This window comes from Somniosus microcephalus, chromosome 10 (genome assembly GCF_052327205.1).
Source record: "Somniosus microcephalus isolate GS21.2 chromosome 10, FLI_Smic_1.0, whole genome shotgun sequence".
In the NCBI taxonomy this organism is placed as follows: Eukaryota; Metazoa; Chordata; class Chondrichthyes; order Squaliformes; family Somniosidae; genus Somniosus; species Somniosus microcephalus.
Window position 1 is genome coordinate 158,709,484 of NC_140996.1, and position 72,089 is coordinate 158,781,572.

Genomic DNA, 72,089 nt, shown 5'->3' on the forward strand with positions numbered 1-72,089 from the left:
GAAGGAGGGGGGAGAGGGGAGGAGAGGGGAGGAGAGGGGAGGGGGAGTGGGAGAAGGAGGGGGAGGGGGTGAAGGAGCGAGGAGGGGGGAGGGGGTGAAGAGCGAGGAGGGGGAGGGGGTGAAGAGCGAGGAGGGGGAGGGGGTGAAGAGCGAGGAGGGGGAGGGGGTGAAGAGCGAGGAGGGGGAGGGGGTGAAGAGCGAGGAGGGGGAGGGGGGTGAAGAGCGAAGAGGGGGAGGGGGTGAAGAGCGAGGAGGGGGAAGGGGGTGAAGAGCGAGGAGGGGAAGGGGGTGAAGAGCGAGGAGGGGAGGGGGTGAAGAGCGAGGAGGGGGAGGGGGTGAAGAGCGAGGAGGGGGAGGGGGTGAAGAGCGAGGAGGGGGAGGGGGTGAAGAGCGAGGAGGGGGAGGGGTGAAGAGCGAGGAGGGGTGAAGAGCGAGGAGGGGGAGGGGTGAAGAGCGAGGAGGGGGAGGGGTGAAGAGCGAGGAGGGGGAGGGGTGAAGAGCGAGGAGGGGGAGGGGTGAAGAGCGAGGAGGGGGAGGGGTGAAGAGCGAGGAGGGGGAGGGGTGAAGAGCGAGGAGGGGGAGGGGTGAAGAGCGAGGAGGAGGGGAGGGGTGAAGAGCGAGGAGGGGGGAGGGGTGAAGAGCGAGGAGGGGGAGGGGTGAAGAGCGAGGAGGGGGGAGGGGTGAAGAGCGAGGAGGGGAGGGGTGAAGAGCGACGGAGGGGAGGGGGTGAAGAGCGAGGAGGGGAGGGGGTGAAGAGCGAGGAGGGGAGGGGTGAAGAGCGAGGAGGGGAGGGGTGAAGAGCGAGGAGGGGAGGGGTGAAGAGCGAGGAGGGGAGGGGGTGAAGAGCGAGGAGGGGAGGGGTGAAGAGCGAGGAGGGGGAGGGGTGAAGAGCGAGGAGGGGGAGGGGTGAAGAGCGAGGAGGGGGAGGGGTGAAGAGCGAGGAGGGGGAGGGGGGTGAAGAAGGAGGAGGGGGAGGAGGAGGAGGGGGGAAGGAGGAGGGGGGGAGGAGGTGGAAGGGGGAGGAGGCGGGAGGAGGGGGGAGAGGGGAGGAGGGGGGGAGAGGGAGGAGGGGGGAGAGGGGAGGAGGGGGGGAGAGGGAGGAGGGGGAGAGGAAGTGAGGAGGAGAGGGGGAGGGAGGAGGAGGGAGGGAGAGGGGGAGGGGAGGAGGGGAAGGGGAAAGGGGGAAGGAGGGGAGGGGGAAGAGGGGAGGGGGAAGAGGGGAGGGGAAGAGGGGGAGGGGGGGAGGGGGAAGAGGGGAGGGGGAAGAGGGAAAAAAAAACACAGCAGGCCCCCCCCCTTCCCCCTCCTCCCCCACCTTCTCCCTCCACCCCCCTCCCGTCCCCCCCCTCCCCTTCTTCCCCCTGGTCTCTCGCTCTCTCTCCTTCCTCTCCCGGTCTCTCGCTCTCTCTCTTCCCCCCCGGTCTCTCGCTCTCTCTCTTCCTCCCGGTCTCTCGCTCTCTCTCTCCCCCCCGGTCTCTCGCTCTCTCTCTTCCTCCCGGTCTCTCGCTCTCTCTCTCTTCCCCCCGGTCTCTCGCTCTCTCTCTCTTCCCCCCGGTCTCTCGCTCTCTCTCTCTTCCCCCCGGTCTCCTCGCTCTCTCTCTCTTCCCCCCCGGTCTCTCGCTCTCTCTCTTCCTCCCCGGTCTCTCGCTCTCTCTCTTCCTCCCGGTCTCTCGCTCTCTCTCTCCTTCCCCCCGGTCTCTCGCTCTCTCTCTCTTCCCCCCGGTCTCTCGCTCTCTCTCTCTTCCCCCCGGTCTCTCGCTCTCTCTCTCTTCCCCCCGGTCTCTCGCTCTCTCTCTTCCCCCCGGTCTCTCGCTCTCTCTCTTCCCCCGGTCTCTCGCTCTCTCTCTTCCCCCGGTCTCTCGCTCTCTCTCTTCCCCCCGGTCTCTCGCTCTCTCTCTTCCCCCCGGTCTCTCGCTCTCTCTCTTCCCCCCGGTCTCTCGCTCGCTCTCTCTCTTCCCCCCGGTCTCTCGCGCTCTCTCTCTTCCCCCCGGTCTCTCGCGCTCTCTCTTCCCCCCCCGGTCTCTCGCTCGCTCTCTCTTCCCCCCCGGTCTCTCGCTCGCTCTCTTCCCCCGGTCTCTCGCTCGCTCTCTTCGCCCGGTCGCTCGCTCGCACTCTACTCCTCCAACAACATGCCCTCAAAAAAGTCTCGGCACCGCCGGGCACCCCCAGCTAGTTAAAAATAAAATTAATGTTGAAGACATAATCATATTCTATTGTGTGACATATGTATTCATGCCTGTAACATTAAATTAATTGTCACAACTGTAAAGGCATCCCTCACACAAATAATAATTATGAAGCAATTTTCAGATTATTTTTATAGGTAAACTTTTAAAAAATCATTACATTTGACAAAATGTCCAGATGTTATGACAGGATCACCATCAGTGTGTCCACTTTCACTACAGTGAAATATCAGATCAGCAGGCAATGAAAGACTTAACAAGTACAGACATATATTAAAAACTGCTGTTGTAACTCACTTATCTTTGACATCCTTCTGTGCATTCTCTGATCGTTTTCCTTGCAAGTTTCCTGGACAGCATGGTTTTTCCCACTTTCCTTTTTCATTGTCGCCATCCTCTGCTTTCTCCTTCCATTTGTCAGAGTCTTGTTCCTCCTCCTTATCAGCCTTTTTCAACAACTAAAGATTACAATATAACTTGATTATATCAAAAGGTAGATTATAAAACTGTTACATTTTTGTTTTTTTTTTAAACTTTCTTATCTTGGATTATTTTGGCTCTCATACCTTAGATCATGTTCATAGGCGCGTGTCAACTCCCCAAACCTTGCCTTGTGCTCTAGGTAACCTTTCAGTAACATACCCAGCAAACAAACATCAAACCTTGTTTGGCAATTGTTCTTAGGTACTGGACTATTTTATATCTCTAAGATTTCACTTCAGCAGAGCATGATAGTAGGTCTTGTCTTTAAAGTTTGAAATATAAAGCAAATTTATTATAAAATAAATTAACCAGTGAATAATCAAACAGTCTATTCGCTACTCTCCAATTTACTGACTTTCTCATAAAATCTTCTGGCTCCAACTGCCTTTTATTAAAGGAGAAGTAGATTCTACCAATTTCTACTAGAATTCTAAAAGTTAAAAAGGGAGAATATGTACACTTATCAATGTCTCATGGTCAACTCTTGCTCAGTTTTTTGCTTCAGAACTGCTGGTTATTGGCAGCTTGGAAGGAAACATTTAGTGCAGAACTTCTCCTGTGACAGTGTGAAGTTCCACTCACTGGAATAAATTGGGCAATCTACCCAAACTCCACTATCCTCAATGTCCAGTCCAAGGCTGTTTCTAAACTGCAGTTGTAAAGCATAAAAAGGAGTAACAGACTGAATGATACCAATAAATGTACAGGCATCTCTCTTTCCTACAAATAGGATTAGAAGCAATTCAGCAGAATATACTTCTCCTTTGAAAAACAGAATTTGGGGGACTGGATTGCTCACTGAATTAGTATACCTCTTTTCACCTCTGGAATCTGAGCTTGATTCCAAAAGGGATGAAATCAGACTACACCAGACCAGACTGATAGGGTAAGCCTTTCTCTTTGATAATTGAAATGAACTTGCAGTTATTGGCAAGTATGAAGCCACAAAGCAAAATTGCATAACTCAAAAGAGATCCTCAGTCCTGCAACACAATGCTTGATAAGGGAAATACAAAATGCCATATTGGCAAAGTAAGGAGAGTAGGAAAATTCCTCTGTGTTACATTACAATAGTTGCACAACACTGTCTGTGGGATACATGTAACAGAGGAAATTTTCTCCAGTTAGGTTTGAGGTTAGGGGTAAGGCACATTGTTATAATAGTGTAGTGAAAGAAACATTAACTGCATCTAACTTGTAGTGCATCCAAAAACTTAATGCGAAGCGCATGTGCTGAAAACCGGCACTTCTCCGATGTCAAGAATTCTCTTGACAGATCGCACGCCTGCCCTGGAGAAGGGCCTCCGCGGGCAGAGGGTTCCGCTTTCTGCAGCACCTCCGCCCGCTGAGAAAACCTTTAAAAATCTTACGCCTGGTAAAAGCAGCGTAAGACCTGCTTTTACCAGCATAAGAGTTTAAAAAAAGTTTTTAAAAAAGTTTTTCCCACTCATTTATAATTTATATAATTTAAAGAATACTTTTAAAAAAGGTAAGTTTATTTTTAGCCCCGTAAAAAAATTAACTTTTTCCAAAAAATTAAATGTTTAAAATATTTAATTTACTGTAATTTTAAATATGTGATTTAAAAAAAATTATTTAATGTGTGTGTTTTTTTTGAGTGATCCCCATTCATACTTTTGACTGGTCTAAGCTGAGAGGACCTGTCAAAAGTATGAAGGGGGATTCCCTTCTTCCATTGGTTCCCATGGCCCACGTGATTCCCAGGTACGCTTGCGAACCGCCTGCGCCCCTGGGATACCTGGGCCTCTGTGCGCGCACACCAGGAGAGGCCCAGGAGCGGAAGTGTCGGGACCTATGAAGCCAGCAGGTAAGTTCGTAGATTTTTTCCAGATTGGGGGCATCCGCACGCAGGAAGCCTCTGATCGGAAAATCCGGGCCAATGTTAATTTTATATACCCAAATTTTTAAAAATTCAAAATAATCCCATGGTTTAAATCAAATCGTCGTATACAGCACCTTGACATATGTAACTATAAGCGACACAGTAACAGGAAAACAGTGTTTTAACTCTGGAATTTAATTAATGGGAAAAATAACAGGCAATGTTACTAACTTATTATTTTAACTCTAGCCTATCCTATTCTGATTTTCTGCCTCTAATTCCTTCATTGACATCTTCCCATAGTGGGTGATAACCATCCACATTTTCATGGATTTTCATGGGGAAGGCGTGTTGGGCGGCGGGGTCTCCGATGCGGGTAGGAAACCTGGGAGAACGTGAAGATCACGACCCTCTGGGGGACCAGAAAGAAGATCGCGGCCATCGAGGGACCGGGGTGGGGTGGGGTGGGGAACAGTCCAGGGAAGGCGATCAAAGGCATCATGAGGAGTAAAGGCAGATCTCCTGATGCAGCAGTCCCCGCATTGCCGTTAAAGAAGAGGCTTCCAGCCTCATTGTAATATTTAAATTAACGTCCCGCCTCCTGGCTGCAGTTGGGAAAAAAGAGCCTCTCTGAAAGCTCAGTGAGTTTATCCAGTGAATGAAGTCAAGAAGGGCCAAGGTTTAATCTCTGCCTGAGCTGAGTTAACTAATCTTAGCCATTGCGGCAGTAGGGGTATGACAATTGATCTCAGTGGCTTTAAGTTCGAGAGGGAAATCAGGGTTCATCACTATCTTAACAGCCCTGGCTTGAAATACTCATGCAAATGTTAGTTAATGATAGGCTCAGCTGTGATGCCCCTGCAGTCAAATAGCCTGCTGCCACTCCTCGTCAAAGCTTAAAGAACAGACACAAGGGTGAAGAGTCAGAGGGTGACCAATACCTAGGGAACTGTACTCCAGAAAGTTGCCAAGATAAAAAAAAGAAAATGAGGACCTCACGACAGTGCATCAACGATCTGTTTCAAGTCAACATTTAACATGATGATTAAAATATATTGCAGTCTCTTTGCACAAGTTTATGTATTTGTATTAACATGGTTTTGCAAATAAATTACCTTACCGTCAGGTCCCACCAATGTATTTATATTATTATAGCACTGCAGCAGCACTGCAATGTAAGTGAGGGGGTACTAGCAAGGTATTTTTCCCTGTGCATGCAGCCACTGGTAAATGTAAATTGCAGTGCAAGTAACCATAAATCGCCACTTTTTTGGCTAAGCCAACATCTTACATACCAAAAACAGGACAAATAATAATTTTAAAAGATGCTGATAAATTGAATAATTTACTATTGCAAAGATATGAACCTTAATTTTATTTCTTCTTTTCTTTCCTTCTCTGCTAATTTTTTCTGCTTCTCTGCTTCTTTCCTTTTACGCCTTTCTTCCTCTCTACGTTTTCTCTTTTCTTCCTCTCTCAAACGTTTTTTTCCAGCTCCCTCCTCCTCCTTTCTTCTCTTTTCTCCTCTCTGATTCGCTGGAATGTAACAAGGATCAATTGAAGAAAATGCCAATTTTTGGACCAAATGCTAAAGTTTACAATAAAGGCAGTTTATAAAGTAAACTTCCACCTGCTTTTCCAGCTTCTTGTTTTTAATATACTCCAGAAGTGGTGTGGTTCTCCTGGCTGGGAATAAGGCAGGAATCAAATTGAGTTTTCTAAACCATTCAATTATACATCACTCCTATAAAATGAAGTATGTTGGCATAGCTTAAAATCATTTCAAGCTATTCATGCAAAACTGTATTGCCAAATACATGTCTTAAAGGAGTCTCCTCATTAGTACTTCTTTCAAAAAACATCAATTCTGATTAACTTCAACATCAGTAGGTTCTGTTAATTTCTGTTCATTTTTTAAAGAGCAAGTATATCATTGAGGAAGCCGTTCTGCAATTATTAAGACTGCTGATGCTTTGAATTCACCCAGTTTACATTGTGGAACAGATCTCAAACTGGCAATACTGAAGCACGTGCGATTATGCAGTGGCTCAATTGGCACAACTGCGCAGCTGTGTTCTTGTACACACACAGCTGCTTCCAAGTTCTGCTTACACCTTTACGTTCCTGGCTATAGACATTCTCCAGTGTTGGGAATTGATCTGGACCCACTAGTAATGCAAAAAGCATATTTTCAGGCTGCACATATAAACCAGTTACTGAGCCCAATACTGTGAGGAATCATAGAAGTCACAACACAGAAGGATCCCATCCAGCCCATCATGCCTGTGCTGGGTCTAGCTCCTTAACTAGAGCTATCTACTCTCATCCCATTTCTCATCTGTTTTTTCTGTATTCTTTAAAAATAAGAATCATAAATTAACACACACAATTCAAATGATGCAATTGTTAAAGAAACCAGTGAAGCAGGATAGACAGAACTTGGTTCACAGATTAAACTGCAATATTTTTAATGGTTAGTTTAGATCAGACAGTGAAAGTTTAGTTATTAAACAGACAAATTTATGTACGCAATTAACAGATTGATACCAGCAAAGATCACAAATTGCCAAACTATTCACTGAAAAAACAGCTATTCTTCTCAACATACACATGGTGTAATGATGATCACATTTTAATTAGGTCATAGTGTGGGGCATCTGGGTCACCTGGCTCAACTCCTGAGTTCTGGATATGGCTCATTAGTCCAATATGCGAGAGGCAGACGCAACTATATTTAAGAAAGAAAGAACTTGCATTTATATAGCGCTTTTCACGACCTTATGGTGTCCCAAAGCACTTTACAGCCAATGAAGAACTTTTGAAGTGTAGTCCCTGTTGTAAAATAAGGAAAGACAACAGTCAATTTGTGCACAGCAAGGTCCCACAAAAAGCAATGAAACAAATGATAGAAAACCTGTTGTAGTGATGTTAGTTGAGGCTAAATGTCAGCCAGGATACCAGTAGAAGTCCCCTACTTTTCTTCAAATAGTACCATAGGACCTTTTGCACCCACCCAAGAGCAGACAGAGCCTCATTTTAATGTCTCATCTGAAAGACAGCAGCTCCGACAGTGCAGCACTCTCACAGTACTGCACTGAAGTGTCAGCCTAAATTATGTGCTCAAATCTCTGGCGTGGGAGCTTGAACGCATGATTTTCCAGCTCAGAGAGGAGAGTGCGCCATAAAGCCAAGGCTGACACCTATAGCACTAAGTTTGTTATTCCAATCTGGTTGCCAGCTTAATTTTCTTTTTTTCCCCCCTTCCATCCTATTCAGTGCCATCACACTGCCTCTCGAAGCAGCATCTGGCTTGGTGAATGACAGTCAGCCAGTCTGTACAAGCTGCTCCCAAGATTCCACATTGGTCTTAGAATGCTTTACATGCCCTTTCAGTATGTCCTTATGATGCTTGAACTCTCTTCCAAAGGAATGTTTGCCCGCTTTCTGATATTTAAGTGATTGGGCAGCCTGTCATTAAAGCATCTTCCAGATGAGCCTAAAGCATCTCAACTGAGTTTTGATCAGCATGGCTTCAATCCCTGACGAGCCAGCATGAGCAAAGACCTCAGTGTTTGAAATCTTGTCTTGCCAACCGACGTTGTCACCTCTTAATGGTGTGAATGCTGCGGAGTTGGAAACGTTCACGGTCTTTGATGTGGCATCTTAAATTGTCCAATTCCCACAGTTGTAAACTGCAGTACAAACTTTAAGCTTCCCCAGAAAGCCAATATCCGAGTAGACCTTCCTCAGTTTTTAATCGAGGTAGGTTAATTGCAGGACTGAAAACTGTGTTCCCTCAATTAACTCAGTGGTATTCTGAAAGAAATGCTTGCTGGAAAATAACTTAAATCTGATGGATAGATTATGGATCTTAACTGCAGACGGACAATGGTTGATGAGGGGCTAGAGATTTTCTAATGTGTGAGCCAACAGAGTACATATTCATTGCTTGTAATCTGTATAAATTGAACAGCTTTCCTGAACAGGATGTGCACTATCCCAGAGGTCTGACTCAGTTGCTAATGGAGAAAGCATCAGATACTGTTCCATTAGTTATCACTCATTTGGGCATCCCATCATGTAGCTATAAATTAACATTGGCAAAGGTCAGGATTAGCAAATTTAGTCAGGAGCTTCTACAGTACATGTCGACTTACAGATAATTAAGACCAACCACATTTTGTTTGGATTGAAATCCACACTGTAACTCAAAGAATATTGTCTGTTGCTAGTCTTGTTCAAAAGGTTCAAAAGAATCCTAGCAAGGATCTTCCCAACAACAGATAGAGTTGATATGGTTAATTGTTCTGACTGTAGAAACATAAGTTTTACAATCTGACAACACGGATGTATCTTTCAAATCTAAGGTAACCACTTCTTTGCTGCAAGATTCTGAAGAAGTGTTTTCCAATGGATGGGTCACCATCTGAGACAAGTGCTTTGCCGTTCTTAGCTTGGTTGATCGTCTTCTGTATTTTGTCAAAAATGCTGTAACAGAATGTAACATTAGGTTTAGAGTAGTTATGGAAAGGGACAAGGAATAATCAAAGGTGAAGATACTCAAATGGAAGAGAGCTAATTTCAGTGAGTTGAAAGGTGATCTGTACCAGGTGGGTTGGAAATGAAGATTGGCAGGCAAAACAATAAATAAGCAATGGGAGGCAATGAAGGAGGAGATCATTCAGGTACAGACTAAACAAATTCCATGACGGGGAAAGGAAGGGTATCCAAAGCTAGAGCTCGCTGGATGATTAAAGATATTGAGATTAAAATGAAACAGAAAAAGGAGGTTTATGACAAAATGCCAGGTTCATAATACAGTAGAGAATCAAGCTGAATACAGAAAGTACAGAGAACTGAAAAAGGAAATAAGAGAGACAAAGAGAGTGCGTAAGAAAAGATTAGTGGGTAACATAAAGGGGAACACTAAAGTATTTTAAAAACATATAAAGAGTAAAAGGATTGTCAAAGAAAGGGTAGGGCCGATTAGAGACCAAAAAGGAAATTTTCTTGTGGATGCAAATGCCATGGCTGAAGTACTAAATGAGTACTTTGCATCTGTCTTCACAAAAGAGGATGCTGCCAATGTCACAGTAAAAGAGGAGAGGGTAGAGAAATTGGATAGAATAAAAATAGATGAAGGAGGTACTTGAAAGGTTGGCAGTGCTCAAAGTAGAAAGTCACTCGGGATGCAAATGAGACTCTGGTCACAATCCTTCAATCCTCCTTGGATATGGGAGTGGTGCCAGAGGACTGGAGGGTTGCAAATGTTGCACACCTGTTCAAAAAAGGGAGGGGGATAAATCCGGTAATACATGCCACTAACGTCGGTGGTGGGGAAACTTTTAGAGACCATAATCTGGGACAAAATTGTCACTTGGAAAAACATGGGTTAATGAATGGCAGCCAGCACAGATTTGTTAAAAGGCAAATCGTGTCTAACAAACTTGATTGACTTCTTTGATGAAGTAAGTTGATGAGGGTAGTGTGGTTGATGTTGCAAATATGGACGTTCAAGGTGTTTGATAAAGTGCCACATAGTAAAATTGAAGCCCATGGGATTAAAGTGACAGTGGCAGCATGGATACAAATTGGCTAAGAGACAGAAGGCAGAGAGTAGTGGTGAACGGTTATTTTTCAGACTGGAGGAAAGTATAGTGTGTTGTCTCTCAGGGGTCAGTATTAGAACCATCGCTCTTTTTGATACATATTAATGACCAGGACTTGGGTATAGACGGCATAATTTAAAAGATTGCAAATGACACAAAACTTGGAAATGTGGTAAACAGTGAGGAGGTTAGTAGAACATAGACAGTCTGGTGAAATGGGCAGACACATGGCAGATGAAATTTAATGCAGAGAGATGTGAAGTGATGCATTTTGGAAGGAAGGATGAGGAGAGGCAATATAAACTAAATGGTACAATTTTAAAAGGGGTGCAAGGACAAAGAGATCGGGGGGTTCACATACACAAATCTTTGAAGATGGCAGGACAAGTTGATATGGCTGTTAAAAAAGCATACGGGTTCCTGGGATTTATAAATAGAGGCATAGAGTACAAAAGCAAGGAGGTTATGTTAGTTTCAGCCATGGCTCAGTGGTAGCACGATCGCTTCCGAGTCAGAGATTGTGGGTTCAAGTCCCACTCCAGGGACTAGAGTACAAAATCTAGGCTGATACTCCAGTGCAGTACTGAGGGAGCGCTGCACTGTCAGAGGTAGCGTCTTTCGGATGAGATGTTAAACGAAGCCCGGTCTGCCCCCTCAGGTGGATGTAAAAATTCCATGGCACTATGTCAAAGAAGAGCAGAGGAGTTCTCTTCGGTGTCCTGGCCAGCATTTATCCCTCAACTAACATCACTAATACAGACTATCTGCCCATTATCATATTGCTGTTTATGGGAGCTTGCTGTGCGTGAATTGGCTGCCGTGTTTCCTATATGACAAAAGTAACTACACTTCAAAAGAACTTCATTGGGTGCAAAGCATTTTGGCATGACCTGCAGATGTGAAAGGCATTATATAACCGCAAGCTTTTTCTTGGGGAACCAAGGGGCTAATAAGAGTGAGGATCTTAATTAATATAAGTAGAGAAAAAGTACTTAAGAAACTAATGGGACTAAAAGCCGACAAATCCCCTGGACCTGATGACCTACATCCTAGGGTTCTAAAAGAGGTGGCTGCAGAGATAGTGGATGCATTGGTTGTGATCTTCCAAAATTCCCTAGATTCTAGAACGGTCCCAGCGGATTGGAAGGTAGCAAATGTAACCCCGCTATTCAAGAAAGGAGGGAGAGAGAAAACAGGGAACTACAGGCCAGTTAGGCTGACATCAGTCGTCGGGAAAATGCTGGAATCCATTATTAAGGAAGTGGTAACAGGGCACTTAGAAAATCATAATCTGATTAGGCAGAGTCAACATGGTTTTATGAAAGGGAAATCGTGTTTAACAAATTTATTGGAATTTTTTGAGGATGTAACTAGCAGGGTAGATAAAGGGGAACCACTGGATGTAGTATATTTGGATTTCCAAAAAGCATTCGATAAGGTGCCACATAAAAGGTTGCTACACAAGATAAGGGCTCATGGGGTTGCGGATAATATATTAGCATGGATATAGGATTGGTTAATGGACATAAAACAGAGAGTAGAGATAAACAAGTCATTTTCCGGTTGGCAGGCTGTAACTAGTGGGGTGCCGCAAGGATCAGTGCTTGGCACTCAGCTATTTACAATCTATATTAATGACTTGGATGGAGTGCAATGCATCCAAGTTTGCTGACTATACAAAGCTAGGTGGGAAAGTAAGCTGTGAGGAGCACACAAAGAGCCTGCAAAGGGATATAAATAGACAGGTTAAGTGAATGGGCAACAAGGTGGCAAATTGATTAAATGTGGGGAAATGTGAGGTTATTCACTTTGGTAGGAAGAATAGAAAAACAGAATATTTTTTAAATGGTGAGAAACTATTAAATGTTGGTGTTCAGAGAGATTTAGGTGTCCCCGTGCAGGATATATAGAAAGTTAGCATGCAGGTACAGCTAGGAATTAGGAAGGCAAATAGCATGTTGGCCATTATTGCAAGGGGGTTGGCATACAAGAGTAAGGAAGTCTTAATACAATTGTACAAGGCTTTGGTGAGATCACACTTTAAGTACTGTGCACAATTTTGGTCTCCTTATCTGAGAAAGGACATACATGCCTTAGAGGCAGTGCAACGAAGGTTCACCAGATTGATGCCTGGGATGAGAGGGTTGTCCTATGAGGAGAGATTGAGTAGATTGGGCCTATACTCTCTTGCATTTAGAAGAATGAGAAGTGAGCTCATTGAAACATATAAGGGGGATTGACAGGGTAGATGCTGAGAGGATGTTTTCCCTGGCTGGAGAGTATAGAACAACCGAGTATTCCCCTCTACTGTGGTTGACACGGCACTTGACCGTGTCCGTTCTATTTCCCGCACTTCTGCTCTCACCCCTTCCCCTCCCTCCTGGAACCACGATAGGGTTCCCCCTGTACTCACCTTTCACCCCACCAGCTTCCACATTAAACAGATCACCTCCGCCATCTCCAGCGTGATCCCACCACCAAACACATCTTCCCCTCACCTCCCCTTTCAGCATTCCAAAGGGACTGCTCCCTCCGTGACACCCTGGTCCACTTCTCTATCATCCCCAACACCCCGGTCCACTCCTCTATCATCCCCAACACCCCTTCCCCTTTGCGTGCAAGCGCAGGAGATGCAACACATGCCCTTTTAACTCCTCCTTTCCCACTGTCCAGGGCCCCAAACACTCCTAGGTGAAACACCGATTTACTTGTTCTTCTTTCAATTTAGTATATTGTATTCGCTGCTCACGATGCGGTCTCCTCTACATTGGGGAGACCAAATGCAGGTTGGGTGACTGCTTTGCGGAACACCTCCGTTCAGTCCGGTCGCCTGTCATTTAAATTATCCGCTCCACTCCCACTCTGACCTCTCCGTCCTCGGCCTCTTACACTGTTGCAATGAAGCTCAACATAAGCTCAAGGAACAACTCATCTTTTGATTAGGCACTTTACAGCCTTCTGGACTCAACATCGAGTTCAACAATTTCAGACCATAACCTCTGCCCCTATCTTTTTTTTCCCCCTCTCTCACATGGCAGCTGTCTTTCATTCTGCCATCGCCATTTACACTTCATCCAGAGTCATCTTTTGTTTCTTAACTTGTCCCATTACCATCTCCTTTTGCCTTGCACCATCATCCCTTTTGTCTCTTAATCTCTCCTGCCTTCCATCCTATCACAGACCTTCCCTTTTGTTCTTTCCTCCCCTTCCCCTGCCCCTACACTTGCTTAAAAACCGGTTCTATCTCCAACTTTTTCCAGTTCTGTTGAAGGGTCATCGACCTGAAACGTTAACTCTGTTTCTCTCTCCACAGATGCTGCCTGACCTGCTGAGTATTTCCAGCATTTTCTGTTTTTATTATAGAACTAGGGGGCACAGTCTCAGGATAAGTGGTCGGCCATTTAAGACGGAGGTGAGAAGGAATCTCTTCACTGAGAGTTGTGAATCTTTGGAATTCTCTACCCGAAAGGGCTGTGGATCCTGAACCGTTGAGTATATTCAAGGCTGAGATAGATAGATTTTTAGATTCATGGGGAATCAAGGGATATGGGGATCGGGTGGGAAAGTGAAGCTGAAGTCGAAGATCAGCCACGATCTTATTGAATGGCAAAGTAGGCTCGAAGGGCCGTATGGGCTACTCTTGCTCCTAATTCTATGTTCTTTCTTTCTTGCTAAACCATTATAAATCACTGGTTAGGCCTCAGCTAGAGTATTGTGCCCACTTCTGGGTACCACACTGTAGGAAGGATGTCAAGGCCTTGGAGAGGGTACAGAGAAGATTTACTAGAATGGTACCAGGGATGAAGGATTCAGTTATGTGGAGAGACTAGAGAAGCTACGATTGTTCTCCTTAGAGCAGAGAAGGTTATAGGGAGATTTAATAGTGGTGTTCAAAATTATGAAGGGTTTTGATAGAGTAAATAAGGAGAAACTGTTTCCATTGGCAGGAGGGTAAGTAACCAGACACAAATTTAAATGAATAGGCAAACGAACCAGAGGGGAGATTAGAGCAATTTTTTTACACCGCAAGTTGTTACGTTCTGGAATGCACTGCCTGAAAGAGTGGTGGAAGCAGATTCAATAGTAACTTTCAAAAGGGAATTGGATATACACTTGAAAAGGAAAAAAATGCAGGGCTATGGGGAAAGAGCAGGGGTGCAAGACTAATTGGATAGCTCTTTCAAGGAGCCGGCAGAGGCACGATGTGCCAAATGTGATGTATGATTCTATGAATAGACAAAAAATATAGATTAAAGCATTTGAGCAATATAGTAGCCCAGTATGGTGGAACTGGGATGCAGAGTATTGAAATCGTCCAGTTAGTGAATTACAGATTTTAGTTTTGCCACTGTAGAAGGCAGTGCAATATTTGTTTACAGTGTTAAAATTTGCTAATTATTATAAGATCACCATTCATTATGCTTATCTGTGGATCAGTAAATGTGCTGAAAGGGACTATTAATGAACACCAATAATGCTTCAAGGATTTAAAGCAACATGGGCACACCGACTTTCCTGAAATCACCCAAATTGTTGCTCTCAGCCATCGGTACTAATTTCCAGCAGGCATACATCAAGAGATTATATGAATAGAGGAAAAATTTATAAGGAGAAAAATCTGGCTAGAGATCTGTTAAAAAAAATCAATGAAGTGAACTATGTAAAGTGGCAAACAAAGGAAAAGCTGATATATCTGGCCTAACTCCATCAGAGATTACCTAACAGAGCAGAAGGACGAAGAGGCCTTTGCACTCTTGTGGTTAGAGATTTGATTTCAAACCTTGTCTCACAAAACCTTTTTTGGAAAAAATATATACAATGCATGCATGTAAGGGATCATTTCCACCAAATTTGTTTCAACTCAAGTCTGACCAGCTATTGCGACTGAGCTAATTAGATGGTAAAAATATATGAAACAGTTTTGCTTGTTACAAAAAATATGCTAAAACTAGAACCTGAAAATCACCGTCAGACTAACCAATCAGTTCTCTGGTCTTTGCTTCTATCTCTCCCAGAAGTGTCTCTGGGTTGGCTGCAACTTTCTCTTCCTCTGCACAGTAACTTTCCAAAAACTTCTTGTATTCAGGATCTATAGTTACATAAAAAAACTACGTTCAATTATTTATCAAACATAAAGCAGATTTTAAAAATGCAAAATTCCTTTTAATAAAAAGTCAGAATGCTTGATTTTTGCTATAATTAATGACGTAACAAAATAACAAGAAAAGGATTTTGAATTGTGTGATTTCTGTTAGTGGGCTGAATTACAGAGAAATTTAGGCATTCCCAACTTACCGTTAAAAGGGTCTACTTAGATCAGATAGTAACTGGTGTAAAAAACTTACAACCTAGGTCCTTCAAACATTTTGAATATATATTTAAAGGAGATTTTTAACATATCACTTATCGATATAAGCTTCTGTAATGTTCATGTTTTTTGGACATTAAGGGAATCAAGGGATATGGGGATAGGCTGAGAAAGTGGAGTTGAGGTAGATGATCACCCATGATCTTATCGAATGGCAGAGCAGGCTTGAAGGGCCATATGTCCTACTCCTGTTCCTATTTCTTATGTTCTACACAATGTTCTATTGTGAGTTCTCTGAGCTTGTGATGTTCATGTAGGGATTCTGGAATAAGCAAGTCCGCGAGTTTCTATTTACTGGATGTTGTGTCTTACTACTGACGGACACAAGACTGCAGGAGAACGGTACAACAGGTGTTTACTCAACATGGCTCACTCTGGAACTGAACTGTACAGATTACTACTCAGTGCTATGTACAGGTGTGGTCACTGCCGGTACTACAGTATACATGAGCTGTAAAAAGTAGTTCCCCCCTTAAAAAGGTATATACATTACAATTCCTCCCCTTTTAGATTAACAGTACCATAACACTCATTTAACAATAAAATATCAAACTAATTACAATTAACACTTTTAACATACAACGTTAGCTGAAAATAGTCCATTTATATATTCAGTCTTTGGGGAGGCTTCCTGATCCTTTCTGGATAGCGCCTTTCCCGAGTGTCTCGCTCTTGGTGCGGAGGCGATTCTGGCACCCTGTCGTCAGTTGGGTCATCAGCTTCCATTGCTACTGTTTCTGGGGTAGATGCGACCTGTACGTCGGGTTCCTCACCAGGTACGTATGGGCGAGGCATGGGGTTGACTTGTTCCTGTGACTCTAGGATCTGGTCAGCATGGCGTCTCACGATGTTCTCCCCAACGTCCACTGTGTACATTAGTGGGCCCTGCCGTGTGCATATCGTTCCTGGCTGCCATTTTTCTGTTCGGTAGTCGCGGGCCAAGACTGGTTGCCCTACATTGAAGCTCCTTGTTGGCTTCTCATGGATGTGCTGGAATTGCTTACTCTCAACATCTCTTCGTACGTTTGGTCTGAGCAAATCCAGGCGAGATCTTAACCTTCGGTTAAAGAACATCATGGCCGGGGCCTGGTTGGTGACTGCATGTGTCGCATTCCGGTAGGCGAACAGGAAATTGTCCACCTTATGCTGCAGTGGAATGTTGTCATTGTACATAGCCTTTATTGCCTTCTTAAAGGTTTGTACGAACCTCTCAGCCAATCCATTTGTGGCTGGATGATACGGGGCGGATGTGTAATGCCTTACCCCATTCTTCTTCATAAACCTCCGGAACTCTTCGGACACAAACTGTGGTCCGTTATCGGAGCAAATCTGTTCTGGCAAGCCGATCCTGGCAAAAATGGTCCGTAGGACTGCAATAGTTTTCTCCGTGGTGGTGGAGGACATTTTGATGACCTCAGACCATTTCGAGTGCGCATCCACGGCTATTAAAAACATTGAGTCCATGAATGGACCAGCAAAATCAATATGCACCCGTTGCCATGGAGATGAGGGCCACTCCCATGGGTGTAGAGGGGCATGTGGTGGTGCATTTTGGACTTTCTGGCATCCTGAGCAGCTCTTGGTCAGGTCCTCGATTTGTTTATCGATTCCCGGCCACCACACATAAGCCCTGGCAAGGCTTTTCATTTTTACCCCTCCCAGATGACCCTCATGAAGCTCATTGAGCACTCTATTCCTTAACTTGGGTGGAATTACCACTCGGGATCCACACATCAAGGTCCCCTGCACACTGACAGCTGTTCTCTTCTTGTCGAGAATGCTGGCAACTGTGAGTCGCCATGTGCTGGCCATCCCTTCACCGTCAAATCATATACCCGAGACAGTGTCGGGTCATTTCGGGTCTCCTTTTCTATACGAGCGTTAGTTACCGGTAGGTATTCAACTATAGTCGAATGAAATATTTCGACAGGATCCACTGCTGGTGCTTCCTCCGCAGTAGGCAGTGGCAGGCGTGATAGCCCATCAGCATTTCCATGCTGTTCCGTGCCCTTATATTCAATCTCAGTGGTGCGCCCCTAGAAAGAGTGACCATCTTTGTAGTCGTTGCGCAGTCATCACCGGAACGCCCTTCTTCGGATTAAAAATGGAGACAAGAGGCTGGTGGTCAGTCAGCAAGGTGAATTTCTGCCCGTGCAGATGGTGATTGAACTTTTTCACTCCCCACACTAGGCTGAGGGCCTCCCTGTCAATCTGGGCGTAGTTACGCTCGGCTGAGGTTAGTGATCGTGACGCAAAGGCTATTGGCCTCTCTGAGCCGTCCGAGAATTTGTGCGACAGCACCGCTCCATTGCCGTAGGGTGACGTATCACACGCCAACCGAATTGGTAGTGCTGGGTTGAAATGGGCCAATACCTCTTTTGATGTGATTAGTGTTTTGCTCTTCTGGAAAGCTCGTTTACATTCGCCACTCCACTTCCATGGCACCCCAGTTTGCAATAGGGTGTTCAGTGGGTGTAGTATTGTAGACAAATTTGGCAAGAACTTATGGTAGTAGTTTACCAGCCCGAGGAACGACCTCCGTTGTGACACATTTTCCGGTGCTGGAGCCTTGACTACTGCCTCAATCTTCACTGGGGACTTATGTAACCCCTCTTTATCGATAACGTGGCCACAATACGAGATCTGTTTTTTAAAAAACTCGCATTTGGGGCGGTTAGCTCAGAGCCCATATTCCTTCAATCTAGTGAGCACCTGCTCCAGGTTGGCGAGGTGATCAGTCATTTTCGCCCGTGACCAGGAAGGATGTCGTCCAAATAACACTGGGTCCCTGGGATCCCTTGCAGGACTTGTTCCATTGCCCTTTGCCAAATAGCCGGAGCTGATGCTACCCCGAATACCAGCCGGTTGTATTGGTAGAGACCTTTATGGGTGTTGATCGTGAGGTATTTTTTTGATGCTTCTTCTACCTCCATTTGCAGAGACGCCTGGGCTAGATCAATCTTAGTGAAGCGTTTCCCTCCAGATAGCGAGGCGAAAATATCTTCAATCCGCGGAAGTGGATATTGCACGGTGTGAAGGACTGGGTTCACTGTTACCTTAAAGTCCCCACAGATGCGAACCTTCCATGGTTCTCCAGGCGTGCTGCTCAACGACTTTTTCATCACAGGGACGATGGGTGTAGCCCACTCGCTCCAGTCTACCTTGGACAGTACTCCTGAACGTTCCAAACTCTCCAGCTCTGCTTCGACGGCTGGGCGGATCGCATAAATTTTTGGCCTTGCGTTTTCTTCGATTTTAATTGTTGCTGTCATGCCTTTTAGTGTTCCGAGTCCTTGCTGGAACACTTCTTCCACATCAGTTAGGATCTTTGACAGTCGCCCAGGTGTGACGTCGTCATCCTTTTTGGCAGCCACAGTCAGTGCTTGTATGGAATGCCAATCCAGCTGTATTTTCCGGATCCATTCACGTCCCAGTAATGGTGCTCCTCCATCTTGCAATACATACAGGTCTAGTTTTGGTGTTTCCTTACTGTTATATATAACGGTCACCCTTATTTTTCCTTTGGGGTAGACTTTTTGCCCCGTGTACGTCTTCAAAATAAATTTTGTGTCTCTCAAGGGTATGTGTGAGAATAGCCGCTTGTAGTCCCGTCGGTTTATGACTGTTAGGGCTGATCCTGTGTCCAATTCCATTTTTACCTGGACTCCTGCTATCTTGAGAGTGACCCAAATGGTTCGGTGATCCTCCGTTTTGATCACATTATGTAGTTACAGACAACTCAGCTCCCTGCTTTTGGAGTCGGTATCACTCTTTTGTTTGTCTGAACTATTCTCCGTCACCTTATGTACCTTCTTGTACTTTTGTTTTGGAGATTTCTTATTGCTGGTTTTCTTTCCTGACCTGCAGACTCGTGCCATGTGTCCTACTTTTCCACACTGTCTGCACACTTTGTCTTTGAACCAGCAATCATTGTGGTCGTGTGTTGTTCTGCCGCAGCGATAGCACTTCTCTGTTCTGTATGACATCTCGTTTGTGCCATATTCTTGCAGTCTCTGTTGTATCTCTGCAGCGCCCCGTGCTGCTGCTTCATATGATACCGCAATGCTGAAAGCCTTGTCCAGCGTAAGGTCCTTTTCAGATAAGCCCACACACAAACTTGTTCCTTAAGATATCTGCCAGTCCCGTTCCAAAGTGGCAGTGTTTTGATAGTTTGCACAGTTCTGTTAAATATTCAGCATTGCTTTCATCCTTATGCTGGTTCCGTTTGTGAAACTTGAATCTTTCTGCTATCAGCAGCGGTGTGGGGTTTAAATGTTCCTGTAGTATCGTCACTATGTCTCCAAAACTCTTTTCCACTGGCTTCGCTGGGGTTACTAGATTTCGGAATAAGCCATACATCTTTGCACCCATTAAATTTAACAATACCGGCGCTTTCTTGTCATCTGACACCTCATTTGCCTTGCAGTATACCTCTATTCGTTCGACATATGTAGTCCAATCTTCGACTTCATTGTCAAATGCGGTGATACTGCCACTCTTCGGCATTTTGGGTGTGGTTTAAAATGGCGTCTCCCGCGCTTTCCTTCCTCCCCCGCTGCTGCCAATGCCACTCTCGGCAGTCCTCATGGCAATGGCGGCGCCCTGTAGGTTTCGCGTGCTTCTCCTGCGCTGCTGCCAACGCCGCTCCCAGCGGTCCTCGTGGCAATGGCGGCACCTCGCGGGTTTCTGCGCGTCTCTCTCCCTCTCCTCGACGCTGCTCGGCCCCTGAACACCGGCTGCGCCCTGTGCGCTCTGACCTCTCTCTCTCCCATCGACGCTGCTCGGCCCTTTGCTGTGCCGCTCGGTCGGGCTCTAGCCCACCGCTGTCCGGGAAGGGTCTGCGCACTACCTGTTGCCAGTCCGTTTCGCTGGACCACCGCGACTGGAAAGCCAAGCCTGGCTCTCAACAACTTCCCCCGCAATTCTCGAGTCTCTGCTGGATGACTGGGCGGTTGCCCGTGGTCGACGCCCGTGTCTCTGGCCTTGACCTCCCATCTACTGGTCTCCAGGAACGAATCCCTGGGATGCGATGCAGAGTTGCAGGTAGGATCGAATTTGCCTCATCGCCAATGTTGTGTCCGTCAGTAGTAAGACACAAGACTGCAGGAGAACTGTACAACAAGTGTTTACTCAACGTGGCTCACTCTGGAACTGAACTGTACAGATTACTACTCAGTGCTATATACAGGTGTGGTCACTGCCGGTACTACAGTATACATGAGCTGTAAAAAGTAGTTCCCCCCTTAAAGGTATATACATTACACTGGCCCTGTTCATACCAGTTTCATAGGACAGTTCTAATATGTGATCTCTGCATTATGAAACTGTTAGAGATCAGAAGTGACATTTTTGCACGCTGAAACATTAATATATAGTAGACCAGAGGTTCAGTTCCTCCATTTTGCCTGCTTTCTGATCAATGAGGTCCCAGGAGGACCTATGGGGCCTTCTACAATGGATTCAACTGGATGGAACAGTCTCGATCAAGCTGCTTTTGTGTTATTCCTAGCAGATTGCTAACAGAAATGCCTTAGTTTATTGCATTATTTATTGTTGGACACAATACAACATGGTTGGTATTGGCTTTGGTTGATGGTTTTTGCAAATTACATGAATAAACATCCCAGTCTGGCAGGCCAAAGGCAATATAAACAAAATGGTACAATTTTAAAGGGGCGCAGGAACAGAGAGACCTGGGGGTGTATGAACACAACTCTTTGAAGGTGGAAGAACAAGTTGAGAAGGCTGTTAGAAGGCATACGGGATCCATGGCTTTATAAGAGGCATAGAGAACAAAAGCAAGGAACTTATGCTAAACCTTTATAAAACACTGGTTCTCTTCTCTTCTCAGGCAGTCCCTCGGAACCGAGGATGACTTGCTTCCACATTAAAAATTAGCTCTCAAGTGACTGATGAGTCCAATGCGGGACCTACAGTCTCTGTCACAGGTGGGGCAGATGGTGGTTGAAGGGGCGGGTGGGTGGGGTGCTTGGGTTGACGTGCGCTCCTTCCGCTGTTTGCGCTTGGCTTCTGCTAGCTCCCGGAGAAGAGAATCAAGGTGTTCGGCGCCTTCCCGGATGCTTCTCCTCCACTTTGAGCGGTCTTGGGCCAGGGATTCCCAGATGTCGGTGGGGATGTTGCACTTTTTCAAGGAGGCTTTGAGAGTGCCCTTGAAGCGTTTCCTCTGCCCACCTGGGGTTCTCTTGTGGTGTCGGAGCTCCGAGTAGAGCGCTTGTTTCGGGAGTCTCGTATCGGGCATGCGGATGATGTGGCCCATACATCGGTGCTGATCGAGCGTGGTCAAAGCTTCGATGCTGGGGATGTTGGCCTGAGCGAGAACACAGACGTTGGTGCGCCTATCCTGTCAATGGGTTTGCAGGATCTTGCGGAGGCAGCATTGGTGGTACCTCTCCAGTGCTTTGAGGTGCCTGCTGTACATGGTCAATGTCTCTGAAGCATATAGGAGGGCGGGTATCACTACTGCTCTGTAGACCATGAGCTTGGTGCTGGGTTTGAGGTCCTGGTCTTCAAACACTCTCTTCCTCAGGGGACCGAAGGCTGCACTGGCACACTGAAGGCGGTATTGGACTCCGTCACTGATGTCTGCCCTTGTTGACAGCAGGCTCCCGAGGTATGGAAAGTGGTCCATGTTGTCCAAGGCCTCGTCATGGATTTTGATAATCAGGGAGCAGTAGTGTATGGCAGGGGCAGGCTGGTAGAGGTTGGTTTGGAGTTCGGCCTCAGAGTTGCACAGACGCAAGCGTCGTCTGCATACTGTAATTCGATGACAGAGGATGGGACGACCTTGGATCTGGACTGGAGGCGACGGAGGTTGAACAGTTTCCCATTTGTTCTGTAGATTAGCTACACTCCAGCAGGGAGCTTACTGAGGGTGAGATGGAGCATTGCAGCCAGGAAGATCGAGAAGAGTGTTGGTGCGATGATACAGCCTTGCTTGTCCCCGGTCCGTATGTGAATTGGGTCTGTGGTGGATCCGTTGGTCAGGATCACGGCTTGCATGTCGTCATCAAGCAGGCGGAGGATGGTGACAAATTTTTGAGGGCAGCTGAATTTGAGGAGGACACTCCATAATCCCTCACGGTTGACGGTGTCGAAGGCCTTTGTGAGGTCAAAGGCGGCCATGTACAGCGGTTGGTGCTGTTCTCTGCATTTCTCTTGTAGTTGACGCGCTGTGAGAATCATGTCCATTGTGCCCCTTAGTGGGCGGAATCCGCATTGCGACTCTGGGAGGAGCTCTTCAGCCACTGGGAGAAGGCGATTGAGGAGGATTCTTGCAATGACTTTCCTTGTGGCAGACAGCAGGGAGACTCCTCTGTAATTACCGCAATCGGACTTGTCACCTTTCTTGAAGTTGGTCACGATTACGGCGTCTGAGATCCCCTGGCATGCTCTCCTCCTCCCTGCTGGAGTATTGTGTCCAATTCTGGGCACTGCACTTTAGGGAGGATGTCAAGGCCTTGGAGAGGGTGCAGAGCAGATTGACTAGAATAGTACCAGGGATGAAAGACTTCAGTTATGTGGAGAGACTAGAGAACAGGGGTTGTTCTCCTTAGAGAAGAGGCTTGATAGAGGTATTCAAAATCATGAAGGGTTTTGATAGAGTAAATAAGCAGAAACGGTTTCCAGTGACAGTAACCAGAGGACATAGATTTAAGGTAATTGGCAAAAGAACCAGAGGCAACATGATGAAAAGAAATTATACAGTTAATTATGATGATCCGGAATGCACTGCCAGAAAGGGTGATGGAAGCAGATTCAATAATAACTCTCAAAATGGAATTGGATAAATGGTGGGAAAAAAATGCAGGGCTATAGGGAAAGAACAGGGGAGTGGGACTAATTAGATAGATCTTTCAAAGAGCTGGCATAGGCATGATGGGCCAAATGGCGTCCTTCTGTGCTGTATCATTCTATGATTCTACGATATGCATCTGAATTTTGTTATCTGTCAAACAAAAGGAAGTTTAATATGCCATTCTGCCCAACAGAGTCTTTGATCATCTCAAGTAATTCAAAGTATTTGGCTGAGATCAAGCTATCCTACTCAATTCCAAACCTCCCAGGTGATTGGCATCATAGGGTTTTGATTATGATTGACAGCTACGTCTAGAATGAAGACATGGGTCAGGCTTGTGAGAAGAGGCAGCAACAACAACTGGCTGTACTACTTGGATTTAAAGCTCTGGGACGGCTAGTTTCTAAGTGTAGGTTTGGGGCAGCCTGAACTCAGCAGAGACTCAGCTATTCGGACTCCATGGTAATGCTTTGCCATGTAAGAATAAAGCAACCATTTTCAATTTTACATTGAGATAGAGGTCTGAACCAGTTTTGTTCTGATACATCAAGCATAGCAAGCTTTGTAAATTACTTTAACATATACTGTTTGTGCTCAGTTCTGTTGGTTTATAGCCTGAGTCTTGGTCTGATAGTGTGCAAATTCAATTACGTAACGGCACATGGCACATTCACAGTATAGTGGCAATGGTTCTCTGTTCTACTCCCGGGTCTTGCCATTGTTTACTTAGGCAAGCAATTGCATACTCTGGCTTCTAGTGGATAAGAGGTCCCCTTAGGGGAGTAGTCGGTGACCAAATCCAAGATGCTTTTCTGGGGAAAACCCAAAACCATAATAGTGACGTTGGAGTAAGATACCTTGCCTGCCCTCTGGGATACTGGAAACATGTGGGCTGAAGAAATCAGTAACAACAGAATATTGGAGAAACAGCACTTACAAGGGTAACGCATCCTCCTAAAATAAAAGTACTATATCTTGGGAAAGACTCAGCAGGAAAAGAATCTACAGGAGTTAGGTATCAAAAGGAAGGTGAATGTGAATAAATACCATCATTATTAGGGGAACATTTGAGCCATTAGTTTTGCAGGTTTGTTATTTTTGTTTTTTTCCCCCCCATGCTCTTCAATAATTCAGAGCAGATATTTTAACTTTATTCACCTTACTAGCCCAATTTATTCAGTCCAAATGCACATTAATTGACAGCCATTAATTTTGATGGAAATAACGATCCCATGCAGTAATTTTCTTTTCCTACTATTTTGCAGGAAGCTCAAACATAATCTGATATTATGGCCCTGAAATTGCAGTGTCTTAGACGGCATACTCAGAGTACGCCGTCGTATTCCCTTTGAAAGCCCTCGGAAGTACCAGATTTGCATGCACGAAATCCGGAACTTTACACCTCGACAGGTCTGAACCAACTGAAAAATGAATATTGCTGGCGTAGAGTTGGGCTATTTGCCCAACAACTGCCCAGCAATTGCCCACACAACTCTTACGGCTAGTAAAAGCAGATGTAGGGCCTACTTTCATCAGCATAAGGGTATGTATAAGGCTTAAATAAAACATTTAAAAATCCAAAATGATGCACATACCCTTTAAATGAGTTTATGAAAATATTGGCCTGGATTAAGATGTTTAAAATTATTTATCAAAAATGTTTATTTTTATTGAGGTTAGTGCAATGAAGAGAGTTATGTATAAAATTTCAATTCAGTATAATTATTAGAATTCTGTACATTGTATAATTATCTGGAGATTCCATTGTATATCATTAGGGGGTTCCTTCATAAATGATTGCAATGGAGTTCTCCTTTGTCATTGGAGGACCGGGCCCACGTGATCCCAGGGACGCTTCCGAACCGCCTGCTTCCCTGGGATGCGTGGGCCTTTACGCTGCCGTCCGCCTGGAGGCCCGAGATCACAACTCTTCACAGCCTGGACGCCTGGAGGTAAATTTGTAAATGTTTCACGGGTCGGAGGTGCACTCTGGAGGTACGCCTCTGGCCGCAATTTCTCAGCCTATATGCAAAATCATACAAATTATGAAACAATAAAATTTTATGAATGCATTTTGGAAGTTTATTTTGTTGGTGTTAATGCACAAGCACTGATGTCAATATTTTTTGATGGGTGATCGTGGAAGACATTCAATCATTTTAACCCAAAAATCAGAAAGCTTAAAAACATTTCAAGCACGATGACACATTTGTGTAGTTTGAAATCTGTGCCAAATTATTGCCCTATCTACTAAAACATAGGAATACAGGAAAGAAGGATGCACTGAGAAGGCAAAAGTAAAGCAATGTTACAGCAATGGCATGAATACATGTACACAACGTTCTATAATCATCATGGAGAATATTTTGATGCCATACTGTGAATACAGTGCAGCTCCCTGGTGCGTTGCCTAACCCACAATATATTGCAGGAAGGAGAATGGAGTTGCCTTGCTCTTGAGATAGTGGAGTTTTCTTCCCCAACATATGATTTTCATTGGTAGTAAAGTTCTTTGATGGAATCTGTAAGGAGGGAGGGCAGCTCAAGAAGCAAGGCGGTGGCTACACCCTCTTCTGGACAGGCAAACCTGAAGAAGAACGCCGCCTCCATGGGGAAGGCTTCGCCATAAAAAATTAGCTAGTTGGACATCTCAGAGACTCCCCTTGCGGAATAAACGAACGCCTCATGACTCTTCGACTCACCCTAGCCCGGAACCAGTGCGCTATGGTCATCAGTGCGTATGTCCCAACATTGGAAGCCACAGACGAGACCAAAGAGGAATTCTACTCTAGCCTCAAACAATCCCTGTCTCGAGTCCCAACGGGTGACATGCTGATCCTCCTTGGCGACTTCAATGCCAGAGTTGGAAAGGACACAGACCTCTGGGGAGGTGTGATTGGCAGAGAGGGGGTAGGGAAAGCCAACTCCAATGGTACCCTTCTCCTGACGAAATGCTTAGAACATGGCCCCGTCATAACCAACACCTTGTTCCGTCAGAGAGACAAGTACAAGGCTTCAGGGCAACACCCTCACTCCAAGCAATGGCATCTGCTGGACTACGTCATCGTCCGAGCGAGGGACTGCAAGGACGTCCGCATCACCGGCACTATGACAGCAGCTGACGACTGCTGGACAGACCACCGCCTAATCCGCTCTGTCATCTCCATCAACGTTGCCCCAAAACAGCGGCGGCAATAGAAACAAGGCCGCAGGAAAATTAACACTGGAGCACTCAAAGACCCTGCTAAGAAAGCCCTATTCAACCTGCGACTCACAACCAACCTGACCACGCCCAGTAATTCAGAGACACAGAGTGTCCACAGCACCTGGTCTGCAGTCAAGGCCTCCATAATCAGCACCCGTGAAGAGACGCTCGGTCACTCGACCAGGAAACACCAAGGCCTAGAAATTCAGTATCGCCACGTTTGGGGCGCTACAGTCGAGCGTATGCTAAATTTAGCGCCACCTTCAGTGAAATTGAGTTGCTTCGCCCCAAGAGGTACTTGCTGCGCTAAAGCAGGCGCTGCACGACTATCCTAAGGCGCTAAGCTGGAGAGGCGAGGAGCTACCACCAAGGGTGGGCGCAGCGCAGGTGCGGCCAGTTAGCGATTGCAGGCAGACACGCTGGCGCCGGTCACCTATTAAAGGAGGAGGGTCGATTTGGCTTGCAGCCACGCCCTGCACATTGGAGCCCTGATTCTCGGCCTGGACAGACCTGCTGCGACATCGTTACGCCTACGACCATGGAGGGGGCCAGGGAGCGAGCGTAGCGGTTCAGTGAGGGGGCCCTGAAGGTTCTGGTTGGCGCAGTGGAGCGCAGGCAACCTATCCTCTTTCCGGACAGTGGCAGGAGGCCGCTGCCCAACGAATATCGAAAAGCTTGGAGGGAGGTGGCACACAGAGTGACCTCCAGCAGCATGGTACCTAGGACCCCAACGCAATGCAGGAAGAAGTTCAACGACCTCACTCGGGTTGTCAGGGTGAGTACCCTTTCCAGTATCCTCTTCATCCCTGCATGTGCACCTCACTTTATGGCCAAAGGGTCCTGAAAGCCCCAATGCGCAGCCCTCATCCAACACCTATGGACCTCATGAAAATCACATGCCCATTCACCACTTTACACACTGTAAGGGCTATTCGACCATGGGAGGCAGTGCAGCCAAGATCAGGGCTTGACACTGCAAGGGCTATTCGACCATGGGAGGCAGTGCAGCCAAGATCAGGGCTTGACACTGCAAGGGCTATTCGACCATGGGAGGCAGTGCAGCCAAGATCAGGGTTTCACACTGTACTCCGAGCCCGTCCTCTCTCTTGCAGGGCAAGCTGGCCCACAATAGGAGGCAGCAGCAACGGACCAGGGGAGGCCGTCCTGAACTTAAAGACCTCAGCGATCTGGAGCAGCGAGTGGAACGGATTATGGCAGGCCGGCTGATTGGCCCCGTCGCCACTGGAGATGCCGACCCCGTTCTGGACAGCAATGGTAAGGTCATCACCTTTTTGACCTCTCTCTTTCCACTTGTGCCTCACACCAGCATCCTTTGCCACTATCGAACCAATGCAGTGCATTGCAGCACTCATGCCTCCCTCGCTGCTGCCCTGTCCTCACGCTAAAGCAACTCTTGTACCTCCCTGCTTTCAGATGCTGATTCGCGAGGTGAGGAGGCGGGCCCTCAAGCTGCCACTGTGAGTGAATCGGAAGGCGAGGAGGAGGAAGAGGAAGTCAGAACATCAGTGCCACCCTCAGCCGAGGTAGCCCATGGCCATAATGGGGACACGTCTTCCCTGGAGGGGAGCAGGGGGGAAGGGTCTGAGGAGGGTGACGCTCCGGGGCCCAGCGGGCTGCAGCAACGCGGGGTGGGGTAGGGAAGCTCGGCGGCCTTCTCCCCGGAGGGAGAGTGTGGCCGCCAGTCCTGCTACAGTGAGCGCAGAGAAGGTGCGGCTCCTTGCTGAAATGGGCGCCCATGCGGAGCGCAGGCACACTGAGCTCATGGCTGCAGTGGCAAGGATGCCTGACTCCATAGAGTCACTGGCAAGGAGCGTACAGGAATTCGGGGCAGCACAGGCAAGGAGCCTGCAGGACTATGGTGCAGCACAGGCGGCTTCCAGCCAAGTGCTTAGTCGTGCCATGCAGTCACTGGCTGGTCTGATGCAGACACAGATCAGGGCCACATGAGCACTAACTGCTGCCACCCTCGCTGGATCGGGCAGGATTCGCCGGGGCCTTCGCCGCGCCGCAGCAGGCCAGCAGTCTGTGCTTCAGCAGATTGCTGCGCATGGTTCAGTGCTGCCCCGTGCGAGTGCCAGTGTCTCGTCCGACCAGGGAGTGCCTGAGCTCTGTCAGGTTGGCAGCATTCCTGCTGCCAACACGGTCACTCCTCCACTGCAGCTGCCACCACCCGTAGGACAGACTGCTGCTGCCCAAGCAGAGTTGGAGCAGCCAGTAGCCGGGCCCTCCAGGCCCAGGCCGTCCACCAAGGGCATCTGCCGACTATCTGACCCTCAGCAGCCTTCCCCCAGCCTTGCTGCAGCCACTGGGGTCCCATTGCGGAGGAGCTGCAGGGTGGGAAGGGGCCAATCTCGCAAGCGAGGCAGATCACCCTCACAGGCCAAAAAGTAGGAGGTGTGGCAAAATGCTGTGTTTTTTTTGTGAAGGCCGAGGATCATGGTCATTTTTGTTTAACTCTTTTGTTCATTGTCTCCAGGTTGTGAGAGCCAGTTATGTGTCTGACTGTTTTTTGGGGGGTTTCTCTGTATTTGTTTGTCATGCGGGAAGGGCACAGAGATTGTTAAATAAATAATTGTCTTTATTCAGATTGTGCACGTTTGCACTTTGAACTATTTGTTGCCTTGGCCGGCTCAGGGTTTGCGGAGCGGGTCCATTCATGTTCTTTCAATGGCACAAGCCATTCCGAGAGGGGGCCTAGAACCGACTTGCAATAAGCCGCTGACGGACGGCCCTTGCACTTTGTGCCTCCCTCCCATCTTGGTGCTCCTCCTCCTCCTCCTCTGGTGGTCCTCCAATGTCTGCTGGCAGTGGCTGAGTCCGGAGGATAGCCAGGTTGTGCAGTAGGCAGCACACTACAACGAAATGGGAGACTCACTCAGGCGAGTACTGAAGGGCTCCCCCGGAATGGTCCAGACAGCGGAACCGTTACTTTAGCACGCCGATTGTGCGCTCAATGATGTTCCTGGTCACTTGATGGCTGTCATTGTATCGCTCTTCAGCAGGGGTGCTGGGCGCACGGAGCAGGGTCATCAGCCAGGTGCACAAAGGATAGCCCTTGTCCCCGAGAAGCCAGCCTCCTGGGTGAGCCGGGGCTTCAAAAAGGTCTGCCACAGAAGTCTGGCGCAGGATGAAGGCATCGTGGCTGCTGCCTGGAAAGCGGGCATTGACAGCTAGTATCAGCTGCCTGTTGTCACACACCAACTGCACGTTCAACGAATGGAACCCCTTCCGGTTGCGGTAATCCTCGGCATTCTCTAGAGGTGCCCGCAAAGCCACATGCGGGCAGTCAATGGTGCCCTGGACCATGGGGAAGCCCGCTATTCTTGCAAATCCCATTGCGCGCTCCTGCTGCTTGTCCAGGATCATGGGGTAGGAAATGTACTGACGTCTCCTTTTGAAGAGGGCATTCGTGACTTGGCGGATGCAGCAATGCACCGCGAACTGGGAGACACTGGCAATGTCCCCAGTAGCGGATTGGAAGGAGCCGGTGGCATAGAAGTTGAGAGCCACTGTCATCTTCACTGCCACCGACAGAGACATCTTGCTCCTCAGCTGAGGCTGCAGATCTCTCTGAAGCAGGTGGCAGATCTCAGTGACCACCTCCCTTCTGAATCGAAGCCTCCGAATGCATTGCTCCTCAGACATGTTGAGGTAGGAGAACTGCTGGCGGTATACCCTGGGAGGGGAAGACCTCCTGTGCCGACACCTGTTGGCCCTCCTCCGTCTGGCCATAATTTATAATTAATTACATAGAATGGAGCAGATGATGTGTTACTGTTGCGAGATGTGGGAGCCGGTAGACCCCATTGAGGCTAACGGTGATTACATCTGTGACAAGTGTCTGCTGCTACAGGATCTCCAGCTCCGTGTTGATGAGCTGGAGTCTGAGCTTCAGATACTGCGACACATCAGGGAGGGGGAGAAGTACCTGGACTCTGTGTTTCAGGAGGTGGTCACACCTATGAAGTTAATTAATTCAGATGTAGCCCATGGTCAGGGACAGGACGGTGTGACCACGAGTGAGGCAGGTACGGGGATCCAGAAGGTAGTGTTGGAGGAGCCGCAGCCCTTGCTCTTGTCCAACAGGTTCGAGCTTCTTACTCCCTGTGGAGACGGAAGCAGGGGCTGCAGGGAGGATGAGCAACCTGGCCACAGCACCGTGGAGAGGGGGGCCATTCAAGAGGGGGGAGTAAATAGAAATGTTGTAGTGGTAGGGGATAGTATTATTAGGGGGATAGATAGAGTTCTCTGCAGCCAAGAGCGAGAGTCCCGTAGGCTGTGTTGCCTACCCGGTGCCAGGGTTAAGGACATTTCCTCTGGGCTGGACAGAAACTTGGAGTGGGAGGGGGAGGATCCAGTTGTCATGGTCCATGTTGGTACCAACGACATAGATAGGACAAGGAAGGAGGTTCTGCTGAGGGAGTTTGAGCAGCTAGGGGCCAAATTAAAAAGCAGAACCACAAGGGTAATAATCTCTGGATTATTACCTGAGCCACAAGCGAATTTGGCTAGGACAAATAAAATAAGAGAGTTAAATGCGTGGCTCAAAGACTGGTGTGGGAGAAATGAGTTTTGCTTCCTGGGACACTGGCACCAGTACTGGGACAGGAGGGAGCTGTTCCGTTGGGACGGGCTTCACTTGGCCAGTGCTGGGACGAGAGTCCTGGCGGATCATATAACTAGGGCTGTAGAGAGGGCTTTAAACTAACTAGTGGGGGGGAGGTTCCTAGAGAGCAAATAATAAAAATGACAACAGAGAAGGTCAAAGACTTAGGTAGCAGTGGGGAAATTAAAAACCAGAGCGTGTCAGGAAGGGGTAGAAGGTGTGGAGTAAAAGGTAAAGTAATAAAAAGGGCAATAGCAGGAACTAAGTGTCACAAAACATATTTGAAAGTTCTCTATCTGAATGCACGTAGCATTCGTAACAAAATAGACGAGTTAAAGGCACAAATAGCTACATATGGGTATGATCTTGTGGCCATTACAGAAACATGGCTGCAGGGTGACAATGCCTGGGAATTAAACATACCAGGTTATTTAACAATCAGGAAGGACAGGCAGGAAGGAAGGGGAGGTGGGGTGGCTATGTTAATAAAGGAAGGAATCACTAATACAGAGAAATGATATTGGGTCAAAGGATCAGGATAATGAAACAGTTTGGGTGGAGATAAGGAATAATAAGGGGAAAAAAACACTAGTGGGTGTAGTATATAGGCCTCCGAACAGTCGCAACTCGGTTGGACGGAGTATCAATCAGGAAATAGTTGAGGCTTGTAATAAGGGAACATCTATAATTATGGGGGATTTTAACTATCATATAAATTGGACGAATCAAATTGGGCAGGGCTGCCTTGAGGATGAGTTCATTGAGTGTATTAGGGATGGGTTTCTTGAGTAGTATGTAACTGAACCAACCAGGGGGCAAGCAACCTTAGATCTGGTCCTGTGTAACAAGACAGGATTAATTAAAAATGTCCTAGTAAAGGATCCCCTTGGAATGAGTGACCATAACATGGTTGAATTCCATATTCAGTTAGAGGGTGAGGAGGCTGTATCTCAAACAAGCGTGCTAAGCTTGAATAAAGGAGACTATGAAGGTATGAGAGCGGAATTGAGTAAAGTGGATTGGGAAAATAGGTTAAAGGATAAGACGATACATGATCAGTGGTGTACATTTAAGGAGTTATTTTACAAATTCCAAAAAAAGTATATTCCACTGAGAAAAAAAGGGTGTAAAAGAAAAGACAGCCATCCGTGGCTAAGTAAAGAAATTAAGGATAGTATTCGACTAAAAACAAGGGCATATAAGGTAGCCAAATCTAGTGGGAGGATAGAGGATTGGGAAAACTTTAAAAGACAGCAAAAAATAACAAAAAGATTGATTAAGAAAGGGAAGATAGATTATGAAAGTAAATCAGCAAAAAATATAAAGACAGATAGTAAGAGTTTTTATAGTTATATAAAAAGAAAAAGGGTGGCTAAAGTAAATGTTGGTCCCTTAGAGGATGAGACCGGGAAATTAATGGTGGGAAATATGGAGATGGCAAAAACACTGAATGAATATTTTGTATCAGTCTTTACAGTAGAGGACACTAAGAATATCCCAACACTTGACAAGCAGGGGGCTATAGGGGGGGAGGAGCTAAATACGATTAAAATCACTAAGGAAGTAGTACTTGGTAAAATAATGGGACTCAAGGCGGATAAATCACCTGGACCTGATGGCTTACATCCCAGGGTTTTGAGGGAAGTGGCGGTAGGGATTGTGGATGCATTGGTAATAATCTTCCAAAACTCCCTGGACTCAGCAAAGGTCCCGGCAGACTGGAAAACTGCTAATGTAACACCCTTATTCAAAAAGGGCAGTAGACAGAAGGCTGGAAACTATAGACCGGTTAGCCTAACATCTGTGGTAGGTAAAATTTTGGAGTCCATTATTAAGGAGACAGTAACAGGACATTTGGATAATCATAATTTAATAAGACAAAGTCAGCATGGTTTTATGAAGGGGAAGTCATGTTTGACAAATTTGCTGGAGTTCTTTGAGGAAGTAACATATAGGGTGGATAAAGGTGAACCAGTGGACGTAGTGTATTTAGACTTCCAAAAGGCATTTGACAAGGTGCCACACAAAAGATTATTGCTTAAGATAAAAAATCACGGGATTGGGGGTAATATTCTGGCATGGATAGAGGATTGGCTATCTAACAGAAGGCAGAGAGTTGGGATAAATGGTTCATATTCAGACTGGCAATCAGTAACCAGTGGTGTTCCGCAGGGGTCAGTGCTGGGTCCCCAACTCTTTACAATCTATATTAACGATTTGGAGGAGGGGACCGAGTGTAACACATCAAAGTTTGCAGATGATACTAAGATGGGAGGGAAAGTAGTGAGTGAGGAGGACATAAAAAACCTGCAAGGGGACATAGACAGGCTAAGTAAGTGGGCAGAGATTTGGCAGATGGAATACAATACTGGAAAGTGTGAGGTTATGCACTTTGGCAGGAAAAATCGTAGAGCAAGTTATTATCTTAATGGCAAGAAACTGGAAAGTACTGAAGTACAAAGGGATCTGGGGGTCCTGGTGCGCGAAACTCAAAAGGTTAGTATGCAGGTGCAGCAAGTGATTAAGAAGGCCAATGGAATGTTGGCTTTCATTGCTAGGGGGATAGAATATAAAAATAGGGAGGTATTGCTTCAGTTGTACAAGGTATTGGTGAGACCGCACCTGGAATACTGCATACAGTTTTGGTGTCCATACTTAAGAAAGGACATACTTGCTCTCGAGTCAGTACAAAGAAGGTTCACTCGATTAATCCCGGGGATGAGGGGATGGACATATGAGGAGAGGTTGAGTAGATTGGGACTCTACTCATTGGAGTTCAGAAGAATGAGAGGCGATCTTATTGAAACATATAAGATTATCAAGGGGTTGGATCGGGTGGATGCAGGGAGGATGTTCCAGATGATGGGTGAAACTAGAACTAGGGGGCATAGTCTTAGAATAAGGGGCTGCTCTTTCAAAACTGAGATGAGGAGGAACTACTTCACTCAGAGGGTGGTAGGTCCATGGAATATGCTGCCCCAAAAAGCTGTCGAAGCTACATCATTACATAAATTTAAAACAGAAATAGACAGTTTCCTAGTAGAAAAGGGAATTAAGGGTTACGGGGAGCGGGCAGGAATTTGGACATGAGTCTAGGTTTGGATAGGTCATGGCCCTGTGGGTAGCGGAGCGGGCCCAGGGGCCGTGTAGCCTGATCCTGCTCCTGTTTTCGTGTGTCTAATGCTGTTAGATTCAGGAGATAGTCCTGTCATAGTGGATTGGCGGTTAGGATCAGATCAGCCATGATCTTATTGAATGGCGGAGCAGGCTCGAGGGGCCAATTGGCCTACTCCTGCTCCTATTTCTTATGTTCTTATGTTCTTATGATTAGCACTCTCTCTCGGCGTCTGAGCCCTCTCAATGCAATGGAGAAACCCAACGTTTCCACCCATTGCAGCCCCCATTATATGTGGCCACTCAAGGCTATGGCACTGAGAAATCAATCCAACTGCAAAGCTCTGGGCTGAAGCCAGAAGTACCTGTGCGAGCGCCGAGTCAAAGCAGAAAGCTCTCTCCCTTTGTCTCTCTGCAAATCTCTCTCTCTCTCTCACACACAGGAGTGGTCCAAAATGGCTACCACTAAAAAGGCAGGAAGAGCCCCCTTTAAATAGTGCCCCCCCAGCCCCACAGCGACTGGGAACTGTTCCACTCAACCAGTCCCTGGGAGCGCCAGGCGAAAAGGGGGGTGCCACTGAAGTTCCGGTTCGGGGTGCACCAAGGGCGTTGCAACATGAAATGACGTCAGGATCTGTGCACGCAGCTGAGCGGGCGTTGCGGTTTTACGCCGCCACTAAATGTCCACTCAAGTTCGCGAGAGGCGCAGATCGCGCTGCGCCCGGGCGCTAGCCGCTGCACGCCCCACTTATCGCCCTCTTAAGGCGCTAGCGGCTGGCGCTACCAACTGAATTTCTAGGCCCAAGACTTGTTCGACAAGAACGACCAGGAGATCCAGAAGCTAATAAGCCGCAAGCGCAAGGCATTCCTGATCTGGGAACAGCAACACAACCCGAGAGCAAGAAAGCAGCTCCACAGACACCTGAAGGCCGAGGTCCAACAAAAAACACGCGACCTAAAGAACAGATGGTGGGTGGAGAAAGCGCAGAAGATCCAGCAGCAAGCTGACAACCATGAAGTGCATGGATTCTTTAACGCAGCCAAGACCACCTACGGCCCAAGCACCCAAGATCCTATCCCACTGCGGGTCAAGAATGGAGAGGTACAGAGAGGCAATCAGTGCCCGCTGGAAGGAGCACTTCGAAGACCTCCTTAACCGAGACTCTGTCTTTGACGCGAGTGTCCTCAACTCCTACCCGCCACCATCTCAGCACAACCCCAGCCCGGCATGAAGTTGAAAAGACCATCTGACAACTGAAGAACAAGAAGGCCTCAGGAGCAGATGGAATCCCCGCCAAGGCATTAAAGCATGGTGGAGAAGCACTATTGGCGCAAATACATGAACTCATTTCTCTTATTTGGAAGGAGAGCATGCCAGGGGATCTTAGGGATGCCGTAATCGTGACCATCTTCAAGAAAGGTGACAAGTCCGATTGCGGTAATTACAGAGGAGTTTCCCTGCTGTCTGCCACAGGGAAAGTCATTGCAAGAATCCTCTTCAATCGCCTTCTCCCAGTGGCTGAAGAGCTCCTCCCGGAGTCGCAATGCGGATTACGCCCACTAAGGGGCACAATGGACATGATCTTCACGTGCATCAAATACAAGAGAAATGCAGGGAACAGCACCAACCACTGTACATGGCCTTCTTTGACCTCACAAAGGCCTTCAGCACTGTCAACCGTGAGGGATTATGGAGTGTCCTCCTCAAATTTGGCTGCCCCTAAAAGTTTGTCACCATCCTCCGCCTGCTTCACGACGACATGCAAGCCGTGATCCTGACAAATGGATCCACCACAGACCCAATTCACGTACGGAACGGGGTCAAGCAAGGCTGTGTCATCGCACCAACGCTCTTCTCAATCTTCCTTGCTGCAATGTTCCATCTCACCCTCGGTAAGCTCCCTGCTGGAGTGGAGCTAAACTACAGAACAAACAGGAAACCGTTCAAACTCGGTCGCCTCCAGTCCAGATCCAAGGTCGTCCCATCCTCCGTCATCGAATTACAGTATGCAGACGACGCTTGCGTCTGCGCACACTCAGAGGTTGAACTCCAAACCATCGTCAATACCTTCACTGAAGCGTACGAGAGCATGGGCCTTACACTAAACATCTGTAAGACAAAGGTCCTTCACAACCTGCCCCCGCCACACTGTACTGCCCACCGATTATCAAAATCCACGATGAGGCCTTGGACAACGTGGACCACGTTCCATATCGCGGGAGCGTCCCATCAATAAGGGCAGACGTCAATGATGAAGTCCAACACCGCCTTCAGTGTGCCAGTGCAGCCTTCTGTCGCCTGAGGAAAAGAGTGTTTGAAGACCAGGACCTCAAATCGGCACCAAGCTCATGGTGATTCCCGCCCTCCTGCATGCTTCAGAGACATGGACCATGTACAGCAGGCACATCAAAGCACTGGAGAGGTACCACCAACACTGCCTCCGCAAGATTTTGCAAATCCATCGACAGGAAAGGCACACCAACGTCCGTGTTCTCGTTCAGGCCAACATCCCCAGCATTGAAGCTTTGACCACGCTCGATCAGCTCCGATGGAGGGGCCACATTGTCCGCATGCCCAATACAAGACTCCCAAAACAAGCGCTCTACTTGGAGCTCCGACACGGCATAGAGCCCCAGGTGGGCAGAGGAAACGCTTCAAGGGCACCCTCAAAGCCTCCTTGAAAAAGTGCAACATCCCCTCTGACACCTGGGAATCCCTGGCCCAAGACCGCTCAAAGTGGAGGAGAAGCATCCGGCAAGGCGCCGAACACCTCGAGTCTCTTCGCCGGGAGCCAGCGGAAGCCAAGCACAAACAGCGGAAGGAGCACATGTCAACCCAAGCACCCCACCCACCCGCCCATTCAACCACAGTCTGCCCCACCTGTGACAGAGACTGTAGGTCCTGCATTGAACTCATCAGTCACCAGAGAACTCATTTTTTAGTGTGGAAGCAAGTCGTCCTCGGTTCTGAGAGACTGCCTAAGAGAGAGAAAAATTTTCTTCCATTTTTGCCATATAGCACTGTGACAAAAATGGATCTTTACCGGTGTTGATTTTTTTAATTTGTAACTTGTTTTATTCAAAGCAGTAAGGGGTTAAAACCCAAAATCTCAGAATATTTCTCAACAGGTCAGATATCAGACAGGTTGATTCGGGTTGCTCTTGAAACCACAATGGAATTTCTAAGGTGTTAATTGTTTAATTGGCCAGAGTCATCATGGTCAATCACAAGCAGTTTTGTCACTTGTTGTTGGATATCCTTTTAATATTGGTAAGAAAAGTAAACTATTTTATGAATGGCTGTTGATCTAATGTAATTAAGATAAATGCAGTCTTCTATTGACTTTTGTTTCATTATAATGCCAAAGGAATTAAAATTGTATTTCTGTGGGAAACCTCTCATTTGAGGGAGAGTCAATGTCAGCCTTTCAAGCAACAGCAGAGAGCCCTATATTTTAAGAACATAACAGTCATAGAGAAACTGAGCTAATTTGTAAACTGCAGTTTGCTCCAGTGTAAGAAGTGTACTTATGCTTTAAAGTCTATGTTTAAAATGAAAGTGAGTGACATCTCTATTATTTTATGTATCGAGAAGGATAGTGAGATGTATGATCCATTGTGTTATACTATTTACTGTTCATTTACCTGTCCTATTTAAATAAAATCATTTGTTGGTTCACAGCCTTCACCTTGATCTAATAAGAGTGTATATTCAATCTGCCTTTCAGAGAAGAATCACATGGTGTTATGTGATACATTACAATAGTTGGTGTAGAGAGTAAGGCTTCTCGGTTATGATCCCTGTGTCTCACTATTGCTTACCTAGATATTGGGCAGATAAAGGTACACTCTGGATCATAGGGGACATGGGGGCCACTTACAGAACCCAAGGAAATATTTGGCATAAAAACCAAAAAACATGACAAGTATTTAAAATGCTTTATGAAAAATGTTTTAGATAAATTACTTTTTAAAGTTTAAGTAATTCTGACAAGTCTTGTTATTTTACATCTTATTAATTATAGTAATTCACAAGACAGGTACAGATGAGGAAGGCTATTCTCTGCTCATTTGTCCAGAAAGACCCTACAGACCCCCATCATGGCATGATTCCAGGGGTATTGCCTCCATTACTCTACCTGGAAGCCCATTTCATATGTTGATCATCGTTTGTGTAAAAGTGTGAAAAAGAACTTCCTGACATTAGTCTGAACTCTACTGTTTATTAATTTGAACTTGTGTCTCTTTGTCCTAATCTTAAGGTACGGCCTTGAAGTAAAGTTTAAGATTTTCTACACCATATACTGCATTATGTATCCCATAATATCACCTCCTTTCGTGGCTGAAAAGTCCAAATTTCTCCTAACTCAGTCTTCTGATGTTGGGGATCAGCCTAATGGCTCTTCTTTGATCTGCCACCAGGATTTGAATATTTCCCTTATGAATCAGTGTTCACAACTGGACACAGTAGTCAAGGTGTGATCTGCCAGAGCATTATACAGTTTCAGCAACTTGTATTCTAGTTTTGGCTATATAGGTCAGTATTCTATTTGTTTTGTTGATTGCTGCGTCGCACTGATTGAACATGAAAGTCTTAAGTACAGTCTTGACAGTGCTCTGCTACTCTGTGGGCTTTCAGCTAAGTCTTAGATAAATACCTTCTTCAATGCTCCCAGATTTTGCATCTTTCTTCTTCAGTTTCCTTTTAGAAATTTTCTGAAATGGAGCAAATTCAACCACAGCAGGGTATTCCTGGCCTGGAGGTATTACAATCACAGGAACACAAAGAATAATTCATTGTTTATATAAGGTACAACTAAACCAAAGTTATTCTGTATGAATGTCTGCATTGCATGTGTTTGATCAATAGTCATGGTGATAGAAATCATCAAAATATGACTGGTTTACAGATACAACCAATGACAATTTATAAGATTACACCACACTTAGATTTGGTCTCCATGGTCCAACCAATGTGCGATATATTTCAACTATGGGACATTTCAAACTTTCAGACTGAAATCCACTTTACCAGATTGAAATGTGACGCAGCTTGATCCAAAACTCAGTATTTTTTTTTTTTTTTTTTTTTTTTTAACAGCTCAGCAGGCAGCAGCATTACTTCTGTTGACATTGCTAAATTCAAAAAGTCCCACTGAGCTGAACAATCATGAAGAAATATGAATTTCTGGTGGCAACGTGATTAAAAATCCTGGGTTGGGACAGGTTTAATTTCTGTGCAGATAATAATCCAGCCTAGTGTTGTTTGGTGCAAACATTGTTGTGCAAGTTGCTGTCCGATGGACGTTGTCGGAAATACAGCAAGTATCGGGAGTTTCCGGTAAGAACTCAAACTTGTTGCATCTTTACCTTTATTATCAATGAAGATATATCCATCAAATCGGTCTCTGAAGAGAATTATGTCATCAGGATTTTTAAAATTGATGTAAGCTCTAGAGAACAGGTGGGGGTAAAGGCTGATGAAAAATAAAAATATATAGTTCACAATATCATACTGAACCCACAGATGTACATAGTTCTAATAAAAGTGATTGGCAAGAAAAAAAAGATAGAAATTTCTTAAAATTTGCATATGTTATTGGTAATAAGAAACAAACAAGACAAATCCATTCATCTACTTCCAACTGATTATGTACAATCTGCAACATCATGGAGTTTACCCAACTTACTTAAATCTACTGAGGGAGATTAATGAAAATAGATAACATTTCCAAGGTAAACTCTGTGAATCTTCTCCCTGATCTGCAAAGAAAGTTATTCAAAAAATGCCATGATACTAATCTAACATTGTAATATAAATTATTCAGGGATGATCAAATTATCCACTGTAATAGATTTTTAATCTTTGAAAACAATTTGTTCAGAACATGTCAAAGAAATAATGATAAATTGTACAAAGCAATAGTTAGATCACAATTAGTCCTGTGTGCAGTTCTGGACACCCTGTTACAGAAAGGACACTAAAGTCACAGAGCCTGTACAATGTAAAATAAAAGAACGAGCTTACATTGACATAGTACCTTTCACAACCTCAGGATGTCCCAAAGCACTTTACAGCCAATGCAGTACTTTTGAAGTGTAGTCACTGCTGTAATGTAGGGAACATGGCAACCAATTTGTACACAGCAAGGTCGCACAAGCAGCAATGAGATAATGACCAGATAATCTGTTTTGGTCCTGTTGATTGAGGGATAAATATTGGCCAAGACACCGTGGAGAACGCCTCTGCTCTTCTTGAATAGTGCCACAGGATCTTTTTTATGTACACAAGGCGGCAGACTAGGCCTTGGTTTAACGACTCATCCGAAAGACGGCACCTCCAACAGTCCCTCAGTACTGCGCTGAAGTATGAATTATTTGTGAATGTAGATTCACCAAAGAATGATACCAGGATGGGAAAATGTTGTTATGAGGAGACTTAAGATACTAGGGTAGATTTTCCACTTGTTGGACGTAAAACTGGCACTGCAAATAGGCCGCCCATTTCAGAAACTGCCCAATTTTAATTTCAAATGATTTCAATGGAAAGGAAAATCAGGAGGTTTTTATAATGGGGGGACAATCCACATTTCAGTTTTACGCCAGGGCGGCAAGCTGAAAATTGACCCCACTGTGAGGTGACTATTTCCATTGCAGCAGAAAAGGTAAGAGGTTGAGATTCAGTAGAAGTTTTTTTTAAATATGAAGTGTTTTTACAGGGTGAATAGGGAATGACAATTTCCACTGGTTTTGCAGATAGTGAGATTCTTCTAACCTCTCTCGTAGTGATAATTTTAGAGAGAGGTTAGAAGAATCTTTTTTGTTTAAACACAGAGCGTTGTTGGAGAACTGGCCCATTTAACCAAGGTATTGTAGGGCATACCCTGATTAGAAGAGAAGAAAAGTGGAAAAAATATAAACAATTAAAAAACTCATTTCATTCCGATCCCATCCCTACAATCCGAACTAGGAATCATTTAGTAAGCCAAAAATTCAGTAGCACTGGTTTTGTGAGTTGTATTTATTTTCTTCTACTTTTGTTAATTTTATAATTATATACATAGACAACGTGCAGGAAAGGGGACTACTGGGGATGGCAGGAGCCTTCAGTAAATTTGGATTTTTGAAGCACCAGAGTTGGATTAGACATAAAGGGGAAAAATTTTGAGGCGCTAACATCGCCTGAGCGTTAACTTTAGTGCCTAGCACCAATTAGCACCGGCAACCATGAAATTGAGTTTTAGCACCCCAAGAGGGAAGTGGAATGCTAAATCAAGCGCTCCACTTCCCTCTTAGGGCGCTAACTTCGGAGAGTGGGGCGGAGACTTCAGCAGCGCTGCACATTGGCCGTGCAGCGCTGCCGCGTTCAAAGGCTCCTTCCCTCCCTTAAAAGGGAAGGGCCATTGCTGCAGGCTCTGCAATTTATAAAGTACCTACCTGGGCCAGCAAGGCAGCCGCAATCCCGCGCGATCAGCCCGGCACTCAAGCAGAGTGCTGGGCTGATCGATCGCGGGCAGGAACCAGTGAAAAAAACTAGAAGAGGAAAGGTAAGTTTTTTCCCCCCCCACTTACCGCAGCCGCCTCGCGGCCGACCACCTGATGCACACCTCCTGCAGCTGTCGGCGTTTTCGACCAGCGCCGCAGCAGGGGGCGGAAGTCAATTTCAGGTCCTGGGTGCTACCGGGGCGATGTGCACGGCGATGACGTCATGATCTCCGGGCGAAGGAAATCGGGGCGCAACGCTGTAGCGCCGCCGCAAAACTCCCGCCGAATATGGTGGGAGTCGATGTCAACGCGGTGCCCGGTCGCAAAGCCATTTACGCCCCGCTAACGGGAGACGCAAAGGCATGCAATTTCACCCCCATAATTCCTACAGTACTGGACAGCAAGGGTGCATATTTCAATGTTAATAATCTCAATGCAATTTGGTTTGGTGCGCTGGTTAACATGCTCATAAAAAAATCCTATGTGTGCTAGTTTAACAAAGTCACTAACATTTAAAACAAAGAGCATTCAGTGGAATTTCAACCCTAATGATGTTTTTTGGACAAAGATCTTAGATGAAAAAGTTACAATAACGTAGTGATACCATTTCCATAGCTTTTTAAAAACATTGTGATCTTTCATGAAATATGATTTTCTTAATGATGTGACAATTAAAAAAATGTATAAAATGTAATTTATGCTTTTTAAAAACTGAAAGCACATCCTAGAAAATAAACTACATATTGGAGAATAATGAATACCATTTACATTGGATTTATGAGAATGACTATCACGGCTTCGAGTTACTGAATCATTCTTACTCACAAATTACATTTATTACTTCTTATTAAGTTTGTATTATTGGATCCCCTTATAAATGCAAGTTGTTATTGTTGTTGTATTATGTTCGTTTTAAAAACAAAACATCCTTTTATAAGGGGATCTAATTCTTATTCATACCTTACATCTGCAGAACAAAATTCAAAATAATCATGCGTAGGTAGTGGATGCAGTTGTTCCTCTAGCTGTGCTTTGGTTAGGTTAGGAGGTAAACGTCGAATCACCACCTGTAAATATACAAATGAAGGGATGAGAGGATTTACCAGGAAGTACAACATTCATAAGATAATTATGGATAAGGAAGACCATTCCTCCCATCTTAGTTCATTCATCCAGAGAGATCCTAAAGGCAACCCATTATCACATCCAATTGTTTCTTAAATGATTCTAGGTTTTTTGTCTACTACTCGATCAGAAAATATGCTCCACATATACAAAAGAGATACAAGGGTAAAACATCCCAGAATGCTGGTGGTTATATCATCAGATTGTTAAGAACTTGAGTCATGGGCCTGTTCCTTGATTTTTATCTGGCTTTGCGAAGTGTTTTGTTATGCTTTAAGATTATAAGAAAACATGTCCATCAAGAAAAAAGCCATCAAGGCTACACATCATCCACGATCCATTTTTCTGAGCCTGATATTGTGTCAAGATAAATGCAGATTTGCATATGTTTTGCCCAATAGTAAAGCGAATTCTGCAATGCACTTGAGGATCTGTGAAGGGGAGTTCTTGAATGGATCATCTGCACAAGGGATTATGCTCCAGATTTGATACCAGGTTACATGGATGGTGCAGCCAAAGGACAATGTCAAAATTTAAAAACTTTGGGAAATAAATCTTCTGTTCTCAAAATGACCTAAAGTCAATAAAACGTTTTTAAAAAAAAGCACTAAGTTACTTAGACAGCTTTTTGTGGCTTCTTCTTTAGGATGAATATTTAAATAGTGGGTTTGGTGAGACTAATCCATAAAAGTTGCATAAAATATAGTTTGCGAAAGGTTTTCTGCTATTCAGCAGTGTCAATGCAAGACAATGGATACACCACACAGTGACATCAGACTGATGCCAAAGCAACTCAAGTGGGCCGAAATATTGTAAGAGTGCTGTGGCAAAATAGAAACGCAATTAAGTGAATGTGGTAGCATGGATAGGAAGTTAGGTAAAGGACAAAAAATAGGGAGTCCTGGTTAATAGATGTTTTTCAGACTGGAGAGATGTAAACAGCAGTACCCATCAGGGTCAGTGTTAGGGCCATTGCTGTTCTCAATAAATGATCTGAACCTGGATACAGGGGCTACAATGTCAAAGTTTGCAAAGTCTAAGACTGGAATTTTGAGAAGGGTTTGGGGCGGGGGGCTCCGAGGTGGTCGGAAAACCTGGGAGGCCGGGTTTCCCCACAGGTCCTGCCAACTGTAATGGCAGGGCCTGATTTGCATGCGAGGCCTCGGTTTCCTGCCCGCAGCCAGCCAGATTGAGAGGAAGAGAAGATTGTGGCCGGCCGGCCTCAGCATCAGTGAAACCCGTCCACATGCAGTTAAAAACAAAATGGAGGTTAAAAAAAGGTCTTCCAGCCTCATTATATTTAAATTGACGTTCCGCCCCCTGGGGGCAAGTTGGTCGCCCGCCCCCATCTTGTCTTCATTAAAACCGGAAGTAGGTGGGTTGGAGGTGGAATCAGGTCGGGAACCCATTTTTAATAATTTAACTACCTGCACCCTCCAAACACACTCGTTTTTTTAAGGTTATAAAGCCCCCCCCTAAGTGACTCCAGGAGGACATAGGTTACCAGATTGGGTAGATAATTGTCATGTGAAATTTAATACAGAAAAATGTGAGGTGATCTATTTTTGTTCCAAAATCTAGAACAAAAATGCACTATGTGGCAAAATTAAAATAGAACAGCAGACTCAGGGGTTCAGATACCTCAATCCTTAAAAGTGGGAGAGCAGATACATAAAGCTGTAAAAAGAAAAGCATACGAGATCCTAGGTTTTATATATAGGGAAATAGAGAACAAAAGCAAAGAGGTATGCTAAACCTATACAAGTCACAGTTAGGATAGTGCCCAGTTTTCTGAGATCTCTCTGACCGATCTTAATTGCTATACTGGGCCGACGGGGTGTGACTGCCTGTTCGTTGAGTTTGACAAGATTTTCGGAATGAACCTCCTGTCCATGCAAGAGAATCTGTGGTTCTTTTCATTAAACTAAAGAGGTGAACTGATATAGGTTTTCAGAACTATGAAAGGTTTTGACAAAGTAAATAGAGGTCGGTGAGCTGGTAACAAGAGGGTATAAATTTCAAATCATCACCAAACCAATGAAGGAGGATAGCAGAATTTTTTTTTTGTACAGAGGATTGTTAGGATGTGGAATGCCCCACCAGAAAATTAAATAGGGAGAAGAGAGAACAATGTAAATACTTTATTCAGATTCACAATATTTTCTGCTAAAAGGGAATTTAAATCTTGGGGTGAGTAAAAATAACATACTTCTACAGTCCTCTGTAGTTTCTTTTTAAAATGAAAAGAAAAAGTTATTTACCAGGTGCAGCATTGAATCCTGACTATCTATTTATTGCAGTGCAGCGCTGCAACATTGAGAATTGAGAGTTTATTTTGTATAAGGTCTTTACAGACCACTCTTTGTCAGTTAGTTAATTTCCTACCCTTTGTCTGAACCAGGGCAGTGGTGACAGTGGGTGTGGGGGGTCCAAAAGCCCAAGAACAGTTTGTAACAAGACCACAAACAAAATAACCCCACTGTTCTCAGTATGTTAAAACAAAAATATTGGGGCAGACTTTGCAGTCGGTGGCGTACCTACGGAGTATGCCGCCAGCATCCGAATAGAATACAAACTTACTTGATGGGGACCCTCCTTCCGACGCTGCATACTCAAGGGCAGCATAATGGCCCACGGATCCCAGGGGCGCAGCATGTGCGGAAACGTAGCTAGGATCACATGGGCCTGGTGCTCCAATCAGTACACCGAAGGGAAAGTGCCTACCTCCAATACTGGCAACGTTCTTTATATTGCATTTCATCCAACGTTATATTTTTTTTTTTACAGAATTATCTGCAATTGGATGTTTTTTCAGAGTAATTATAAGGACTAGGAGAATAGTTCCAAAATGACACACTCTCTCTCTTTCACATACACACAGACCCACCTAAAAAAAAATTGGGAATTAATTCTTAAATGTAATTTAGGAATTAGAGTTCTGATAATCATTCAAGCTCTGTGAAATTTCATATAAAATACATTTATAAGTGGAAATATCTGACAGTATTAACATGGACGGCTGATACAAACATAAGTATAACATAGTCCAAACAAAGTTCTGAAAAATCTGTACATTAATCATTGGAGGTGTTTCGGACAGTTCTACAATTCATTGCATCACATTCCAGAGCTAATAGAATGGGTAACTGTCTCTATCTAATCCCCTTACGCTAACGTAAACAGGCCCAGCACCGTTTTCATCAGTCGTAAAATTTTCGTATGGCATTGCTGGGCATTTAGCCCAACTCTGCACCAGCAATTGGGATTTATAAGGGGGAGCGGATGATCTGTCAAGTCGTAACTTGACAAATCACAAGTTTGTGATTTAGCGCATGCGCGAATGCCGAACTAGCGGTCCATTTCAAAGGCGGTATGATGGCGTACTGAGAGTACGCCGTCATACCCACCGTAAATTCTGACCTAATAAAGTGCTGATATAGGAGTAAGTGTCCATCATTTCTTGTATTCACACCTACATAAGCTCTTTTCAGAAGCCACTGCTCCAATTCAATTTTCTCCAGCACCTTTTTCTCATGTGATCTGCTTGATGACATCTTCAGTAAGCAGCAGGTAGTAACCCCAATGTAAACTTGGATTTGGCAAGTTTGGCTGTCAAAAAACATTTTTTTTAAACTGGGTCCTCCTGGAGCTGACTTAGCAAACTGGGCAAGTATTAGGATTGCTGTTATCGGTGCTGCATGCATCGGGAGCCTGCAGTTGTAGCATAAAAGCAACCTATTCAAGCTTCCACTAAATTGCTTAGTTAATTCTGCTGGTGGGTTACCAACACTTTTTAAACGCATAAATATGTACATACACAATATACATGTCTAACATTATGAGAAAAAAAATACTGCAGGTGCTGGAAATCTGAAATATAAACATAAAATGCCAATGTAGCAGTAAAAGAGGTAGTAGTGATACTGGATAGGATAAAAAAAAAATAAAAGACGGAGGTACTTAAAAGGTTGGCAGCACTGAAAAGTAGATGGGATGCATCCTAAGTTACTGAAGGAAGGGTGAAAATTATGGAGGCGCTGGCCACAATCTTCCAATCCTCTTCAGATATGGGAGTGGTACCAGAGGATTGCAAATGTTATACCCTTGTTTAAAAAAGGGGAGAGGGATAAATCTGGCAACTACAGGCCAGTCAGCCTAATGTCGGTGGTGGGGAAACTTTTAGAGACAATAATCCAGGACAAAATTAATTGGCATTTGGAAAAGTATTGGCTAATAAATTAAAGTCAATGCGGATTTGTTAAACTTGACTAACTTGATTGAGTTCTTTGATGAAGTGAGGGAGAGGGTTGATGAAAGTAGTGCAGTTGATGTTATGTGCATGGACTTTCAAAAGGCATTTGACAAAATACCACATAATAGACTTGTTAGCAAAATTAAAGCCCATGGAATTTAAAGGGACAGTGGGAGCATGGATACAAAATTAGTTAAGGGACAGAAATGAGAGAGTAGCGGTGAACTATTGTTTTTCATACTGGAGGGAAGTATACAATGGTATTCTCCAGGGTTTGGTATTTGGACCACTGCTCTTTTTGATATATATTAAATGTACTAGACTTGGGTATACCGGGCATAATTTCAAAGTTTGTAGATGACACAAAACTCAGAAATGTAGTAAATAATGAAGAGGATAGTAAGAGACTTCAGGAGGGCATAGACAGAATGGGGAAATGGGCAGACACATGGCAGATGAAATTCAACAGAGAAGTGTGAAGTGATACATTTTGGTAGGAAGAATGAAAGAATGAGGATAGGCAATATAAACTAAATGGTACAATTCTAAAAGGGGTGCAGGAACAGAGAGACCTCGGGTGTAAGTACACACATTTTTGAAGGTGGCAGGACAAGTTGAGAAGGCTGATAAAAAAGCATATGGGATCCTTGGCTTTATTAATAGAGGCATGGCTTTATTCTTCTTCTTTCATATGGTAGTAGCAAAGCAAGTCAAATGTCAATATCTAAGCTGGATATCCAGGCCAAAGCTTCTGGTGTAACAGTGTGGATATCTTGTAGGCTGCCTGCAAATTTCCTCTGAGGGCAGTGCTCAATGATGTGCTCCAGGGTCTGATTAGGAGCTCCACAGTCGCATGATGGGGATACTTTAATCTTCCATCTATGGAGAAGGTGGCAGCATCTTCATGACCAGTTCTGAAGCGGTTGATGGTTGTCCACGGTTTGCGAGGAAGGTTTGATCCTTCAGGTTGTACTGTGGGGTCCTCCATAAGGAATCCATTCCGTTATGTCGCAGTTTTTTAAAGCATTTCGCTATCGGTCATTGAAGCTGAGGGGAGATTGCTGAAGGGCTTCGGTGACGGTCCAAAATGGCCTTCTAGATTGGAGATGGGTTGGTGATAGGTTGTTCAAGTCGGCCTGGATCGGCATGTCTTTGCTGGTGTAGCGGTTGTATTCTCTGGAGACTGGCTTTATTAATAGAGGCAAAAGCAAAGAAGTTATGCTAAACCTTTATAAAATTAGTTAGGCCTCAGCTGGAGTATTGTCTCCAATGCTGGGCACCACACTTTAGGATGGATGTCAAGGCCTTAGAAAGGGTGCAGAAGAGATTTACTAGAATGGTACCAGGAATGAGGAACTTCAGTTATGTAGAGAGACTGGAGAAGCTGGGGTTGTTCTCCCTAGAGCAGAAAAGGTTAAGAGGAGATTTGATAGAGGTGTTCAAAATCATGAACGGCTTTGATAAAGAGTAAATAAGGAGAAACGGTTGAGTGGCAGAAGGGTCGGTAACCAGAGGATACAGATTTAAGATGATTGGCAAAAGAACCAGAGGGCACATGAGGAAACATTTTTTTACGCAGGGAGTTGTTCATTGAGGAGGCCAGCCAGGAGTGCGTTGAAATAGTCAAGTCTAGAGGTAACAAAGGCATGGATGAGGTTTTCAGCAGCAGATGAACTGAGGCAAGGGCAGAGTAATTGGCAAAGAACCAGAGGTGACATGAGGAAAACATTTTTCATACAGAAAGTTGTTAGGATCTGGAATGCATTGCCTGAAAGGGTGGGGGAAGCAGATTCAATTGTAACTTTCAAAAGGGGATTGGATAAATATTTGAAGGGAAAAATTTACAGGGCTATGGGGAAAGAGCAGGGGAGTGGGACTAACTGGGTAGCTCTACCAAAGAGCTGTCCAGGCACGATGGGCCAAATGGCCTCCTTCTGTGCTGTATCTATGTATAATTCTATGGGTATCATTCTATGATTCTATGAAAATGCTGGAAACACTCAGCGGGTAAGGCATCTATGGAGAAACCTAGGGTTAACGTTACTGTTGAAAGGCCTTTTGTCATCAACAATATCATGCACAAATTTTGTTCGAGCTATGGTGCAATTTGTTGCAACCAAACTAATGGCCCAAAAGGGCATTAGCTGCGAGAACACAGCTCAAGTTTTGAACAGATTAGGAATCAGTGAAAGGTGTGAATATCTCTGTGACAATGAAACAGTACAGATAAATATTGAACAAAAAGCAAAATACTGCAGATGCTGAAAATCTGAAACAGAAGCAGAAAAACACTCGTAGGTCAGGAAGCATCTGCTAAGAGAACAAAAACAAAAAAACAAAAATCGGCATTTCGGGCCTTCCTCAGAACTGGACGATGTAACAGATGAACAGCATTTAAAAAGGAACAGAACAAAATGTGGGGAAGGAGGGACTGCTCAAGGACCACACACAGAGGAAAAGAAACATAATGACCTATGTTAGGTGGAGAACAGAAGATGAAAGCAGCGGCAGCAGCGAGAGGATAAAGAGCGGTCCAAGAGCAGACCTGAATTAAAGCAGTGGCAGCGGCGAGAGGATAAAGAGCGGCCTGAGAGCGGACCTGAATTAAATCAGCGGCAGGAGGATAAAGAGCGGCCCGAGAGCGGACCTGAATTAAATCAGCGGCAGCAGCAAGGGGATAAAGAGCGGCCCGAGAGCTGACCTGAATTAAAGCAGCGGCAGCGGCGAGAGGATAAAGAGCAGCCCGAGAGTGGAGCTGAATTAAAGCAGCAGCAGCAGCGAGAGGATAAAGAACGGCCCGAGAGCGGAGCTCAATTAAAGCAGCGGCAGAGCGAGGCTCCGATTCAAAACAACATCAAATAGTGATGTCATAGGGGAGCAGGTAGGTGATTGATTGGTGAGTATTACAGCTCTTTTTTGCTCTCTAAATTAGGGAAGGCGGTTAAGTTAAGAGCTGAGAAGCTGTAACTTGCTGGTACTTATTAAATTAACAAACTAAATAAAATAATCAAACAATAAACCTAAAATATCAATTAAATAAAATCTTTAACGAATAAATTAATAAATAAAACAAGGTTAGAAATGGCAGGGCAGGAGGTGTGTCGTAACTGCAGCATGCGAGAGTCTGTGGAGAGCATCGCGATCTCGAGCAACCACATCTGCAGTGAGTGCCTGTAACTCGAGGAACTTTGGCTCAGAATTGTTGAGCTGGTGTACGAGCTGCAGACACTGCGATGTATCATGGAGGGGGAGAGTTACCTGGACACTTTGTTCCAGGAGGCAGTCACACCCATTAGGTCAAGTAGTACTTTAGAGTTCGTCAGTGGTCAGGGACAGGAGGGTGTGACTGCAAGTCAGGAAGGTATGGGGACCCAAGATGTAGTGATGAAATAGCCTTAGCCCTGGACCTTGTCCAACAGGTACGAGGTACTTTCTACCTGTATGGATGAGGAAAAGTACTGCTGGGAGGATGGGCAAACTGCCACGGGACTGTGGTACATGGGGCCATCCAAGTGGGGGGGGAAGAAGGAAGGAATGTGGTAGTAGTAGGCGACAGTATAGTCAGAGTGATAGATACTGTCCTCTGCAGCCGCGAAAGAGAGTCCAGAAGGCAGTGTTGCCAGGGTTAAGGATATCTCCTCGCGGCAAGAAATATAAAAGCAGATTGTAAGAGTTTCTACAAGTAGGTAAAAAGGAAAAGAGTAGCAAAAGTAAACGTTGGTCCCTTAGAGGCTGAGACAGGAGAAATTATTATGGGGAATAAGGAAATGGCAGAAATGTTAAACAAATATTTTTAATCACAGTAGAAGACACAAAAAGCATATGGTGGGGAACCAAGAGTTTAATGATGGTGATGAACTTAACGTAATTAATATAATTAGAGAAAAAGTACTAGAGAAACTAATGGGACTAAAAGCCGACAAATCCCCTGGACCTGACGGCCTGCAACCTAGGGTTCTAAAAGAGGTGGCTGAAGAGATCATGGATGCAATGATTTTGATCTTCCAAAATTCCCTAGATTCTGGAATAAACCCAGCGGATTGGAAGGTCGCAAGTGTAACACCGCTATTCAAGAAAGGAGGGAAGAGAAAAAAAACAGAACTACAGGCCAGTTAGCCTGACACCAGTCGTCGGGAAAATGCTGGAATCCATTGTTAAGGGAGTGGTATCAAGTCACTTAAAAAATCATAACATGATTAGGCAGAGCCAACATCGTTTTATGAAGGGGAAATTGTGTTTGACAAATTTATTAGAGTATTTTGAGGATGTAACTAGCAGGGTAGATAAAGGGGAACCAGTGGATGAAGTATACAGGAAACTTTGTGCTATCCGGCACCGACGGGACCGAGCTGTTGCCGTCCCATTAAAACTGCCGGACAAACCAGCGCTAATGTTGAAACATACGGAGATTTTGAGATCTGTATCTGGCAACAAACCCTGTTGCTTCTAAACAGTCGGCCGTACCTTGCAAGCGTCTCTGTAGCTTAGCAACAGCTTCAGCGAGACCTTGCAGAGCCTGACTGGTGGAAAAAAAGCAACGAAAAGAAAAAAAACTTAACAAAACGGCTCCTGATTTTTGCCGGTGCTCGAGCATTCCGGACAGTTAACCTCCGGATAAACCAAAGTTTCCTGTATTTGGATTTCCAAAAGGCATTCAATACGGTTCCATGTAAAAGGTTACTACACAAGATTAGGGCTTATGGGGTTGGGGTAATATAGCAGCATGGATAGAGGATTGGTTAATGGACAGAAAACAGAGAGTAGGGATACACGGATCTTTTTCAGGTTGGCAGGCTGTAAGTAGTGGGGTGCCACAAGGATTAATGTTGGGGGCTCAGCTATTTACAATCTGTATTAATGACCTAGATGAAGGGACTGAGTGTAATGTATCCAAGTTTGCTGATGATACAAAGCAAGGTGGGACAGTAAGCTGTGAGGAGAACACAAAGAGTCTGCAAAGGGATATAGATAGACTAAGTGAGTGGGCAGTAAGTTGGCAGATGGAGTATAATGTAGGGAAAAGTGAGGTTATTCACTTTGGTAGGAAGAATAGAATAACAGAATATTTTTTAAATGTTGAGAAACTTTCAAATGTTTGTGTTGAGAGAGATTTGGGTGTCCTCGTGCAAGAAACACAGAAAGCTAGCATGCAGTTACAGCAAGCAATAAGGAAGGCAAATGGCATGTTGGCCTTTATTGCAAGGGGGTTGGAATACAAGAGTAAGGAAGTCTTGCTACAATTGTACAGGACCTTGATTAGACCACACCTGGAGTACTGTGCACAGTTTTGGTCTCCTTATCTAAGGAAGGGTATTCTTGTCTTGGATTCGGTACAACTAAGGTTCAGTAGATTGATTCTTGGGATGAGAGGGCTGTCCTATGATGAGAGAGTGTGTAGAATGGGCCTGTATTCTCTAGAGATTAGAAGAATGAGAGGTGATCTCATTGAAACATACAAGATTTTGAAGGGGATGGACAGGGTAGATGCTGAGAGGTTGTTTCCCCTGGCTGGAGTGTCTAGAACTAGGGGGCATAGTCTCAGGATAATGGCTAGGCCATAATAGACCGAGATGAGGAGGAATTTCTTCACTCAGAGGGTTGTGAATCTTTGGAATTCTCTGCCCTAGAGGGCTGTGAATGCTGAGTCTTTGAGTATATTCAAGGCTGAGATAGATAGATTTTTGGACTCTCGAGGAATCAAGGGATATGGAGATTGTCACGCTGTAACACCCCCCTGCTGCCAGTGGCGGTGCTGTACCTCAGGTGACATGTTTACATACAGTCTCCATTATAGATGTGGGCACAGGTATTTAGAATAGGAAAAAGTTGAGTGTGTTCAGATATTTTGAGTGTATTTGTGTATATGTAGGATATACAGATATATAATCCCGTACAGATTACATGAAGTAGGACCGCTGTAAGTATGGGGCTCTGATCCCAGCTCTCTGATAGCTTGTCAAAGGGAGAATGGTACAGGTGGTTTTAGACTGTAGTTATACTGCCACCTGGTGCCAAGTGCTTTTAGATGTGCAGAAAAGCTCAGGAGACTGCCAGGCCCACTTAAGCTGTCAGCCCTCACCCCCAGGGAGACTTAGTTCTCACAGAATGCAATGCATCCTCACTTTTAGAATTATCAGTGATCTGATCAATCTGGAACAAGCTCCCTAGACAGTGGGAGCAATAGCATTGATTCATTCAAATGCAAGTTAGTTTTCTTTCAGTGAATAACATTTTGGGACACAGTATGTGAATAGTTTGAGGCATGATATGTGGTGAGTGTAGTGTGCTCGGGAGGGACAGCTGACTTTGGACCTATGGCAACCTCCTGTGCTGTACGAGGACAGATTGGATAGGCTGGGGTTGTTTTCTTTGGAACAGGAGGCTGAGGGGAGATTTAATTGAGGTGTATAAAATTGAGGGGCCTAGATAGAGTGGCCAGGAAGGACCTGTTTCCCTTAGCAGAGAGGTCAATAACCAGGGGGCAGAGATTTAAAGTAATTGGTAGAAGGATTAGAGGGGAGTCGAGAACTTTTTTCACCCCGAGGGTGGTGGGGGTCTAGAACTCACTGCCTGAAAGGGTGGTAGAGACAGAGACCCTCATCACATTTAAAAAGTACTTGGATAGGCGCTTGAAGTGCTGTAACCTACAAGGCTACGGACCAAGAGCTGTAAAGTTGGGTTAGGCTGGATTGGTTTTTTTTGTCCAGCACGGACATGATGGGCTGAATGGCCTCCTTCTGTGGCTTAAGTTTCTATGAGCGGGAAATTGGAGTGGAAGTCAATAATCAGCCATGATCTTATTGAATGGCGGAACAGGTTTGAGGGGCCGTATGGCCTACTCCTGCTCTTATTTCTTATTTCTTTCTTAAATTGCATGAGACAAAAGGAGGTATAATTAGAGAAATAAAACTCATATACAGGACACAGAGAGCATATGAATAGCTAAAGAGGTATAGTTAATTAGAATGGGAAGCATGAAAAACTGGCAAAGCAGAGCAGACAGAGGAGTCTGTTAGAAGAAAAATGCAGGTTGACACCAAGGGTAAAGAGCACGGGGGCCGGGGGGGGGGGGGGGGGGGGGTGCAGTCCCCGCCCAAACCAACACGTTCCATCCCCCATATGCCAGCACACCCATGCTATGTTGCCAACACCTATTGCCAGAGAAAAAATAAGAGCTACAGTTAAATTCTGAAGTTGGTAACGTCAATGTTAAGGCCTTAAGATGCCAAATAGAAAGATGAGGTGAGCTACATATTGACCTATACCATCTTGTTTACATTTTGCAACCAAAGGTAGGTGGTTGGCACACAATAAGAGTGGAACTAGAATGGGTAGAAGCATGAAATGCATTCTTGATTGCAGAGCTAGACATTTTCAAGAAGGTTGTGAAAATGTTATCTTTGCAGTGATTCACCAAGCTACATGAGAAAAACTGAGTATTTGAAAAGGTTAGACTGATTTCAGTGTTTTTTCTGACAGAGATCCATGCTGTTTGCTTGACAGCATTTACAAACATACGAACAATGACAGGAAAAGACCATCTGGTCCATCCAGCCTGTCCCATACAATTGTGATACCTTGTGTTACAATATATACACTCCCCCCTCAAACCATGTGATCTCCTGGGAGAGGAGAATGTGTTACAATATATACACTCCCCGCCCCCCCCCCCCCAAACCATGTGATCTCCTGGGAGAGGAGAATGTGTTACAATATATACACTCTCCCTCCCTCCCCCCCCCCAAACCATGTGATCTCCTGGGAGAGGAGAAAAGTGTTACAATATATACACTCCCCCCCAAACCATGTGATCTCCTGGGAGAGGAGAATGTATTACAATATATACACTCCCTCCCTCCCCCCCCAAACCATGTGATCTCCTGGGAGAGGAGAATGTATTACAATATACACTCTCCCTCCCTCCCTCTCTGCCCCCCCCAAACCATGTGATCTCCTGGGAGAGGAGAATGTATTACAATATATACACTCTCCCTCCCTCCCCCCCCAAACCATGTGATCTCCTGGGAGAGGAGAATGTATTACAATATATACACTCCCCCCCAAACCATGTGATCTCCTGGGAGAGGAGAATGTGTTACAATATATACTCTCCTTCCCTCCCTCTCTGCCCCCCCCAAACCATGTGATCTCCTGGGAGAGGAGAATGTATTACAATATATACACTCTCCCTCCCTCCCCCCCCAAACCATGTGATCTCCTGGGAGAGGAGAATGTGTTACAATATACACTCTCCCTCCCTCCCTCTCTGCCCCCCCCCAAACCATGTGATCTCCTGGGAGAGGAGAATGTATTACAATATATACACTCTCCCTCCCTCCCCCCCCCCCCAAACCATGTGATCTCCTGGGAGAGGAGAATGTATTACAATATATACACTCTCCCTCCCTCCCCCCCCAAACCATGTGATCTCCTGGGAGAGGAGAATGTATTACAATATATACACTCTCCCTCCCTCCCCCCCCCCCCCAAACCATGTGATCTCTTGGGAGAGGAGAATGCGTTACAATATATACACTCTCCCTCCCTCCCCAAACCATGTGATTTCCTGGGAGAGGAGAATGTGTTACAATATATACACTCTCTCTCCCTCCCTCCCCCCCCAAACCATGTGATTTCCTGGGAGAGGAGAATGTGTTACAATATATACACTCCCCCCCCCCTCCCCCCCCAAACCATGTGATCTCCTGGGAGAGGAGAATGTGTTACAATATATACACTCTCCCTCCCTCCCTCCCCCAAACCATGTGATCTCCTGGGAGAGGAGAATGTGTTACAATATATACACTCTCCCTCCCCCCCCCCTCCCAAACCATGTGATTTCCTGGGAGAGGAGAATGTGTTACAATATATACACTCTCCCTCCCCCCCCCCCCAAACCATGTGATCTCCTGGGAGAGGAGAATGTGTTACAATATATACACTCTCCCTCCCCCCCCCTCCCAAACCATGTGATTTCCTGGGAGAGGAGAGTGTGTTACAATATATACACTCTCCCTCCCCCCCCCCTCCCAAACCATGTGATTTCCTGGGAGAGGAGAATGTGTTACAATATATACACTCTCCCTCCCTCCCCCCCCCCCCCAAACCATGTGATCTCCTGGGAGAGGAGAAAAGTGTATGCCACAGTTTTACAATGTTCAAAATCTTTAATAGTCTGGAACATCCCATTTAGACAGAAGAGTTCTGAAATAGATAAAGCATTTTCATCCAAATATTCTTCATATATTTTCACTGCTAAAATTCTCCAAATCATGATGAATAAACATTTTTCTGCACATCAATTTGAACCAATTCCTGAAAACAATAATGTGGTAATTAGGAACACAAGAACAGGAGTAGGCCATTCAACCCCACGACCCTGCTTCACCATTCAATTAGATCATGGCTGATCTGAATCTCAACTCCATTATCCTGCCTTTGCTCTATATCCCGATATCCTTATCTAACAAATATCTATCTATCTCAGCCTTGAAAGTGCCAATTGTCCAAACATCCATAGCCTTTTGGGGGCAGAAATTCCCAGAGCTTTACTACCCTTTGTGTGAAAATTGCTTCCTGATTTTGCTCCTAAATGATCTGGCTCTAATTTTAAGATTGTCCCCTTGTTCTTGATTCCCCCACCAGAGGAAATAATATCTCCATATTTACACTATCATTTTAAACACCTCAAATTCACTAACTTCATTAAGTGGCAGCACTTAGATAGCAAAATACTGCGGATGCTGGAAATCTGAAATAACAACAGAAAATGCTGGAAATACTCAGCAGGCCAGGCAGCATCTGTGGAGAGAGAAACAGAGTTAACGTTTCAGGTCTGGGACCCTTCATCAGTTCTGATGAAGGGTCCCAGACCCGAAACGTTAACTCTGTTTCTCTCTCCACGGTTGCTGCCTGGCCTGCTGAGTATTTCCAGCATTTTCTGTTGTTATTTCAGCACTTAGATAGATCTGTTCTTGCATTATGGAAACTATGTTACTGTTTTGCATTAAAGAGATTGGATATTTCTTCAAAAGCATTTAACTTGTTATTCAGTTGCTTATTTCTTTAGAAAATCAGTAAGTGAGATGAAAAGTAAAATGAAAAATTTAAGAATGCTTCAATAAAAGTATTATGGTTGCAAAACAAGAATCAATGTTCATTAAAAAAAAATTGTACAAAGACTGCAACTCAGTGTAATTTTCAAACCTATTGGTATTAGTATTGTATTGAAAGCAATAAACACCCTAAAATGATTCAGAATTTTGAGAAAGAAATCAGAAAATATATATATATATATACACAAAAACTAAAAAGGGAACAGTATTCTTAAAATATCTCCTGGAGATCTTTTAAATGTTACACTTTTATTAAAAAAATCCATAAAATAAAATTAATAAAAAATGGCAATCACTATAATAAAACGTTTAAACCATAATTATTTTAAAAAACAAAATTAAAACTATTTCCATTTGTTTCCCAAAGTAGAATTTAAAACAGTATTCAGTGTGTTAATAAAAAGTGTATCAATGAAAAACCTGTGACTAACCTCCATGGGGAAGAGGCACTGTCTCCAATTTGACTTGGCTACTGATGAAAGATAGAACTAAGTCAAGCCTCTGTGGTGCACTCCTATAGATGAGTCTGGCAGATCTGCAGTACTGATCATCATATATTTAAAGTAGAGTACTTGATGAACAGTTTATACACCAGTATAACTTTGTTCAAGTGACATGTAAATATTGCCATGTAGTGGTTGAACACATCATAGAATCTCACAACTAAATTTCTTCCTGCAGGTTGTCATCACACGTCCATCTGCAACAACTGCACCTACAACTAGTTTGCCAATCTATAAGTTTACAAACAAATCATGCATTAAGCAACATTTGTTTGTCTACAAATAACTAATAAATGTCTTAGGGAAGTTTAACGTTACGTGCAACGCATTGACACCTTCAATGAATAAGCGCACTTTTAGCTCAAATGCTCTTAAAACATTGGTGAAAACAGAAAATATTTTAAATTAAAAAATGGGAGAATACAATTTTCCATGTAATGAATAACCCGCGCTAACGAAATCACAGCGATGCGACTTTAAAGCGTGCCATGTGAGACGACGAAAATTACGGGATCATTAATCGTGGAAAAAATGGAATTCTCCCGTTTTTTTCCTAAAAAGGGAATTTCACCACATCAAAGTAACTGAATTTAAAAATAGCCACAAGCCGTCCCGTGTCGCATGATTTATGATCACAGAAATGTAATACGTAAATGCACCTATAGTTATGATGATGACGGTTTTGAAGCCAGTTTATAATAAACATAAAAAAGAACAATGCACATTTCCCCCATATGATTCGTTGAAACATTTCTGCACCATCAATCTAGAGGATATGGATGCCTACGCTGTGCATCACACCATGATAAAGAACGGCCGGCTATTAATGAGCAGGTTGCAAACCAAAAGAACGGAACAGCATTGAGGCTCCGCGTGCTGTCATTGTGGTTCAGGTTGGCTCGCGAGCCGTCAATCATCGTGAGCGTTCGCTTCATTCCCGTTATGATTTTAACTCTCACATCACCATGGAGACCCCGTAACGCTCTCGACGAAAAAACGGTTCGTGCGTGCTCGAGGAAAGAAAGCGAGCAGCGGGCCCACACCTTAGTGAGCACCTCCTTTTTCTCCTCTTTCTCTTTCCGTTTCTCGCCTTCCTCTCTGTCTCTGAACTGGATCTCCACCCGCCGCTCTCGCCCCTTGTTCTCTTTCTCTTCTTTCATTCCGCAGACGCGCTCTCTCTCTCACGCTCAACCTCTCGCTTCACGGCTAAAGTGCCACGTCTCGCGAGATCTCCCGCGCTCACACTCACACTCGACCTCGACCCCGCCCCCGGTCTTCATTGTTGCTCTCTGATTGGCTGCTTCTTAACGCCGTGCTGCCACCAAACTGCTGGCGCGGAGAAGCTGGGTAAAGACGCAGTGTGTGATGTCGTGCAGCTTCTACTGACAGGTTTCAGTATGGATATAACCAGCATGCTGCAATGTATGCACCTACCAACCTTATTTTAACTTTTATTAATGTAAAATACGCTCCTACGGAAAATATATTTGTGTCTTCTTCTCCGTGCAGTCTTTTGACAGTTACATTTACTGTTTAAAGGGGCCTCATCTTATAGACAACAAAGCAATGCAAATCAATATGGTGTTAAAAATAATTTGAAGATCTGAACATCAGCACAAAATGGTCAAATTTAGTAGGTATAACCAGTGTTGACGGGGAGGGGAATGAGTACACCTGGCACCGAGCTGGGATGGTGCGAAATTTATGAACAAAATTCATCGTAAGAACATAAGAAATGGGAGCAGGAGTAGGCCATTCAGCACTTCGAGCCTGCTCCGCCATTCAATAAGATCATGACTGATCTACCTCAACTCCACTTTCCCGCACTATCCCGATATCCCTTGGTTTCCTTAATATCCAAAAATCTATCGATCTCTGTCTTGAATATACTCAACAACTGAGCAACCACAGCCCTCTGGGGTAGAGAATTCCAAAGATTCACAACCTTTTGAGTGAAGAAATTTCTCCTCATCTCAGTCCTAAATGGATGACCCCTTAGCCTGAGACTGTGACCCCTAATTCTAGACTCCCCAGCCAGGGGAAACATCCAACATCTACCCTGTCAAGCCCTGTAAGAATTTTATACATTTCAATGAGATCCCCTCTCATTCTTATAAATTCTAAGGAATATAGGCTTAGCTTCCTCAATCTCTCCCCATAGGAAAATCCCCTCATCCCAGGAATCAGTCTGGTGAACCTTCATTGCACTCCTTCTAAGGCAAGTATATCCTTCCTTAGGTAAGGAGACCAAGACTGTACACAGTACTCCAGGTATGGTCTCACCAAGGCCCTATATAATTGCAGTAAGACTTCTTTACTCTTATACTCCAACCCTCTTGTAATAAAGGCTAACATACCATTTGCTTTCCTAATTGCTTGCTATACCTGCATGTTAACCGTCAGTGATTTGTGCACAGGGACACCAAGGTCCCTCTGAATACCAACATTTCCCAATCTCTCACCATTTAAAAAATAGTCTGCTTTTCTATTTTTCCTACCAAAGTAAATAACTTCACCTTTCTTCACATTATATTCCATTTGCCATGTTCTTGTCCACTCTTTTAGCCTGTCCATATCCCCTTTCAGCCTCTTTGCATCCTCCTCACAACTTACTTTCTCACCTAGCTGTGTATCAGCAGCAAACTTGGATACATTACACTCAGTCCCCTCATCTAAGTCATTGATATAGCTTATAAATAGCTGAGGCCCAAGCACTAATGCTTGTGGTACCTTGTGATAATAAAACATGCAGTAAAGAAAATAGAAGAATAAAAAGAAGTTTCGAAATTTTATTTTAAGATTTCCAATTTGTGATGACGTTTTTATTCAGTCCCTCGAGTCTGTTTTGCCATTCACTTAGTTCACGTAGTGGTGGCAAACTAAAATGGTATGAGGCGCGAGTTGGCTAGGATGGATTGGGGAACGTTACTTAAAAGGGTTGATGGTGGATAGGCAATGGCAAACATTTAAAGATCGCATGGATGAACTACAGAATTTGTTCATCCCTGTTTGGCACAAAAATAAAATAAAACAAAAATGGTGACTCAACCGTGGCTAACAAGGGAAATTAGGGATAGCATAAGATCCAAGGAGAGAAACATATAAATTGGCCAGAAAAAGCAGCAAACCTGAGGATTGGGAGCAGTTTAGGATTCAGCAAAAGAGGACAAAGGGATTAATTAAGAGGGGGAAAATAGAATATGAGAGTAAGCTTGCAAGGAACATAAAAAGTGACTGTAAAAGCTTCTATAGATATGTGAAGAGAAAAAGATTGGTGAAGTCAAGCGTAGGTCCCTTGCAGTCAGAATCATGGGAATTTATAATGGGGAACAAAGAAATGGCTGACCAATTAAATACATACTTTGGCTCTGTCTTCACAAAGGAGGACACAAATAACCTTCCAGAGATGTCGGGGAACACAGGGTCTAATGAGAGGGAGGAATTGAATGAAATCAGTATTTGTAGGGAAATGGTGTTAGGGAAATTGACGGCATTGAAGGCCGATAAATCCCCAGGGCCTGATAATCTACATACTAGGGTACTTAAGAAAGTGGCCCTAGAAATAGTAGATGCATTGCTGGTCATCTTCCAAAATTCTATAGATTCTGGAATAGTTCCCATGGATTGGAGGGTAGCTAATGTAACCCCACTATTTAAAAAAGGTGGTAGAGAGAAAACGGGGAATTATAGACCGGTAAGCCTGACATCGGTAGTGGGGAAAATGCTAGAGTCCATTATAAAAGATGTAATAGCAGAGCACTTGGAAAACAGTGACAGGATCGGACAAAGTCAACATGGATTTACAAAAGGTAAATCATGCTTGACTAATTTACTGGTATTTTTTGAGGATGTAACTGGTAGAATATCACAGATCACAGAATCACAGAAACCCCACAGTGCAGATAGAGGCCATTTCGGCCCATCGAGCCTGCACCGACACATATCCCACCCGATCCCCGTAACCCCTACACCAACACATATCCCACCCTATCCCCATAACCCCACGTATTTAATCCCCCTCACACTAAGGGTCAATTTATCATAGCCAATCAACCTAACCCGCACATCTTTGGACTGTGGGAGGAAACCGGAGCACCCGGAGAAAACCCACGCAAACACGGGGAGAATGTGCAAACTCCACACAGACAGTCACCCGAGGCCGGATTCGAACCCGGGTCTCTGGCGCTGTGAGGCAACAGTGCTAACCACTGTGCCACCGTGCTCAAGAACCAGTGGATGTCGTGTATTTGGACTTTCAGAAGGCTTTCGATAAGGTCCCGCATAAGAGATTGGCGTGCAAAGTTAAAGCACATGGGATTGGGGGTAAGAAACTGACTTGGATAGAGAACTGGTTGGCAGACAGGAAGCAAAGAGTTGGAATAAACGGGTCTTTTTCCGAGTGGCAGGCAGTGACTAGTGGGGTACCGCAGGGATCGGTGCTAGGACCCCAGCTATTCACAATATATATTAATGATCTAGATGAGAGAACTAGATGTAATATCTCCAAGTTTGCAGATGACACGAAGCTGGGTGGGCATGTGTGCTGTGAGGAGGATGCCGAGAAACTCCAGTATGATTTGGACAGGTTGGGTGATTGGACAGATGCATGGCAGATGCAGTATAAGGTCCCACATAAGAGATTAGCGTGCAAAATTAAGGCACATGGGATTGGGGGCAAGGTATTGACTTGGATAGAGAACTGGTTGGCGGACAGAAAGCAAAGAGTTGGAATAAACGGGTCGTTTTCCGAGTGGCAGGCAGTGACTAGTGGGGTACCGCAAGGATCGGTCCTAGGACCCCAGCTGTTCACAATATATATTAATGACCTGGACGAGGGAATTGGATGTAATATCTCCAAATTTGCAGACGACACAAAGCTGGGTGGGAGGGTAAGCTGTGAGGAGGATGTCGTGAAACTCCAGTACGATTTGGACAGATTGGGTGATTGGGCAGAAACATGGCAAATGCACTATAATGTGGATAAATGTGAGGTTATCCACTTTGGTGGCAAAAACAGGAAGGCAGATTATTATTTGAATGGCAATAGATTGGGAGAAGGGGAAGTGAAAAGAGACCTGGGTGTTCTTGTGCACCAGTCGCTGAAGGTAAGCATGCAGGTGCAGCAGGCGGTTAAGAAGGCAAATGGTATGTTGGCCTTCATAGCAAGAGGGTTCGAGTACAGGAACAAGGATGTCTTGCTACAGTTGTACAGGGCCTTGGTGAGACCGCACCTTGAGTACTGTGTGCAGTTTTGGTCGCCTTACCTGAGGAAGGACGTTCTTGCCATGGAAGGAGTGCAGCGAAGATTCACCAGGCTGATACCTGGGATGGCAGGAATGACGTATGAGGAGAGATTGTGTCGATTGGGCTTTTATACTCACTGGAGTTTAGAAGATTGAGAGGGGACCTCATCGAAACTTATAAAGTTCTGTCAGGCCTGGACAGACTAGATACAGGAAGGATGTTTATGATGGCCAGGGAGTCCAGAACCAGGGGTCATAGTCTAAGGATAAGGGGTAAGCCATTTAGGACTGAAATGAGGAGGAATTTCTTCACCCAGAGAGTGGTGAACCTGTGGAATTCTCTGCCACAGAGGGCGGTGGAGGCCAGTTCATTAAATATATTCAAAAAAGCGTTGGATATATTTCTTAAGGCTAAAGGGATCAAGGGATATGGGGAGAAGGCAGGGACAGGGTACTGAATTTGGATGATCAGCCATGATCTCATTGAATGGCGGAGCAGGCTCGAAGGGCCAAATGGCCTACTCCTGCTCCTATCTTCTATGTTTCTATGTTTCTATAATGTGAATAAATGAGAGGTTATCCACTTTGGTGGCAAAAACAGGAAGACAGATTATTATCTGAACGGCAATAGATTGGGAAAAGGCGAAGTGCAATGAGACTTTGTGTCCTTGTGCACCAGTCGCTGAAGGTAAGCATGCAGGTGCAGCAGGCGATTAAGAAGGAAAATGGTATGTTGGCCTTCATAGCGAGAGGATTCGAGTACATGAGCAAGGATGTCTTGCTGCAGTTGTACAGGGCCTTGGTGAGGCCACACCTTGAGTATTGTGTGCAGTTTTGGTCGCCTTATCTGAGGAAGGATGTTCTTGCCATGGAGGGAGTGCAGCGAAGATTCAGCAGACTGATACCTGGGATGGCAGAAATGACTTATGAAGAGAGATTGAGTTGATTAGGCTTATATTTGCTAGAGTTTAGAAGAATGAGAGGGAATCTCATTGAAACTTATAAAATTCTAACAGGACTAGACAGACTAGATGCAGGAAGGATGTTCCCGATGGTGGGGGAATCCAGAACCAGGGGTCACAGTCTAAGGATAAGGGGTAAGCCATTTAGGACTGAGATGAGGAGGAATTTCTTCACCCAGAGAGTGGTGAACCTGTGGAATTCACTACCACAGAAGGCAGTTGAGGCCAACTTATTAAATATATTCAAGAAGGAGTTAGATATATTTCTTAAGGCTAAAGGGATCAAGGGATATGGGGAGAAAGCAGGGACAGGGTACTGAATTTGGATGATCAGCCATGATCCCTCAGGCTAGAGGGGCCGAATGGCCTACTCCTGCTCCTATCTTCTATGTTTCTATGAGACATGTTAGATATTTCACCATTCTCTGTCTCTGATTCTCTGCCTTCTCTGATGACTCTGAAGATTTCCCGCTGCACTGAATTGATTTCCATCCAAAAGATTCTAAACCTTTTTTCCCTGCTTCTTGCTCTGCAGTTTTTCTCTGTTTTTCCTTTCTTTTTTCTGCACCTGACTTGTATACACGATTCATTTTTGACTGTTTAATATATTCACTGAGTACAGCCTGGGACCCTCTAAAATTATGTTTTTCTGCTTTTATAGGTAAAATCTCACTAGAATGTTCCATAAATCCCGATTGGTTAGCTTGTATGTGCAAGGCATGGTAACGTCCTGGCATCTCCAAGTGCAAATCAGGTATTACAAAAACTTGTTTTTATATTTGTTGCTATTTTTTGGAAAGAAAAGAAATAAGTTAACATTTATGGAAATCATAGTTATGTATGTTTTATGTAGGGTTAATTAAGCTACCCTATGAATCCACAACAGTTATATACCGCGCAGAATTTTATATTTTAAGTCGCTGTCCGGGCTATCACCATTTTCTGTTAAATAAACAGTTAAAAATCTTACCATATTAATTTATTAAATGATGAAAATGACAAATGCTTGTTTCCTCAATTCCATTCGATTATAATCTTAGCAGATATTTAAATGTAATTAATTGCCAACAATCTCAGACTATGGAGTCGGATCCCAATGACGGCGATATAACAGTCCTCCAAAATTCCTCTTGACGGGCATGCTAATAAATCAATTGTCTCTGGCAGAAGCAAAGTAATATTTGTCAGGCAACCGACACTCCTGTACCTACCGTACCATATTCCACAACAATGTAACTATCAGACCCTGATTCTGACCAGGAACTAAATATTATCATTTTTTTCCTATTAAGGGACCAGCTTCAGTGCAGAACCTTCAGCACAGGCCCAGGACAAGGATGAGTTTATTTCTGAAGCTGGATCTTTCACCTATTTGACAATTGCTTGAGCAGCTGAAAAAATAGGATGGTGAGTTGCCTACCTGGAGCTAGAGGAGTACACATTGAGGAAAAGTTAGAAGGACTACAGAAGTGACTTAGTAGTAGTGATCCATGCTGTGGCGGGGCGGGGGGTGGAGGCGGTAGCGATCCAACATAGGGTGAAATAATATAGGTGCCTTAAAATAAACATACACAATAATTGCATCTAAACTTAAAGATAGGGGATGCAAAGAAATGTTTTCTGGGATCCTCCTGGTGTTTGAGCTGGCAGTATGGTGTGAAAGCAACAATTCTGCCTTCATGAATAACTGGGAACATTTTCAGAACAAAAACAACAGGTGCAGGAAGGATGGTCTACACCTCAAACAAGTAGAACTAAAGAGACTTGCAAAGAGCATTGAGGCAGGTGCCGAGAATCATTTAAACTAGACAAGTGGGAATGAGGACGGGGAGGAAGCAAGATCCACAATAAGACAGACTAGAGGGGAAGAGGGTAATAACAGGTGGGTATGAACACAAAAATGCAAAGAGGCACACATGAATTGTAGAACAGAAACAAACAGACAATTGGGACTTGAAATGTGATAGATCTGTATTAAGATGTATAAATATGAATGCCATATGCATTAGGAATAAGATACCAAAACTGGAGGCGATTGTGGCAGTAGGAAATTATGGTGTCGTGGGAATATCAGAAACATGGTTGAATAGTGAGGATGGAAGTGAATACAACATTCAAGGTATGAAATGTTCAGGAAAGGAAGAGTGGGCAAAAATTGGTGTAGCTCTCTCTGTCAGGTAAACAAAATTGATTCAGTGGAAAGGGGAAAGCTACAGATTGAACTCTTTTAAGTATCAGCCCTGTTCAGTGGTGACACCCTCAACGATGAGTCAGGTTCAAGCCCCACTGTAGAGACAAACACATAATCTAGGCTGAGAGTTCAGTGCAGTACTAAGAGAGTGCTGCATTGTTGGAGGAGCTGTCTTTAAGATGAGACATTACACAGAGCTTCAACTGCCCTTAGGTGTGTTGGTGAAAAATAGATTCACTCAAGTCTGTCTTAAAGTAAATGTACACAGTTTATTAACAGAACATTCTGGGAGAAGAACCATAGACCCCGCGGTCTAGTGATAAGCTTCTCACCGTTAGTGATATCGAAACTTCTTTTATACAGGCAAAACACTACACACAAATGTGTTCACCCAATCATGTTCCCCCAGAAACAAGGTATTGAAACTTTACACAAATGTGTTCATCCAATTATGTTCCCCCAGCAACAATTCTCTTGTCCTCATCCAATCACGTTCCCCCAGCAACAAGGTATTGAAACTTCTTTTATATATTATAGCAAAATATTACACACAGGTGTCTTCAACCAATCATGCTCCCCCAGCAACAACTCCCCTGTCCTCACAGGAAAGATTGGAACCTTCTAGAACTTTGGGCGGTTTTTTAATAGTTAATTACAAAATGGGCAGTTTTGCAGCTACCAATTACTATAACTCATCAATACACACAATTTTGATTCATCTACTTTGCATTATAGAATAGTAGAATTACATTAATACATCCAAAGGGCTTCCAGTAAATAGTTTGCAGAAGGCTGCACCACTGAATAATTGTGAAATATTTAGTGTTTCCCACATTCAATAACTGTTCAACAATAATGTCAAGCACAATGGTTTTAATGGGAGCAGACACAAACAGTTAATTCCTGCCCCGTCTTAAGCTGAGTTTGTTTTGTCTTGTGCCATTGTTTCTTATTTACAAGTTCACCTCTTACAATACATTCTTTAACTCTTTATGTTGCTGCTTTAAGCTATATAATTTTCACCCTAACAGTCCCTCCTGTTGGTCCCTGATCAAAACTTGATTTGTCCTGGGAACCAATGTACCAGGGTAAAAATGGCGGCATGCAGCTCCTTGTTATCTGTTTAGAAAATCCAACAACGATCACAATTGTTTATGACACTCTTGAAGGTTCCTTTATGCCATTATTGGCTATTGTCCATTTTGATCCTTCATTCTTATCTGATGTGTCGAAAACATGTCCTCTTTGATATCCATTTTCTCCTTTTCTTTTGTTCGTGTTTCCTTCTTCATCTGTTTATCTGTTTCTTCTTGTGCCTTATGCCATAACCTCTGGTTGAACCCTACTCTATCTCTAAGACATTTCTTATACAAATATTCATACAAACGTTACCTGCGCATAAGCATTTTCCATCTAACTGTTTGTACTCCTAAATAAACAAAGCTCTCTCTCGAACATTACAATACTCCTGTCCGACTGGTGCGGCAGGTACAGCATCTTTTGCCAATTGGGCACAACAACATTTTATCAATAAGAATGCACAGTACATTAGGATTATTATAACAAAGACCAACATCAATCCATGTAACAATGAGGGTCCGATTGATCCCAACCACCCGGTTGTCCAATTCAACAGAGTCAATTCAGGTGGTTGTCTAAGTTTTCCCACCTCCTTCCGAATATGTTCGACCAAATTAGTTATATTTTCTGAACTGTCAGGAATGTATGTGGAACACTCAGATCCTATCAGGGCACATGTTCCACCCTTCTCCGCTAGCAGATAATCTAGAGCCATTCTATTCTGTAAGGCAACTGTGCGTATTGCCACCATCTCGGTGTTAATTTTACTCAGTGACTCAGCCGTATCATTGGCTACTTCCTCAAGAATTGAGGCTACAAGCCAAATTTCTTTTATTGCCCAGGCCGTTCCATACCCGGGCAATAGGATAGCGAAGAATCGTTCTGTTTCAGTAATAGCTCTTTTGGAACGATAAGAACATAAGAAGTAGGAGCAGGAGTAGGCCATACGGCCCCTCGGGCCTGCTCCGCCATTCAATAGGATCATGGCTGATCCGAATCTAGACTCACATCCACTTCCCTGCCCTCTCACCGTAACCCCTAATTCCCTTATCTGCTAGGAAACTGTCTATCTCCATTTTAAATTTATTTAATGTTGCAGCTTCCACAGCTCTCTGGGGTAGCAAATTCCATAGGTTTACTACCCTCTGAGTGAAGAAGTTTCTCCTCATCTCAGTTTTGAAAGGGCAGCCCCTTATTCTAAGATTATGCCCCCTAGTTCTAGTCTCACCCATCAGTGGAAACATCCTCCCCGCATCCACCCGATCAAGCCCCCTCACAATCTTATATGTTTCGATAAGATCGCCTCTCATTCTTCTGAACTCCAATGAGTAGAGTCCCAACCTACTCAACCCTTCCTCATACGTCAACCCCCTCATCTCCGGAATCAACCGAGTGAACCTTCTCTGAACCGCCTCGAGAGCAAGTATATCTTTTCTTAAATGTGGAAACCAAAACTGCACGCAGTATTCCAGGTGTGGCCTCACCAATACCCTGTATAACTGCAGCAAGACTTCCCTGTTTTTATACTCCACCCCCCTTGCAAAAAAAAGCCAAGATTCCATTGGCCTTCCTGATCACCTGCTGCACCTGCATACTAACTTTTTGTGTTTCATGCACCAGGACCCCCAGATCCCTTTGTACTGTAGCACTTTGCAGTTTCTCTCCATTTAGATAATAACTTGCTCTTTGATTTTTTCTGCCAAAGTGCATAACCTCACACTTTCCAACATTATATTGCATCTGCCAAATCTCTGCCCACTCACTTAGCCTGTCTATGTCCTTTTGCAGGTTTTTTATGTCCTCCTCACTCACTGCTTTCCCTCCCATCTTTGTATCGTCGGCAAACTTGGATATGTTGCACTCGGTCCCTTCCTCCAAATCGTTAACATAGATTGTAAAGAGTTGGGGTCCCAGCACTGACCCCTGCGGAACACCACTGGTTACAGATTGCCAGCCCGAGAACGAACTATTTATCCCAACTCTTTGTTTTCTGTTAGATAGCCAATCTTCCACCCATGCCAGTATATTACCCCCAATCCCGTGATTTTTTATCTTGATCAGTAATCTTTTGTGTGGAACCTTGTGAAATGCCTTTTGGAAGTCCAAATACACTACATCCACTGGTTCCCCTTTATCCACCCTGTATGTTACGTCCTCAAAGAATTCGAGCAAATTTGTCAAACATGACTTCCCCTTCATAAAACCATGCTGACTCTGTCCTATTAAATTATGTTTATCCAAATGCTCTGTTACTGTTTCCTTAATAATGGACTCCAACATTTTGCCAACCACAGATGTTAGGCTAACTGGTTTATAGTTTCCGGTCTTTTGTCTACTTCCCTTCTTAACTAAGGGTGTTGCATTAGCAGTTTTCCAATCTGCCGGGACCTTTCCTGAGTCCAGGGAGTTTTGGAAAATAATCACCAATGCATCCACAATCCCTACCACCACTTCTCTCAAGACCCTAGGATGTAGGCCATCAGGTCCGGGGGATTTATCCGCCTTAAGTCCCATTATTTTACCGAGTACCATCTCCTTAGTGATTTTAATCGTGTTTAGCTCCTCCCCTCCATTGCCTCTTGTTTGTCCAGCCTTGGGATTTTTTAGTGTCCTCTACTGTAAAGACTGATACAAAATATTTGTTCAGCGTCTTTGCCATCTCCATGTTCCCCACCACTAGTTTCCTGGTCCCATCCTCTAAGGGACCAACGTTCACTTTAGCCACCCTTTTTCTTTTTATATAGCTGTAGAAACTCTTGCTATCTGTTTTTATATTTTTTGCTAGTTTACTTTCATAATCTATCTTCCCTTTCTTAATTAATCTTTTAGTTATTCTTTGCTGGCTTTTAAATGCTTCCCAATCTTCTATCCTCCCACTAGATTTGGCTACTTTATATGCCCTTGTTTTCAGTCGGATATTATCCTTTATTACTTTACTTAGCCACGGATGGCTGTCTTTTCTTTTACTCCCCTTTTTCCTCAGTGGAATATATTTATCTTGAAAGATGTGAAATATCTCCTTGAATGTAGACCACTGCTCTTGTACCGTCTTACACTTTAATCTGTTTTTCCAGTCCACTTTAGTCAATTGTACTCTCATACCTTCATAGTCTCCTTTATTTAAGCTCAGTACGCTGGTTTGAAAGCCAACTCTCTCACCCTCAAACTGAATTTGGAATTCAACCATATTATGGTCACTCATTCCAAGGGGATCCTTTACTAGGACATTTTTTATTAATCCTGTCTCATTACACAGGACCAGATCTAAGATTGCCTGCCCTCTGGTTGGTTCCGTTACATACTGCTCAAGGAACCCATCCCTAATACACTCTATGAACTCTTTCTCAAGGCTGCCATGCCCAATTTGATTCGTCCAGTCAATATGAAAGTTAAAGTCCCCCATGATTATAGCTGTTCCCTTATTACAAGCCCCAACTATTTCCTGATTTATACACCGACCAACAGAGTTGCAACTGTTAGGAGGCCTATAGACTACGCCCACTAGTGACTTTTTCCCCTTATTATTCCTTATCTCCACCCAAACTGTTTCACTATCCTGATCCTTTGACCCAATATCATTTCTGACTATTGCAGTGATTCCATCCTTGATTAACATAGCAACCCCACCTCCCTTTCCTTCCTGTCTGTCCTTCCTAATTGTCAAATACCCTTGTATGTTTAGTTCCCAGTCATGATCATCTTGCAGCCATGTTTCCGTAATGGCCACCAGATCATACCCATGTGTAGTTATTTGTACCGTCAACTCGTCTATTTTGTTACGAATGCTGCGTGCATTCAGATAAAGAACTTTCAAATATGTTTTCTGACAATTTATTCCTGCTTTTACCCCCTTTACTACTTTACCATTATACATTCTGTCCCTTCCTGACACGCTCTGGTTTTTAATTCCCCCACTGCTACCTTGCTCTATTGCCTTCTCCGCTGTCATTTTTATTTTTCGCTCTCTTAAAACCTCCCCCTCACTAATTAGTTTAAAGCCCTCTCTACAGCCCTAGTTATTCGATTCGCCAGGACTCTAGTCCCAGCACTGGCCAAGTGAAGTCAGTCCCAACGGAACAGCTCTCTCCCGTCCCAGTACTGATGCCAGTGTCCCAAGAAGCAAAACCTATTTCTCCCACACCAGTCTTTGAGCCACGCATTTAACTCTCTAATTTTATTTACCCTAGCCAAATTTGCACGTGGCTCAGGTAGTAATCCAGAGATTATTACCCTTGTGGTTCTGCTCTTTAATTTGGCCCCGAGCTGCTCAAACTCCCTCAGCAGAACCTCTTTCCTTGTCCTATCTATGTCGTTGGTACCAACATGAACCACGACAACTGGATCCTCCCCCTCCCACTCCAAGTTTCTCTCCAGCCCAGAGGAGATGTCCTTAACCCTGGCACCGGGCAGGCAACACAGCCTTCGGGACTCTCGCTCTCGGCTGCAAAGAACCCTATCTATCCCCCACCACTACAACATTTCTTTTAACTCCCACCACTTGAATGGCCCCCCGCTCCACGGTGCTGTGGCCAGGTTGCTCATCCTCCTCGCAGTCCCCGTTCCCATCCTCACAGGGAGTAAGAGCCTCAAACCTGTTGGACAAGAGCAAGGGCTGCGGCTCCTCCAACACTACCTCCTGGATCCCCGTACCTGCCTCACTTCTAGTTACACCATCCTGACCCTGGCCACCGACTACATCTGAATTAATTAATCTAATTGGTGTGACTACTTCCTGGAACACAGAGTCCAGGTAACTCTCCCCCTCCCTGATGTGTCTCAGTGTTTGAAGCTCGGACTCCAGCTCATCAACACGGAGCCGGAATTCCTCGAGCAGCCAACACTTACTGCAAATGTGATCACTGTGAACATCAATGGTGTCCAC

At 44.6% G+C, this 72,089-nt stretch overlaps 1 protein-coding gene across 1 annotated transcript; it reads right to left on the reverse strand.

The window, feature by feature from the left end:
- Positions 1-2,399: 2,399 nt before the first annotated feature.
- On the reverse strand, positions 2,400-58,963 carry LOC147111796 (regulator of nonsense transcripts 3A-like). The gene is given in 10 exon segments (XM_085998297.1): positions 2,400-2,644; positions 5,386-5,407; positions 5,862-6,003; positions 6,006-6,048; positions 6,143-6,198; positions 15,100-15,210; positions 38,910-39,008; positions 39,622-39,728; positions 42,697-42,803; positions 58,691-58,963. Coding segments are annotated over 10 exon segments (1,053 nt in total). The 5' UTR covers positions 58,892-58,963; the 3' UTR covers positions 2,400-2,479.
- Positions 58,964-72,089: the final 13,126 nt, after the last annotated feature.